Genomic DNA, 71,189 nt, shown 5'->3' on the forward strand with positions numbered 1-71,189 from the left:
TACTGGAATGGGGTGCCATTGCCTTCTCCGCCTGCCTGCCTGGGGGCCTGCAAATGAGGGCAGAGGAGCATCCTGGGAGAACGGGGGTGGGGGCCTGGAGCACCTCCTCTTCCATCTGTCCGCCCACCCAGGAGCCCCTGAGATGTCACATGAATTCAATGTTGGCAGAAGCCCAGGGCTGAGGTGGGAGTGTAGCCACAGCTGTGGGGATGAGGCAGGGAAGGAGAGAGGCAGGTGGCCAGGGACACCCCCATCTGCTGGCTGCGCCATGGAGGAGAAGGGGGCCTGTCAGATGTGGGAGGACCGAGAGCTACCCCCTGATGAGTGGAGGTGCCAGCCACAAAGAGGGCCTGACCTCAGCTGAGCCAGCTGGGGCAGAAAGAAGGCCTTAGGGACAAGGTAATATAGGTTCTTGCTCTTCACATGGCGTTTCCTGCATTCATAGGTCACAGGCCCCCTGGGTGTGGGGAATTAAGAGACCCAGGCAGCAGGGAGCCACTGCCGCTGGACTGCTGATGGGTGCAGAAGAGAAGGAAGAACACTGGTCCATTTGACAGATGAGGAAACTGAGGCTCAGATAAGAGAAGGGAATTTTGTGGGTTCCAGCATGAGACTACGGGCACTCAGGGCTCTTGGTTCTTGGGGGAAAAGTTTCAGGGAGAGCCACCAGGAGATCCCTTCCTTGTCTCAAATGGGGTCACCAGACCCCAGAGGGCTCAGAGTTGAGAGGAGGCTATCAGGAGACTGAGGGCAGGAGTTCCCTGGTGGTACAGTGGTTAAGAATCTGCCTTACAATGCAGGGGATGCAGGTTCAACCCTAGATCAGGAAACTAAGATCCCACATGCCTCAGAGGAATTAAGCCCTGCAACTCCTGAGCCCATGCGCCGCAACTAGAGAGTCTATGCCCCACAATGAAAGATTCCGCAGGACAAAATGGAGATCCCACGTGTCACAACTAAGACCAGATGCATTCAAATAAATTAATTAATTAAAAAAATTTAAAAAAGGAGACTGGGGGCAACTTTTCCCTGTGACAGGGTCTCAGGTTCAAACGCTGATGAGGTTCCCTGCAGCACTAGCGCTAACCTGGTGTCTCCATTTGAATTAAAAAAGAGGACCCCTTCCCCTAACACACCCAGACTTTCTGCACCCCAGAGCTGGGTGCTTCTGCTAACCTGGCCCCTCGCCACTCCCCTCTCTTCCCTTCTGAACATCACCCCTCTCCACTGAGTTTCCTCCCTCCCCTCCCCTCCCATTCTCTGAGCTCAGCTGTGCCCACATCCCCCTCGCCCCCAGAAGTCCAGACTCCCCTGCAGGGCTCACAGGGGCGGTTACTCGTAGGAGCTGCTGGCCCTCCCTCCATGTGCCCGTTCCAGCCGCCCTGAGCTGCAGGGAGCCTCGGCATCTGCTGCTTCTGGCCAGAACTCCATTCTTCCTTCTTGGCCTGGACTGCTCCTGGGCACTCACTGGGCTTAGAGGTCACTTCTTTTAGGAGGACTTCGGTGGCTGGGTTAGCTGCCCCTCCTGCCCAAGGGGCTCCAGGACCTTCTGAAACTAGTGCTGGCTCCTAGCCTTGTCAGACGTGTGAGTCTCATCCTGTGAGCCTCTGGGCTACATCTGTAAAACGGACATTGTGCTCCTGCACTGGTTCCCCAGATCCCGGTCTGAGGGGTTCAGACAAGATCCTTGAAGTGCACGTGCTTAGAAAATGGGACAGCTTCTTGCAAACAGAAAACAGAGTTTGTGATTAATAAAACCTACTGGCCCAGCATCTTCCCTGGTCGTCCAGTGGCTTAGACTCTGTACTCCCAATGCAGCGGACCTGAGTTTGGTCCCTGGTCAGGGAACTAGATCCCACATGCCTTAACTAACAGTTTGCCTGCTTCCATGAAGATTGAATGTCATGAATACTGCAACTAAGACCTGGCACAGCCAAATAAATACATAAAAAACCAAACAAACCACTTAATTCTCTTTGGCTCCTGCTGCCTCCTCGTCCAGGGTCTGGAGCTCCCCAGACTGCTGGAGACAGAGGTGTTTGGGCTATCTTGGGGTCATCAGCTCCTTCTCTTTGCTGGGTCCCTTACATCTTTGTGAAGGTGGGTTGACAGCCTACCGGGAGACATAAGATAATGCTTTCTAGGCCCTGAGAGGCCCCTGGGAGGTCTGTGCCCTATAGCAGGGAGGATCAGTTTCCCCACCGTGTAGACAACAACCTGTTTTAGGGCTTGTCTTGAAGACCAAGGCGGAAGTGGGTTTAAAATCCAGCCTGCACCCAATCCCTGACCTGTGTGCCCTGCAATGGCCACATCTGCCCAGAGGGGGCACCTTTTCTTAATTTTCACACAAGACTTGTCTGGGCTGGCAGCTGGGATGGGGTGCAGGTCACATTACGGGAGAGGCAATCAGGCATCTGAAGCCTTCCAGGACTCCCTGGGGCTAGAGCCCTTTTCAAGGCATGGGTATTCAGCAGGTCTCCGAGGGAGGAGAGGGAAGGGTCCGTATGCCCAGTGTTCCACAAGGAGCCTGGGTCAGTGATGTGTGTGGAGGTGCCGTAGGTGGGCCCTGGGCTGTAATCCAAGATCCCCACGTGGTCTGAGCATCATCCACAGGGGTGGCTTCCTGATGCCAGGCCCTCCTCTCCATCCTCCAACTCTCCTCTCTTGGAAAGAATGAAACAGATAATGAAGTTCTTTTTTCCATCTCATTTGCCATTTCCTGGTCTAAGTAAGGAGTGTCAGGAGAGTGACAAGCTAAAAGCTGCTGATTACTGTGGCTTTAAAGGCAGCGACCAGTGAAAGGAGCCAACATCAGGAATAATGTGGTCCAGCCGGTTTGGGGTGCCCAACCCTGCAATTAATCATCATTGGAGTGGGGAGGGGGGAGTGGCTGGAGAAGATGGGTGAGGGTCTGTGTGTTTATCCCCAGGAGGTGGGGAACCTGGCAATTAAAGGGACAGACACTCTCCATCTCCCGGGTGGTGATGGTGCCTGAGGATGGAGGAGGCAGGGGCCAAGTTAGAGTCATCATGAAACCAGTTTGGGTATTTTGAATTCAAACCCATATTGCAAGTCTGTGGCTTGGGTCTGCCCCAAACTTCCCCCAGAAATCCCTGGGATTATCAGTCTATCCGATTTAGCGGCCTGCCCTCTGGGGGTCTAAATGTTAGACAGCTGAGGCTGATGGACACACACACACACACATACTCAGAGGCATTTAATCAGTCTGGCAGGAGGGTCTGTTTGCAGAAGTGATTTCATTTATTTTATTCCCACTAGCAAGAAGGCTTGACAGGGAATAAGCCTGTCCTCTGGGTAGGCTGGTAGACTCTGTGACTTGTTTGCAAGGTTATTTTAAACGTATGGTGTCAGAGGAATAAGGCGAGCTTGGGGCCTAGATCCAGCTCACATTTATCCTTCTGGACTCACCTGAGTTATTAACTTTGATGGCGCTGGTGTTATCAGGCCTGTGATCGCCTGAATTCAGGTTTCTGGGATTCCTGTAGGTTGTCCTGCACTGGTGGAGCCCCTTTTGTTTCTTTTTTAAAGAAAAGTAATGTTTTAAACTTATTTTTACTTTTGGCCACACTGGGTCTTCGTTGCTGCACCTGGGCTTTCTCTAGTGGTGGCGAGCCAGGGCTGCTCTCTAGTTGAGGTGCACGGGGTCCTCATCGCAGTGGCTTCTCTTGTTGGGGAGCACAGGCGGCAGCAGTTGCTGCTCAGGGGCTTGAGTTGCCCTGTGGCATGTGGAGTCTTCCCGGACCAGGGATCGCACCCATGTCCCCTGCCCTGGTAGGTGGATTCTTCACCCCTGGACCACCTGAGAAGTCTGCCCCTTTGTTCCTCAGGCTGTTTTTGGGGATTCAGGAGCTGCCGGTGACAGCTCATGAGGTGGCTTGAATCTGGACCTCAGACTGGGCAGCAGGGCCCTCGCCAGCGGTGGGATTGTGCCCAGGCTTCAAGGCGGCCAGGATGAGGAAATGTCCAGATCCCTTATCCCATGGGAACCTCTGGGGCCATGATGCGGTGGGTGGGGTGTGGGGGTGGAGGCTTGATCTCTTGCTCTTTTAGCCCCCTGAGGATCACTAAATTAATCCACTAAAGAGGCTGGGTTGTTTTTATCTCACTCCCAACTACTCCCCCCCACCCCCCAACCCCCCAGCCCGCAGGTCTCCTTTGTACACCCGGGGGGCTGAGAGTCCAGACAGGACTAAAACCCACAGAGGGGTCAGAGGGGAGGGCCTGGCAATTAACCTCACATCCTGAGCAGGGTGGGGTCAGGGGTCATTGGAGAAGGGGGGCAGGGGCTGATTGCCAGCTGCCAGGCCCAGGAGGAGGCCTCCAGAGGCACCCACAGGTGGGATTCCAGCCAGACCAGAGCTGCAGAGAGGAGACTGGAAGTTCTCTCTCTCAACCCAACCCTTGTACCCTCCCCCAGGCCCCCAGGCAAGCATCTTTGTCACTTGGCTCCCACTGCACACAGGGCCCATCCTGTCCCTGGCCAGACTTCTTCCAGGGCTGGGACCCTGCCCCCCACCCCATCCAGGAGCGGCAGCTGATTCTCCTCCCCCGCCCCTCCCCCCTCTCTACTTTCGGAAGAGAATAACCTGTGATAATTTTTTCTTCTTCTTTCTGGCAACTAATGGACTCCTTAAATAGCAAAAATTGCGGCCTGTAATTAAGATCTTGCTTTTTAAATGATTAATCATTGTAACCCCTTTGAGCAGCATCCTACTTTCCTCTCTTCTCACATTGAAATGCAGATCGTTGGCGGAGGGAGGGAGGTGTTCCCAAGCCACCGAGGAGCAATTAAACCTTCCCAGCTGTCACTCGTCCCGTCTGCCTCCCGGCCTGTCCAGACGCCGCCATGGAGAGAGGGCAGGGCATTGCTCAGAGCGCCCGAGCTCGCCAGTGGCCTGACTGGGGCCTGCTGGAGAGAGTGCCTCCAAGCCTGACCCTGGGGTGGCAGCCCATCTGCTGGAGTGGCTCTTGGAAATGCCCAGGAAGGCAGATAACCCTTGCCGAGCACTTCCAAATGTGCCCAGCTCTTTAGTAACAAGATCTATTTCAGTGTTCACGCTAGCCACCTGAGAGAGATGGGAAGGTGGCTCATTTCTACAAAGTGCCAACATGTATCAGCCCAAGAAGGGTTTTCCAAGCCTTTTGTCCCTTTGATACCCACATGGACTGACCACATGATTTGAGGATGGTATATCATTAGAGCTAGGAGGAGATTTGGAACTCTGGTGTCCATAGCTGTCAACTTAAAAACAAACAAACAAAAAAAACTGGAAGGGCTTTCCTGGTGGTCCAGTGGTTAAGAGTCTGCCTGCCAATGCAGGGGACACGAGTTCAATCCCTGCTCTGAGAAGATCCCACACCACCTGGGGCAACAAACCTCTGTGTGCCTCAACTACTGAGCCAGCGCTCCAGAGCCCAAGAGCCACGACTACTGTACCCAGCAACTACTGCAGTCGCCGCGCCTAGAGCCCGCGCTCCGCAAAAAGAGAGGCACCGCAATGAGAACCCTGTACACGCAACTGGAGAGCAGCCCCTGCTCGCTGCAGCTAGATGAAAGCCACCCAGCGACGGAGACCCAGCACAGCCAAAACAAATAAACAAGTAATCTTAAATTAAGAACACAGGGAATTCCCTGATAATCCAGTAGTCAGGGCTCCATGCTTCCACTGCCAAAGGCATGGGTTTGATCCCTGGTTGGAGAACTAAGATCCCACAGGCTGCACAGCAAGGCCAAAAAAATTAAAATAAAAACAACAAAAAGTAACATACCTGGACTTCCCTGGTGGTGGTGCACCTGCCATTGCAGAAGTTCGAACTATCCCTGGTCCAGGAAGATTCCACATGCCACGGAGCAACTCAGCCGTGTGCCACAGCTACTGAGCCTGCTTGCTGCAAAGACCCAGCCCAGCCGTACCTAAATAAATAAGTAAAATTTTAAAATAGCATACCTGTCATCTTACTCAAGAGGATGCTGGGGCCCAGAGCTTAAGGGCCGTGGCCAAGATCGTGCATCACACATATAAGCACTTAGGAGGCTGCCAGGCCTACAGTGGGTGCTCGTGGGTCTGCTGACTGAGTAAACATGGGCAGATGCACTTCTTCCTTTAGGGATGGGCTACTGCGTTTTTCTGAGAAGGCGATGGCACCCCACTCCAGCACTCTTGCCTGGAAAATCCCATGGACGGAGGAGCCTGTTAGGCTGCAGTCCATGGGGTCGTGAAGAGTCGGACACGACTGAGCGACTTCACTTTCACTTTCACTCTCATGCATTGGAGAAGGCAATGGCAACCCACTCCAGTGTTCTTGCCTGGAGAATCCCAGGGACGGGGGAGCCTGGTGGGCTGCCATCTATGGGGTCACACAGAGTCAGAGATGGCTAAAGTGACTCAGCAGCAGCAGCAGCACTGCCTTTTTCAGAACCTATTTGTGTGTGTGTTATGTGTTGTGTGTGTGTGTGTGTGTGTGGTGATGGCTGGGGGGAGAGGATGCCCTCCTTTATAACACTTTCAGAGGAAGAGGCAGGGGAGCAAAAGAGAATAGACTTGCGTGTGAGCTGGGCTGCCAGGTAAGGTCGTGCACTCTCCCTGCACGAGCGCACTGGCTGAGGCTGAGGGGCCCGGGCTCTGCTGGCCAAGCCACAAAGGGTACGTGTGACCATCCTTGCTAAAATCCCATCAGCCACAGACTGTGAATAAGGGGTGACACCGCCCCCATGAAGAAGACGGTAGAGCAAGATGGCAAATGCACAGAAGCTGCGGCCCAGCGGTCCCTCTCCTGGGACTTGGTCCTACAGATACACTCACACTTGTGAGAACTGACTTACGAGCAAGGTTATTTGTTGCAGTGACATTTGCAAAAGCAAAAGGTTGAAAGCAAGGCAAAGGAGTCTCGAGAGAGGATTGATTAATGTCATACTAGGAAGCTGTGTCAAATAAGGGAAGAAAATACGAGGGCAAGTTTGGATGGGCTGGTTTATGTATAAAGAAAATTCTGGGGAAGGATACGTGAAAAATGAAAAACAGCTATTATCTTTCATTAAAAAAAAAATTATTTATCTGGCTGCACTGGGTCTCAGCTTCGGCACCCAGGTCTTCATTCGGTCTTCACTACAGCATATGGAGTCCAGTTCCCTGACCAGGGATGGAACCTGGGCCCCCGCGCTATGAGCACAGTCTTAGCCGCTGGAGCACCAGGGAAGCGCCCCCTCATTACTCTAACAGGAGACTGGAGAGCAGAGCAAATGAGAGATAGGAAATGAAGGAGAATTCTCACAACAAACATTTTCAGTTTTGTACTAGGTTAAGGTATGGGGCCTTCCCGGTGGCTCAGCTGGAAAAGAATCCGCCTGCAATGCAGAAGACGCAAGAGACGCAGGTTTGATCCCTGGGAGATCCCCCTGGAGAAGGAAATGGCGAGTCATGTGAAAACACCTAGTCTAGGGTGCACAAGAGGCACTCAGTAGGCAGGAGGGTTGTTCTTAGGGCCTTTTTTCGCTCTGCACTCCTGTAAGAGGCAGCTCACCAGTTTTCACTCAGGACTCAACACATGATGGCCAAAGGGTCTGTTGTTTAGTCCCGCTGGACAAGTTTCAGGACAGGTGTCCCAAGGAGCATGGAGGTCCTCAAGAAATGCCTTTGCTGTTCAAAACCTCCAGGGATGAGGTCTTCTGGGGTGAGGGCACCTCAGGGGCCAGCACCATCTGGGCGAAGAGGCAGACCAGCTCACTGTGCCCAGAATCAACGCTCTGCCCTGGGTCCTCACACCCCACCAGGGCTATGTCCCCTCCCCTCAAGGAAGTTCTGAGTAGCACAGGCCCTTCTATCACTCTGTAAATCCAAGACCAGGAATCTGAGCCCTGGGCTACCTACTGTGTCAGGTAGGATGGTGTCTGCTGCAAGTAACTGACCATCTGATGGACAGGACCAGGACTTAAGCAAATGCAGGCTTAGTCATCTCACACAGTAAGAGGGTGGTGGTCCTCGGGTGAGCCCAGTGGCTCAGTGACATCAGGGGTTATCATCTCTGGTCACCTTGGCACTTGAACCTCGTCTGTATGCCTCTGTGTGTTCTCGGCCATGCCTGACACTCAGCGAGCCCATGGACTACACCCTGCCAGGTTTCTCTGTCCATGGGATTCTCCAGTCAAGAAAATCTGGAAAGGATTGCCATTTCCTCCTCCAGGGGATCCTCCTGACCCAGGGATCGAACTGGAGTCTCCTGCATCTCTTGCATTAGCAAGCGAATTCTTTACCACTGCAGACTCCTGGCAAGCTCTTAGGCGCTTCTAACGCTATCCCTTCAACAATGCTTCACACTAGCCCATCAGGAGAAAGGATCAGTGAACACTAATCCCATCCTTAGCTGCCAGAGGCTCTGAGCCACCTTGACAAGGCCCAGGAAGGGAGCCTGGCTGATACAGGGGGACTATGTGGTTCCCAAATTGCATGCCCCCTGCCATCCTCGAGGCCTGGCCTGGGGGAGAAAGCAAGGGAGATGAGTTGTTCCTTTCTCTTCCCACCCTCCCCCAGCCCGCATTCCCGCACACCTCCCAGAGCGGGGTCACACCAGCCCAGCCCGTTCCCATCCTCCCTGGATTTGATGAATGCCAGGGCCGCTTATAGAGTCACAATCGCCAGATTAGGTTGCCAGAGCACCCCTGGCCTGGCCTGGAAACACCTCCCCAGCTGAAAGGAGGCACGTCTGGACCAAGCAGACATCTTTATTCAGCTGTAATTGACGTTTCACAGACGCCTGTAACTCTGTCTGGAGGGACACAAAGCGCCCCCATGCTCAGCCCTGCCAGCCTCTTTATGTCGCCCCCTTTCATCTGGCAGTCAAAAGTGTATGAGCCGCCCAGGCTGTTCTACCCGGTCCCGGGGCCCCCGGGAGAAAGGCAGGCGCTGCACACAGAGGCTGCCTCGTGGGCCTTTACCTCCAGGAGCACGTTATGCTAATCCAGCGCCAGCCTGGACCCCTCCGGCATATGGATGGGCGGCTGCCAGCCTGGCTGGGACGCGGTCACTGGGGGCCTGGCTGCTGGGGACCCAGAGAGTCCCCACTCACTCAGAGGAAGGGTGGCCCCAGTCTGTCAGGTTCTAGGAAAGTGGGTCCTCTTGGGCCCAGACTCAGGAGGCTGAGACAAAGAGGGAAGGGATGCTGGTGCTCAGCAGGAGTTTTTAGTCTGGGATCCCCGCCCACCCCAGGAGGAGCTGCATGTGAACCTCTCACAGGGTAGGCAAAGCTATGCACAGGTCCTTTTCTCTAGGGAGAGGGTCCCTAGCTTTCATCATTTGCTCCAAATGGTGACTCTTACTGTGGGGCTCATGCAATCACCCATTTTACAGATGGAAAAGCTGAGGCCCAGAGCTGGCATGCCTTATGCAATGTCACGCAGTAAGTTGGTGGTGGCACATGGGCCCTTACTTCTGCCCAGAGGACCTCTCTGCTGTCAGAGGCCACACACTCCTGAGATTACAGAGGCAGGCAGGCAACTGAGGAGGTGTCCAGGTGCAAGGAGAAGGGGCTGGCAAGACAGGGAGCACTGCTGCTCAGTCACAGCCCTGTGTAGCCAGGTCCTCAAGAGGAAACTTACATTTAAAACAGATACATGAAGTTTGCCAGTTCAAAAATGTAGAGTCAGGGGCTCCCCTGGTGGCTCAGGGGTAAAGTCCATCTGTCAATGCAGGGGACACGGGTTCAATCCCTGATCTGGGAAGATCCCACACGCTGCGAGGCAACTAAGCCCACACACCACATCTATTGAGCCAGTGCTCTAGAACCCGGGAACTGCAACTCCTGAGCCCGCTACCGGGCCCAGGTGCTGCAACTACTGAAGCCCGAGTACCCCAGAGCCTGTGTTGTGCAACAGAAGAAGCCACCACAATGAGAAGCCCAGACAGCACATCTAGAGAGTAGCCCCCGCTTGCCTCAACTAGAGAAAAGGCCCACACAGCGACAAAGACTCTGCACAGCCAAAAATACGTAAAGAAATAAAGAAAATTATTTCGAAAAGTAGATTCAGGACTGACATATATACACTATACACACTATGTATGAAACAGATAACTAAGCAGAAAACTTACTGTATAGCACAGGAAACTCTACTCAGTGCTCCATGGTGACCTAAATGGGAAGGAAATCTAAAAAAGAGAGAGACTATATATACACACATGTGGCTGATTCACTTTGCTGTACAGTGGAAACTAATACATTATAAAGCAACTATACTTCAATAAAAAATTTTTAAATGTAGATTCATAATTTTGACAAATTTTCAAGCCACTGAGGGACAAGGGGCGGTGGCATACAGAGCCCTCAGGCTGCTGAGTTTGAGAGCTTTGCTTTTGACCTCACCGAGACCCCCATCCTCAGTTCCCAAGACTGCAGGCAAGGCAGGCTTGGATGTGGCCACCGGCTCAGATTCTCCCTATGCCACGGTCCCTGCTGGCTCAGAAGCCAAAAGCAGCTGTGATGTGGGCTGGCGTCCAGATCCCTGCTCTGCTTGTCCTCGGTGTCCCAGTGCCTGTCTGCAGCCCTCTGAGTGGGTGGCTTCTGCTTTCAGTTGTCAGCCCCGGCTGAGATGTCTCATCTCCAGTGACTGCAGTTCCTCGCCTTCCCTGAGCCCCGCTGTTTTCCCCACTGGAGGCAGAAGTGACAGGTTAATGGCAGTCTGCTCTGGTCTCTGCGGGGCGCCCTGACCTTCCCTCTGGGCTTGGCATGATCCCACAACACAGATCAACCCCCAGAGGGGGCGAGAGGGAGGAGACCGTGAGGGACAGAGACAGAGAGAGAGATGCAGAGAGAGAGAAGACCACCAAGACAGAGAAAAGCAGGAAGGCGAGGAAAAGAGAGAGAAGAGAAAGAAAGAGAAGGGGAGTCAGGCAGATACACAGAGAGAAACAGCAAGGAAGTCAGAGATGGGGAGAGACGAGAGATGGTAGAGGAGACAGAAGGAGAGATGGGGAGAGATAAACACAGGGGACAAGACTGACAGATGGAGAGAGAGCCAGAGAGAGACCACAGAGAAGAAGAGGTGACCAGGGCAGGAGCGGACAGAAGGTTGGGGACATACTCCCAAGGGGCCCCAGGCCCCCTTCCCCAGACTTCCTCTGGCAGGGCCATCTCTGCAGTTTCCAGAGGCTCTGAAGGGTGAGAATTGGAGCCCTCTGAGAGGTTCCCTCTGGGCTCTAAGACCTGGGGGTCGTGCACACCTGCATTTGAAGCTCAGGTGAAGCCTCACTACCTCTGCTCTGGACTGTGAACGACTCTAGGACTGATCTATTTCAAGAGATCGGAGAGGCAGAAGGGCAGCTCTCGATGGGCTCCACAGAGCCCTGCCCCCTACTTGCTAAAGGAGTTGACATTTATTTGGGAAGGATGAGGCCAACATTTTGAAATTCTTTTTTTTTTTTTTAATCCTTTTTAAAATTGTTCTTCAGCTTTAAGATGATAAAGAAAACAAAACTTATGACAATGTAACAGTATAGGAAGGGGTCAAGTGAAGAGTCAATTCTCCTCCCCTGCAATGCCCCCAGCCACATTCTCGGGGGCAGGATTCAAATCCAGAGCCCTCTAAGCCAAATTCACAAGGGGTTCCCTAAGCCTTCCCTTTCCTTGGCCATGGGACTTGGGCTACGGGTTGGCATTTATGCCAGCTCTGCCTGCAGGATCCCTTGGTGGCATATCTTAGGAACATACAGAAGGGCCAGGTTCTTGATGAAGCAGCTTCTCACCAGCACCCACGTACATAAGTGCGCATGAGCGCACACGCACAACCCTTCTTCCAGGTGTGTCCAAAGAGTTAGCTCAGTGACCTTCTATTATAATCATTGATAACAGTCAACCAGAGAAGCTAAAACATGTATCTAGCACTGTGTGTGCATGTTAAGTCATTTCAGTTGTGTCCAACTCTTTGTGACCTCATGGACTGTAGCCCACCAGGCTCCTCGGTCCATACGATTCTCCAGGCAAGAATACTGGAGTGGGTTGCCATGCCTTCCTCCAGGGGATCTTCCTGACCCAGGGGTTGAACCCGAGTCTCTTATGTCTCCTGCATTGGCAGGCGGGTTCTTTATCACCAGCGCCACCAGGGAAGCCCACCCGACACGGATGTGCTACCTATCACTATGATCTTTGGGACACTTGACCTGTGAGCCTTGGTGCTCAGTGACTCAAGTGGGGAAATTTCAGGCACAAGAGAAAGATAAACAGTGCTGGGCCAGTGCGGGAAGAGGTTTGAGGGGATAATGAGCAGATGGGCCAGACTCATCCCTTTTGTGTCTTTATGATTGATACCTTCTTCCAGCAAACATTTACAGTGATGTTTATCTCATGTGCATTTAATTATGTGCATAGATATTCAAAATGTTTTTAATTAAAAATACTGTACAGGGACTTCCCTGGCAGTTCAGTGGTTAACAATTCATCTTCCAAAGCAGGAGACATGGGTTCAGTCCCTGGTTGGGGAAGTAAAGTCCCACATGCCAGGGAGCAGCCAAGCCCACACGTCACAGATACTGAGCCCATGAGCTCCGGAGCCCTCTCACTGTAACGAAGATCCCGTGTGTCACAACTAAGACCTGATGCAACCAAATAAATAAATAAAAACAAATATTAAAAAAATACTGTACAAATACATTTAAATACGGACCCTCTCTTGTATCCTACATACTAATACATCCATTTATACAGGTATGTTACTGTTCAAATTTATACATACAAAACCATGTATACTGACTTGCCAGGCAAATTTTAAAGGCTCATTAGGAGTAATTTTGGCTATATTGGACATTGACCTTAAGTACTGACTCTGATCCCACAAAATATGAGTCCACTGTGCCTGTTCCCTCTTCTCTGCCAAGCCCTCCATTATGCCAGAGGGAGACAGAAGCAAAAGTCTCACCTTGTGGGATATCGTGTCCTGTTGGGGGTAGCCGGGTGGGCACATGATGAGAATATACGGTGATGGGTGTTAGATGGGAGGTGTGCCCACGGGGAAATGGCACCCAGGGAGGCTTTGTAGAGCAGAGAACACTGGAGGAAAATCTCACAGGTGGGGGTAGGAGAGGTCATGGGCGGTAAGTTTCAGCCTTGCTCCAGATGTCTGGGAGAGAACCTAGGTTCAAATCCTGGCCCTGCCACAGACTGGCTGTGGGACCCTGGGCCAGTTCTCTCATCTCACCGGACCTAATGTCCTCAGCAGATACTGTTGGTCACCCACCAGCAGCCATTGCTTTGTCCTTGTTGACATGGCTGTAATTTTGTCCCTGGCTCAGAGAAGGGGAACCCAGCCCCTGCCCCAGCCTCAGGGGGAAGTGTTCTGGAAAGTTTAAGTCCTAGTTCCGATGTCAGTGATTGGTTTAGGCATTGAAAGGAGTTGCCCTATTGGTACAACTCCCTAACAAACCATCTCAATTAAAGCAATTATCCTTCAATGAAAAAAATTTTTTTTAAAAAGCAATTATCCTCCAATTAAAAAAACAACAAAACATCTCAGCACATCAAACAACAAACAGTCATTTCTTTGGCTCAAGACATCTGTGACTGGGGCAGGAATCAGTGGGACGGCGTCTGTAGGTCCCACGTGGTATCAGCTGGGCAGTTTCAATGGAACTAGAGGATTAATCACCTGGCTGCAAGTTGGGGCTGGCTGTGGGCTGGTCACTCAGCCTAGCCTGTGGGCCAAGGGCCTCCATTCCTCAATGCTTGAACTTCTGCAGACATGGCTGCTGGTTTCCTAGAACAAATGTCCCAAGAGACAGGAATAAGAAGCTGCTGTTTCTTAAGGTCTGGGCCTGGAAGCTGGCACAGTGTCATTTTTTTCTGTTCTATTGGTTAAGTATCACTGATTCAATGGACCTGAACTTGGGCAAACTCCAGGAGATGGTGAGGGACAGGGAACCCTGCTGTGCTGCAGTCCATAGGGTGGCAAAGAGCCGGACATGACTTGGTGACTGAACAACAACAAAAATTGGTCAAGCAGTCACCAAGGTCAAATTCAAGGGGAGCGCACTGACTGAACTTCTTGATGAGAAGAGTCTGGAAGAACTAGGATTGGGGAGCATGCTTTAAAATTGCTATAGCCAGTGAAACATGGGGAGATGTCTGTCGAGAAAGATTTCTCTTTTTTTTTTTGGCTGTGCTGCATGGTTCTCCCCCAGGAAGTGGAAGCTCAGAGTCTTAACCATTCGACAGCCGGGGAAGACCACAGGGGATATTTCTAAAAAAGTTTCCTTTGCTCCTCCAAAAGACATAGGCTTGACTGAATCACAATTGAGAGGCTGAGATGTCCCTGGTGGTCCAGTTGTTAAGAATCTGCCTGCCAATGCAGGGGACACAGGCTCGATCCCTGGTCTGGGAAGATCCCATGTGCCACAGAGCAGCAAGGCCCACCACTAACAGAAGTCACTGCTATGAGAAACCTGCCCAACTCAGCTAGAAAGTAGACCCCACTCGCTGCAACCAGAGAAAGCCCACACACATCAATGAAGACTCAGCACAGCCACACACACACGTACACACGGACCCAATTAAAGAAACGGAGAGGCCAACATTAAGAAACGAGACTATCCCAACAAGAATAGGATGATTACACGCTTCATCCTTTACAATTATATTCTTAGTTTCATAAAATTTAGGGAAAGAAGACTATTATAATAATATTTCCTGTAGTTGTTATATTTGGGATCATAATAAAGCATGCCTAAATTACATTTAAGAATGTGAATTACACTTAAAATCCTGTAGAATTTCAATAGTTGATGGGAAAACTCAATACGGTCAAGATGTCAATCCTTCCTAAGTTAAAGTATATACTCAATGCAGTACCATTGAGACTGGAATTTAGACACAGATTCTAAAGTTCATCTGGGGGACTTCTTGATGGTTCAGTGGCTAAGACTCCAGACTCCCAGTGCAGGGGGCCCTGAGTTGGATCCCTGGTCGGGCAACTGGATCCTATATGCCACAACTAAGAGTCTGCATGCTACGACTAACACCCAGTGCAGTCAAATAAATACGTAAAAATAAATATTTTAAAAATTCATCTGGAAAAGCAAACGTGAAAAATTAACCAAGAAAATTGTGAGAGAGAAGAAATCTCATAGGACACAAAAACACATGTAAAGGGACGTGTTGTAACACAAGCTTTAATAAGAAGAAACGGGAAAACCTTGAATGTCCAACCACAGGGGAATAGTTAAATATGTTAGACAGTAGGTCTCAAACTTGGGCATGCATTAGGATCACCTGGAGATTGTCAGGCCTGCTCTCAGAGTCTCTGTAGACTGAGGGAGGGACGACTCAAGAATTTTGCATTTCACAGCCATGAAAAGGAACAAATTCGGGTCAGTTGTAGTGAGGTGGCTGAACCTACAGTCTGTTATACAGAGTGAATAAGTCCGAAAGAGAAAAACAAATATTGTATATTAATGCATATTAATGTATATATATGGAACCTAGAAAAATAGTACTGATTAACTGATTTACAGAGAAATAATGGAGACACAGGGGACTCCCAGGTGGCGCTAGTGGTAAAGAACTCACCTGCCAAGGCGGGAGACGTAAGAGATGAGGGTTCAGTCTCCGGGTTGGGAAGATCCCCTGGCAGAGGGCTTGGCAACCCACTCCAGTATTCTTGGCTGGAGAATCCCATGGACACAGGAGCCTTAAGGGCTGCAGTCCATGGGGTCCCAAAGAGTCGGACACAGCTGCAGTGACTCAGCATGCGTGCAGTGCAGACACAGGTGTAGAGAACGGGCTGGTGGACACAGTGTGGGAAGGAGTTGCTGTTGTTCAGTTGCTAGGTTGTGTCCGACTTTTTGAGACCCCACGGACTGTAGTACACCAGGCTCCTCTGTCCAGGGATTTTCCCCGGCAAGGGTATTAGAGTGGGTTGCCCTTTCCTCCTCCTGGGGATCTTCTTGATCCAGGGATCAAACCTGCACCTCCTGAGTTGGCAGGTGGATTCTTTACCACTGAGTCATCTGAGAAGCCAGTACCCGGAGTATAATATCCAAACTGGCCTTCGAGTTGTCCCCAACCTTCCCCCCAGGCCACAGGCCTGGCCATTCCTGAGCCAGATGGTCTGTTACCTCCCAGAAGGTGGTTTCTCCACCTCCAAACCCTTTGCTCGAATAAATCCTATTTGTCCTTCAGGACTGTGATTAGACATCATGGCCTCTGGAATGTCGGGCTAAATACTCTCCTGCTTGTCCCACCAAATCTGTGGGTTTCATGAGCGTGTCATCAGGAGGGAGGGGCGTGAGGCTGGGTTGTTGCTCTGTGGTCTCCTCTCCTCCCTCCCTCAAGGGTCACTTGGAGCTGGCTATGGCCCTTGACAGGCATCACTGATCTGCTCGAGGCAGCCCTCTCCATGTAATGCCCCCCTGCACCTAGGGTCCTCCCCTCCTTCGCCTCCTCAAGGGCCCTAAGAGTGGTAACAGCCTGTGCTACGTGCTAAGTCGATTCAGAAGTCACTTCAGTAGTGTCCGACTCTTTCTGACCCTATGGACGGTAGCTTGCCAGGCTCCTCTGTCCATGGGATTCTCCAGGCAAGAATACTGCAGCGGGCTGCCAAGCCCTCTTACAGAGGATCTGACCCAGGGATCAAACCCATGTTTTCTGCACCTCCCGCATTGGCAGGTGGGTTCCTTACCACTAGCGCCAGCTGGTATATAGACACTAAGAGTGGTCACAGCCGAGCTGTGAGTCAAAGTGGGTGACTCAAAGCTGGGTTGGGCCTCTGGGGCCATCGTTTGAATGCCAGCTTCGCTACCTGCTAAGCTGTGTGACAGAGGCAAGTTACTCAGCCTCTCTGTGCTTCAGTTTCTTCATGAGGCAAAATGGGATCAATAACCGTACTCCCTTCATAGAATTATTGTGAAAAGTAAATGAAGTAATGTATGTAAAGTGCTTAAAACTGTGCCTGGCACAGAATAAGTGCTCTGCATTGCTGTGTTCGCCTTTAGTCCTCTCCTGGCCTGACCCATTGCCGTATCTGTGCCCTCAACAGGGCTGTGGAACATCCCCTTCCCCCCGCCCCTCCCAGCACCCTTGTCTTCCAGCACCTGGCCTAGTAGAGTCAAATGACAACTGCCCATCAAATTGGATTTGCGCTAAGAAGGATTTCTGGCCATCATCTCTTTCAGGGATAAACATGGATTCTGGCCTTTTCTCCCAGCTGGGGCGTTGAGGGGTGCTGAGCTGTGATTGCAGACCCTCCCTCAAATCTCTCTTCCTGCCCCAATCTCCAGTGCCACACTGCACCCCAGCCTCCTGCCAGCTTCCAGCAGGGCAGATCCTAACAGCCCTGAATGGCACAGTGAGGAGGCACCTGGTGGTTGGAGTTGAGGGGCAGATGTGAGTAGTAGCCCTGTGAGCATCTGTTGCAGGGAGGGACGGCAATAAACCAGGAGGGTCCAGCAGGGAGCGGCCAGAATGCACAGGGCCCCATAATCTGAGAAATGGAGGTATTGGGTTGCCACACCCAAGGGAGACAAGAAAGGTCCTCACATGCTAAAGAGAGACCTGAGGAAGGCAGGGGAGCCGAGGGCAGGGGAATGCCCTGGACAGGGAAGTTACCTGTATCTGGTCTGTTGACAACCATTCTTCCTAACGTTCGCCATGGCTCCCAAGCACCATGTCCAATGCCTGACCATCTTTGTGGCCATAGCTCTGTGCTGACTGTAGAGGGTGACTCCAGCTCACGCCAGTGTGCCTATGCTAAGGACTCCCATGACCCTGACCTTCCTGGGTCATCTTAGGTCTCTGCACTCTCCATGCCTTGTACAAAGCCAGATGTTTCTGTCATTTCTTGTTTGCTGCTTGAAGGAAGCAATGAACTCCTATGGGTGGGTGGCTGGGGGTGGGGGCAAAGGGACAGAGGGATCAGATAGACCTGGGTTCAAATTTTTGTTCCTCAGGACTTCCCTGGTGGTCCAGTGGTTAAGAATCCACCTGCCAATGCAGGGGACAAGGGTTTGATTCCTGGCCCGAGAAGATCCCACATGCCTCAGAGCAACTAAGCCCGTACACCACGACTACTGAGCCTGCACGCCTAAAGCCTGAGCTCTGCAACGAGAGAGGCCACCACAGTGAGAAACCCTCGCACCTCAACCAGAGAAAGCCTGAGCGCAGCACAGAAGAGCCAGCACAGCCATAAATAAACATTTCTGCTCCTCACCCACTGGCTGTGTGGCCTTGGGCAAGTCACTTAGCTCCTCTGAGCCTCAGTTTCTTTGTGAAATGGGAAGCCCAGTGTCTACCTCCCTGGATTGCTCTCAGGCTCAATGGGTTGCTGTGTACAAAGTAGTGGCACAGTGGCTGGCTCTGCATAAAGGCTAAGTAAACTGATAAGTTATTCCAAGTCTGCACATTCCTCAGTCTCACCCTTTCAGGATCCCATCTCTCCAGCATCTCCCAGGTCCCCTTTCACAGTGGCCTTCAATCTCTTTGGCATCAAGGATCAGTTTCATGGAGGACAATTTACCCACGGACCAGGGGTGGAGGCATGCTTTCAGGATGATTCAAGTGCGTTACACTTACTGTGCACTTTGTATTATTATTACATCAGCTCCACCTCAGATCATCAGACATGAGATGCCAGAGGATGGAGACCCCTGCCATCCAGTTCACAAACTGCTCTAGCCTCAGCCTGGTCCTCAGAGGTCCAGGCATAAAGACAGCAAGCCGCCCATCTTCACCTTGAAGGAACCCGGAGGCCACCTCTTCTGTCCCCTATGGGTCCTCCCCTCCTTCCCCATCCTTCATCTTGACAGGCCCCAAAGGATATCCCAGAGCACAACCCAAGCTGGAAGTCTCTGGAATTCATGGGACAAAGCCCCACACTACTAGAGGAGAGTTCCCAAGGCCTGGGTGCCTACACCCCCAGCCAGCCTGCTCCCTCAAACAAGGTCCGGCACCTCCTATTTTCCCAGCCAGGAGGCCTGCTGGTTCCCACATTACCACATGAATGGGCCACAAGCCCCCCCTGTCCACTCGAGCAAACAATTTGGCTAGCAAATTGACATAATTACGAGAGACAGAGAGGGAAGAAAGCCGCCCCCACCCGCACGCCCCCCACCCCCGCAGGCGGCTCCTGCCGAGCTCCTCCTGGGCTTTGTGGGCTGGGGCGCTCAGGGCTGATTAGAAACCTCGTGGCCTTTTCAAGAGCCCTAAGTGATTGGCCCCCTTAATCTGATTACAATTTGCGGAGCCCCTCCAGCCGCCTCTGAAGGGCTGTTCTCAAGCACCCTGCTCGATGGTGCGCACACACACGAGGACACGCACACATACACACACACTTAGCACCCACTCAGGCCTGCTGGTGGGGGCGCTGCCTCTTCTCTCTCGCCAGGCTCACCTCTTCAGTCAGGGACCTCTGAGTACGCCTGGGTCGGCCTGGTCTCTGCCTTCAGGGACTGTTCCGCTTACGAGAGCCCCTAAATCTCAGACACACAAGGACTGACGCTGCCCCTAACACACTGGGCCACCTATCTTTTTTTTTTCTTGATACAGTTTTAAAGGTTGCTCTCCGTTTTACAGTTACTACAAAACGTTGATTCTGTTCCCCGTGTTGTGCAATCCTTGCGCTTGTCTTATAGCCAATAGTTTGTACCTCCCCCCCCCACCCCATACTGCCCCTCCCCCCCACCCCACCGGTAACCACTAGTTTGTTCTCTATGTACTGGGTCACCTACCTTTCGAGTGGCCCACTCAGGCACCCTGCCCAGGCCAGGGGCACAAGGTGTACACTCACACCCCATGGGCATGCCTCCCCTCACCCATTCCTCCTCAGACCGGCCACCCCGAGCATCCTGGACCAGCCTGCACCCCCACCCCACCACCAAGGGCAGCCCTCTCTCCAGAGCAGCTGTATTTCCAGGGCTTCTCAGCCTGCAGCTCCCAGGGGATTAGGCCCAGCAGGCAGCCTGGACACGGCTCATGCACAGGCTGCTCCAGCCACCCCCCTGGGAACTCAGCTCGAAGGGCTACTCTCAATGGCCTCAGCCCTCCACTTTGTAGCTGTTAATCCCCGGGCTCAGCCACAATGGCCCCTTTTCCCAGAGTTGCTCCTGCCTCTCACAGGCCCTGGCCTGGCCTCCCACCCCAGTCGGAGCCCTCCTGGGTCACAGCTCCAGATGAGGGTGAGGTGGGGGACAAAGCTGGGCCGAGGCAGAGGGGGACAGAAGAGGGGACTTGGCCTTGTTAATGAATCACCCCACTTCAAGAGATGCAAAGTGGGCAAGTATGCAGGAGCAGGGAACATGCCCAGAGGCCTCCAGAGTGACCCCAGGTTGCTCCACACCCATCTTTCAGGCCACTTGTCCTGGAGGCCCAAAGAAGAGGTTCTCAGGGCTTCTCTGGTGGCTCAGAGGGTAAAGAATCTGCCTGCAATGCAGGAAACCTGAGTTTGATCCCTGGGTCTGGAAGATCACTTAGAGGAGGAAATGGCAACCCACTCCAGTATTCTTACCTGGAGAATCCAATGGACAGAGGAGCCTGGTGGGCTACAGTCCACAGGGTCACAAACAGTTGGACATGACTGAGTGACTCACACACACATGTAGGAACCCCACTCTTGTCTCACAGTGTCCTGAAGACCCTCATCTCCTGGCTGGACCAGGAGCCAGACAGCAAGAAATGTGGGATCCAGGCTCAAACACTGACATCAGAGGGACCTGGGCTCCAGTCTCATTCTAGCACCACCTTTAACAAAACTGTGACCTTGGACTGGTTACTTATCCTCTTGGAAACTTCGTTGCCCATCCGTGAAATGCGCCCCCCACCAAGTTGCTGGGAGGTTACATACCAGGACCTGTAATGTTAGCACAGTGCCTAGCACGCAGTCAGGGCTTCATCCGTGGCTGCTGGCATCACTTGTGAGTTGAGAACAGGAAAGGACTTATGGTAGAGCCACGAAGCAACAGAAAGGGAAAGTCTCCGGGTGCCCCTACAACCATGATGGAAACTCTGGACTCTGCAGGGCCCTGAGAAAACCTTCAGAGGTGGGCCTTCCAGGATAAGCCTCTCAACATTTTTAAGCCCTCACCCCCAATCACTTTGGAGTAGGAAATGGCAACCCACTCCAGTATTGTTGCCTGGAAAAGTCTATTGGCAGAGGAGCCTGGCAGGCTACAGTCCTTGAGGTAGCAAAGAGCCGACACAACTGAGCAGCTGAGCACAAACAGGGGCCCACCTTAATCCAGGTTGATCTCATCTCAAAATCCACCATCACCCTGGAGAAGGAAATGGCAACCCACTCCAGTACTCGTGCCTGAAAAATCCCATGGAAGAAGCCTGGTAGGCTACAGTCCAGGGGGTTGCAAAAGAGTCCGACGCGACTGAGCGATGTCACTTTCCCAATCACTTGACCTGAGCTAGTTTGGGCAACAGCGGTCCAGATCCGGGTCTCTCCCTGCTGGGGTCTGGGCTTGGGTTCCCGGGGCAGCCTCGATCACACAGAAGCGACTGCAGGACCCTCGCCCCCTAGAACTCCGGTCGTGTCATCAGGGGAAGGGGGCCCGGCCCAGAACCCCCAAAACCTGGTCCTCGGCTGGGCCTCATACCGGGCGAGACTGCCCGCGGGACCTCGAGGACTCCAGATCTCCTCACCCGCACTCAGCCTCCCGCGCCGCCGCCCCTCCCGTGCCCTCGGGGGGCGTGCCGGGCTGGGCTGGGCCGGCCTCCGCAGGGGCAGAGAGGCTGGGGCGCAGATCAGCTGAAATCAAAGCCGCCGCTCCCCGCCCCGCCACGCCGCGCCCCTGCTGAGCCGCCGCGCACCTCCTCCTTTGTCACAATGTTTTTCAATCCGGTGAAGCAAACTGTCCAATTAGAGCTGGGGCCTCCGGCTTCCATCTTTGCCGACGTTTAATTAACATGCTCCTCTTGGCAGCTGCTGACAAGTTCCAGAAACAGGTTGTAAAGGCTTTTTGTCTTTACCCAGCATGGAAAATGAGGGGTGTTACATCGCCGGAACATGAATAGGTTGCATTTCAGCTCCTCCTCCCCTCCGCCTCCTCCCCCTCCTCCGGCTAGGGGAACGAAGGCCCGAGTGTGTGTGTGTGTGTCTGTACGTGTGAACTGTGAGGGGGGCGGGGAGGGCGGACTGAGAGGCAGGAGAGACCTTCTCCACCCCTTCCCTTCGCCCCTTCTGCTTGGAGTCTCTGCTCCACAAAGGATCTGGAATCTACTTCTTATTCTCCAGCTGGCACACTGTCGCCTCACGTCCTTGTTACCCATGCCAAACCTGGCCACACTGATTCTCATCTCTGGTCTCTGCTCAAGCTATTGGCCAGCCTTCTGGTGAACTCCTATTCAACCTCCAAAGCCCTGCACAGGTGGCCCACTTTGGTAAGCCCCCGGAGCTCTGAAGGCCTGTTGGAGTTCAGGGTAGATTCTGGATGTCAGGTGGATCCCCCAGCTACACTGTGAGCCCCCAGGGGGCTGGAGCTGTGTGTTACTCTGACCCGGGTGGTGGCAGGCCTTAATAACTGATGGGAAGATCTGAATGGCTGCAAGGTTCTCCCAGTGCGGATGGAGAGCAGGGCTGGCGTGACAGGGAGGAAGGTGGGAAGGGTTGGGGGAGGGGGAGGTGACCACAAAAGCCCTATCTCCCTACCCCCTCACCCTGCCTGAGTGCCCGGTCACATGGAGGGCACACGGGCATGGTCTCACGCAATGGGTGTTTCTGGGGGGTGGTTGGATGTGAATGAAGTAACGAGGGGTCTTGGGGAAAGAGCCCAGTCTAAAAGCTGAGCTCTGTTAGGGGGCACTCCAGGCTGAGCTGACTCCAGCACCCCAAATTCTTCTTCTTGAGCCTGGGATGGTTTTCCCTGCAGTGTTCGTGGCAGCTGGGGGCTCAGGACTGAGTCTGGATGTTTCTTGGGTCTTATGCTTCCCTGGTGGCTCAGTGGTAAAGAATCCACCTGCAATGCAGGAGATCCAGGTTTGATCCCTGGGTCAGGAAGGTCAACTGGAGAAGGGAATGACAACTCACTCCAGTATTCTTGCCTGGAGAACCCCATGCACAGAGGCTATAGTCCATGGGGTCGCAAAGAATCGGATATGACCGAGCAACTCACACCCCCTCAAACTGGCCCTGTTGGAGAATTCACACCCATTCCACAAAGAACACCAGGCATGTTTATTCACGGAGGCCACCATCTGCACAGCACAGAGAGGTCTGGGGGATTCAGAGAGTATGGAAGACACTGGCTTACAGGCAGGCAATGGATGGAAGAGGTCAGCAGACACCGGCTGGCAGCTATGTTGTCTCCTAGGAGGACTCGGGTCCACCCTAGCCCCCAGCCCCACTCCTGCCTATTTTTCTCAGGATGTGACCGCCAAGAGCCCCAGTGGCAGGCCTCTTGCAGCTGGAACCTGGCTTGGATGCCCACTTTGTCTACATCTCCTCCTCCATTCTCAGGCAGGCCTCCTGGGATGAAGGTGGAGGGGGAGATGGAGGCGCCCTGGACCAGGCCAGCAGGAGGGGTGCACTCGCCTTGCTCTTGTGTTTCCAGCTTGGTCAGCACTGGCTCCTTGGGGAGCACCAGGACAATCTGTGGAGCCTGCAGGGAGACAGCCAAGAGCAGCGGGCCACTGCCAAGTCCTGCCCAAAGCCCCTCGGGCACCTTTTCCTTTCCTGGACGAGATGGGCAGCATCAGAAGCAGCTGGTCACAGTCTTGCTTTTCCCTTCCCTTAATCCCTAGCAACCTCTCCTGCCACATCACTCAGCCTTTTGTCCCAGAACAGTTCTTTGCAAACTCTGGTCTCCAAGGAGGTCAAATAGCTATGGCAAGAGCAATGATAGTGACCTGGAAAGACCCCAGTTCCTCCACGTGTGCTGTGTTGGCTTTGAAGCACCTGAACCTCTCTGAGCCTTAATTTCCTCATCTATTAAAAAAGCCTCCAAGGTGGCACAGCAGTAAAGAATCCACCTACCAATGCAGGAGATTCAAGAGACCCAGATTCTCTCCCTGGGTTGGAAAGACCTGCTGGAGGAGGAAATGGCAACCCACTCTAGTATTCTTGCCTGTGAAATCCCAAGGATACTGGAGCCTTGTGGACTACAGTTCAGGGGGTTGCAGAGTCAGACATGACTGAGCATGAACGTACGCAGGCATTAAAAAGAGGGAAGCTGGGATTTCCCTGGAAGTCCAGTGGTTAAGACTTCACCTCCAAATACAGGGGGGGCAAGTTCAATTCCTGGTGGGGGAGCTAAGATCCCACATGCCTTGTGGCCAAAATAAAACAAAACATAAATACTTATTGTAATAAATTCAATAAAGACTTTTAGAAAAATGATCCACATCAAAGAAAAAAAATCTTGATAAAAGAAAAGTGGGAAATAATTGCACTTGTAGAGATCTCTAAGGTGTCAGGTGCAAAAGGTATGAAAAAGGGCTTGGTGCATCTCACAGAGGGAGCAAGGAAATGTTAGTAGATGAAAAAAAAAAAAAAAGGAAGGAGAATGAGAAGGAAAGAAAGAAGGTTCTTGCCCGAGTTGATCAACTGAATAGAGCCAGCCCTGTCATTTCCACTTTTATAAATGAGGAAATTGAGGCTCAGTCTCTGGGGTGAAGAGATCCTCAAAGTCACGTAGGCAGTAAGCGGCAAAGCCATGTGTGCTCCCAGGTCACTTTCCATATATTTTTTCCAGTCCAGAACGCCTTCCACAGATTCCTGTGTCTGTCCAGTCTGTCCAGGATGGTCTGACACCAAATGCCTCTCCCACCAACCCCAGCATGAGGCTGGCAGGTAGAAGCTCAGATCCTCAGTTCTTGTTGCTTGCTTTCTGCCCCTTTGCTGGTGGCATCTGATTCCCAGAGCTGGGCCCCCAAGGACAAGCCAAACCCATGCTCACCTGCTTCTCTCTTGCCCCGGGAGTTTAAGGTTCTGGGGGCTTGATGCTGGAGTCCTCAGAATGGAGGGCAGTGCTTTTCGGCTCCTTGGGTATCTGCAGGGAGAGGAGGTGGCTCTGAGGGCCCTGCCCCAGGTGGGGAGGTGTGGCCGGTGGAACTAGAACAGCCTGGGCAAGGCCAGGAACAGCGAACGGTGTGTGGTGGGCGCCACCTTGTGATCACCGTGCAGTTTGCATGCTGTGAAGCAAGGCAATCCTTCACACACGTCCTGCTCCTAGTTCAGTTAGCCACTGTCCAGGGTGCTTGGGCACTGCAAGGCCAAGCAGGTCACAGTCCTTGCCCCACTAGAGCAAAGGAAAGGGGTCCAAGTGAAGTGCACAGTGACAGTATGAGTTGTACATGCACGCAAGAGGCTGATAACCCAGCCTGGGGGGATTCCAAGTGTGCCAAACGCACTTCTGAAAGAGGAATAGTAATGCACCAGGTAACAGGCAGCTTGGCAAGCTCCCTGAACGCCACGCTGGCCCAAGAGTGAGGCTGGGGTGGGGAGTGGGGATGTAGGGGCAGCCACAAGTGGATTGGTAGATGGGAGTATGGGTGGGAGAGATCAGCCCAGCCTTGGCCTCAAGGCTTAGATTTGATCCTAAAGATGCCCTCACCTGTGCTCCTGGGGGACATCTGCCTCACCTCTGTCCTCTGGGAAGTCACCTCATCTCCCAGGTAAACTGCCAGAGGCCAGGGGCCATGAGAATGGCCTGATGGTGGCTTCCTTCCAATGGCATGGGATTGTGTGGCTTGAAACTGACCACTGCTGATAATACAGCACAGAGAAGGTGTGAACTTAGAATAAGTTATAAAGATCAAAGTCCCATGGACAGAGGAGCCTGGCAGGCTACTCGGAGTCACAAAAGAGTCAGACACACCTGAGCGACTGAAACAACAGCAATGTAAATGATCAAAACAGAACCAAGAGGGAATCTCAGGGGTCCAGGGGTTAGAACTTGGCACGTGCACTGCTGTGGGTGCCTGGGTTCAGTCCCTAATGAGAAAACTAGAACCCCACAGAAAAGGAAGAAGAAGAAAACGAAACCAAGAGTGAACAGCTATGTAGGGGAATGGATACATTTTTTTTAGTTTATCTCATTAACCTTAAACTTTTTTGGGCTCCAAAATCACTGCAGATGGTGACTGCAGCCATGAAATTAAAAGACGCTTACTCCTTGGAAGAAAAGTTATGACCAACCTAGATAGTACATTCAAAAGCAGAGACATTACTTTGCTGACTAAGGTCCGTCTAGTCAAGGCTATGGTTTTTCCTGTGGTCATGTATGGATGTGAGAGTTGGACTGTGAAGAAGGCTGAGAGCTGGAGAACTGATGCTTTTGAACTGTGGTGTTGGAGAAGACTCTTGAGAGTCACTTGGACTGCAAGGAGATCCAACCAGTCCATTCTGAAGGAGATCAGCCCGGGGATTTCTTTGGAAGGAATGATGCTAAAGCTGAAACTCCAGTACTTTGGCCACCTCATGCGAAGAGTTGACTCATTGGAAAAGACTCTGATGCTGGGAGGGATTGGGGGCAGGAGGAGAAGGGGACGACAGAGGATGAGATGGCTGGATAGCATCACGGACTCGATGGATGTGAGTCTGAGTGAACTCCGGGAGATGGTGATGGACAGGGAGGCCTGGTGTGCTGCGATTCATGGGGTCGCAAAGAGTCAGACACGACTGAGTGACTGAACTGAACTGAACTGAAACCTGTGTGGTTTCTAATTGTGGTGTCTGAAATAATTTAAGTTCCCACTTAAAATATAGAATGAAAATAATTATGCTGCTAAAAAATAAAGTTTATTTATAAAGTAATAACACAAAACAGTTTTTATGATAGAGAGAGAAAGAGAAAGAGAAAGAGCAGGATATGAAATCAAGTATAATATCAGCTGTTTAAGAAAAGTCCATGTAGATTTAAAAAGGAGGGGCTGGAAGGAAATATACCCCAAATATTAATAGTGCTTGAATGAGGGTGATGGAATTTCTATTTATCTCTATTTCCAGATTTTCTTTAATGAGCTTCTATTCATGTTATAATTTTAAAAATAATTTAAAGAGAGAAAATTTAAAAGGCTTATTAGTTATGTATATAATATTGGTTTTTAGTGGATATTAGTTAAGATTATCCTGAAAACTTCTGGTATGATTTAAAAAATACAGAGCCAGCTAATCATTAAAGATGCAAATTAAACCCACAATGAGCCATCACCTCACACCTGTCAGGATGGCTGCCATCAAAAAATCTACAGGGAGACCTGGGTTCTACCCCTGGGTTGGGAAGATCCCCTGGAGGAGGGCATGGCAACCTACTCCAGTATTGTTGCCTGGAGAATCCCCACGGACAGAGGAGCTTGGTGGGCTACAGTCCATGGGGTCGCAAAGAGTCAGACCCAAATGAGCAATTAAGCACACAACAAATGTTGGTGAGGGCGTGAGAAAAGCGAACCCATGTACAGTGTTGGTGGGAATGTAAATTGATGCAGCCACTATGGAAAACAGGATAGAGGTTCCTTAAAAAACTAAAAATAGAACTGCTGTATGATCCATCAATTCCACTAGTGGATATATATCCGATGAAAATGGAAATACTAATTTGAAAGGATATTTGCATGCCGATGTACACAGGAACATTATTTACAAGAGCCAAGGTATGGAAACAACCTAAGCACCCAACAACAGATAAACGGAAAAGGAAGATGTGGTGTATATACACATATGCAGTGGACAATTACTCAGCTATAAAAAAGAATGAAATTCTGCCATGTGCAGCAAAATAGATGGACATACAGGGTGCTTAGCGAAATAAACCAAAGACAAAATATGTTATCACTTCTATATAGAATCTAAAAAATATTTATTTTTTAGAATGAATGAATATAACAGAAAAGAGACAGACTCACTGATATGGAGAATAAACTAGAGGTTACCAGTAGGGAGAAGGAAGGAGGGAGGGTGAAAGTGGGGTAGGAGATTAAGAGGTACAAGCAAACAACTATGTATGAAATCAATAAGCTACAAGGACATATTGTACAGCACAGGGAAATATGGCTGTTATTTTATAGTAATTTTAAATAGAGTGTAATCTATTAAAATGTTGAATCACTATGCTGTACACCTGAAGTTAATTTAATACTGCAAATGAACCATACTTTAATCATAAAACAAATAGCCAAAAGAAGGAACATGTTGGGCAGACCCTTGTCCCAGGGGCCACAGACACAGGCTAGGTCTCTGCCCTTGTCATGAGGGGGAAGGCTGGGAGACAAGAAGGACCCTGTGTTTCATTCCCTGTCTCCTAACACAGGCAAATACCTGTCATGATGATTCATGGGGAGGAAGGCCACCCTGAAGTCACAGAAAGCCCAGATTATGGCACATTTTTAAAGAAGCTGAGTTCTGTGACATTCTACTACTTTCAGCTTCTAGAACAATGTTTCTCAAGTTAGATTTTGTACCAACGCTGTTCTAGAGGCTGCTCTAGAGGCTTAGGGGAGTGTCAGTACAAGATCACCTGGGAGCTAGTTCCCATGCAGAGTCCAGCTGGGCTAACGCCTGGGAAACTGAGTTTTTACCAGGTCACCAGGTGCTTCTTATGGCTACAGAAGCTGAAGACTGCATTGTGATTCTTAACCCAGGCCGTGTATTAGATTCACCTGGCAAATTTTAAATACAGTGCTAAACTAATATCCAGGCCCCACACAAGACCAGCGAACGTCAAGTCTCTGGAGACTGAGGCCTGGGAAGTTTCTAAAGACCCCCAGGTGATTCCAGTGTGCATGCGAGGGCCCAACCACTGGTCTTAGGTGGTTGGTTCACAGATGAGTTTTTCATCAGAATCATGTGGAGGGCTTATAGACAGAGGGCTGGGCCCTGCCCCTTGAGCTTTGAAATCAGGAGGTCTGGGTGGCACTTGAGAATTTATATTTCTCACAAGTTCCCAGATGCTGCTGCTGCTGCTGTTCTAGGGAGCACTATACTTTGGGAAGTACTGCTCTAGAATGAGGGCTTCCAAGGTGGTTCAGCGGTAAAAGAACCCACCTGCCAGTGCAGGAGATGCAGGAGACGTGGGTTTGATCCCTGGGTTGGGAAGATTTCCCTGGAGAAGGAAATGGCTACCCACCCCAGTATTCTTGCCTGGGAAATCCCATGGACAGAGGAGCTTGGCAGGCTATAGCCCATAGCATCGCAAGGAGTTGGACATGACTGAGCATGCACACATGCTCAGAATGAAGCCTTTAACCCCTCAGGGGACAGCCTCCCGGATAAAAGAGCAGAGGACGTAAGCTCTGTCCCACAACCCTCAGCTTCCGGCTTCCCAGGCCCCAGCCCAGCTGATGGGGTCCAGGGAGAGGAGCCGCGGGGCAAGTCAGCAGAACTCACCTCCCAGTAGACTGCATCCTCAAAGCAGTTCTCATCAGGTGCTTGTCCCCAGAATGGTAATCTCAGAATGACCCCTAAAGGAAGTTGGAGGTCCCAGAGGTCAAGAATGACTTCTCTGCCTACCCAGACCTTCCCCTCAACTGGAAAAATCCTCCCGGTCTCAGAGCCATCAGTGCAGAGACAAAGGGCTCCTGGGGGCTCCAGGTGACCTCTGGCACACACTCTTGGGCCCCCCAACCACAGGGCCCCACCTTTTCTGGCATGGTCACCCCTACTCACCTACGATGATGCCACCCACCAGGGCCATGGCCAGTGACACAAAGAGCCCGGCAGCCTGGAACCTGCCCTGCATGTTTGGGCTCCAGTTTAACTTGGATCTTTCAATGCCAAAGGCATAGGCAAGCCTGGGGTAGAGACAGGGAGCAGGTCAGGATCCCCTGGAGAGGCCAAGTGACTACCCGCTGTCACCCCACACGCATGAGTGGACACGAAGGCTCAATAACCTCTGGGCCTCAGCCTTCCCATCTGCAGAATGGGGGCACTAAAAAGATCAGATGGTCTCTAAGATTCTTATGGAAGGACAGAGGTTGAGGAGAGAGGCCCATGAAATAGTGGTCCAGAGTGGGTGAGAAAGGGGACAGAGATAGTCTTGGACCCTAGAAGAATAGTAGGAAGGAGGAATGGAGAAGGAAAGAGGGAGCTCAACCTCCTTACACTGCCTCCATTCTTACCCTTCCTCCCCATACAGATCAATGTTGGCGATGCTTGCCGTCACTGCGCCCGCAATACCACCTATGATGCCAGGAATGCCGTGCAGGTTGTGAACACCACACGTGTCCTGGATGCGCAACCGGGACTCCAGGAATGGCTGGAAACAGGGGGATGAGTGTTGCTCAGGCAGGGGGCTGTGGCAGGCTGTGGGGAGTCCAGGATTCTGGAAGCCCCAAATACACAGAGACCCAGCCCCCACCCTCTCCCTAGAGACTGCCCGCTCCCCGCCCCCGCCCCCCAACCCAGTCCCTGGTCCTGGAGCTCTCACCGTCAGGTACACAAAACCCAGGGTGGAGACGATGCCGCAGATGAAGCCGATGATGAGGGAGCCAAAAGGCAGGACCATCAGGTCGGCAACGGTGCCCAGGCCCACTCCTCCGGCGAGCGTCGCATTCTGGATGTGCACCTGGACAGGGCAGGCAGAGCAGGCGGGAACTCAGTCCTCTCCCAGAGTAGCGTCCTGGAGGAGCTGACCTAGGGCCCAAGTTGATCTCCTGTGCGTGGGGGGCCACCTGGGAGCCAGAGATGGCTCCCGTGCCTCAGCCAGCCAGGAGACTGCAGAGGACTCCAGCCTGAGCCCAGGCTTGGGACAGCTGCCCCTGTGCTGCCTGTACAGCTGCCACGCTCACCAGCGCTCGGGGCATCCTCTATGTGTACATGTGCCTGTGTCTGTGGGCTCCTTCAGCCCACCCGCACGTCCTCTTTGGAGCTGGGTGCCCAGACATGAAGGCGTGCCCAGGTTCGTGTGTCTGATGCCCTCTGTATGCACGTGTGCTGGCATCAGAATCTGCGCGCCTACAGGAGCACCGGCTGACTCTCTGAGGACCTACCTGTGCCATGGACCACGGTGCTGGCTTGCGAGGAGTATGTTTCATCTCCACAACAAGCCCAGGAGGCGAGTACAGTTACCTTTTCATGTTTGCAGGTGAGGAAATTAAGGCACGGGGGAGGTTCATGGACTTGTCGAAGACCACACGGCCAGCCAAGGGCAGAAAAGTGTCTTGATCCAGGTCTGTGTGGAGCCAGAGCCCCCGACCTTCGTCCTCTTCCATGTCCCTCCCTGCATGTGCCCACATGAGTGTGTCTGATTCTCTCCCCCCGGGGCCTGTGTCCCCATCTCTCTGTACAGTGACTGTCCAGTGCATCCTGGGGCTCAAGGCTGTGTCCCGGAATAACACACACTCCTGGCAGCATCTTGGCACATAGGTGCCTGGGTCTAAAAGCTAGTGTCAGAGTATTAAGTGGTGGGACTTCACGAATGGTCCAGTGGTTAAGAATCCACCTTCCAATGCAGGGGATGCAGGTTTGATCCCTGGCTGGAGAACTAAGATCCCACATGCCTCCGAGTAACTAAGCCTGAGCACTGCATTGAAGACCCAGTGCAATCAAAAATAAATAAAAAGAATATCAGAGAGAGAGGTGGTCTTCTTTCTATAGAAAAATCTACCAACACCCATTGCTCCCCCAGGAATGACAGGAACACACGTCCCAGTGGCGGGATATGAAGGGCACTGGGCAACACCACAGCCCCACAGACGTCCCAAGTGTTTTGAAGGGGTTCTGTTTTGAGCGTGTGGAGGGCGCAGGTAGGGGCGGATCGAGGAAGGCTGGGGGCCAGAAGCTGGTTTTTTTTGGGTTGCTCAGTCCAGAACTAATGACAGCACCCAGGTTGTGGGGAGAGGAGGCTGAGAAGGAGCAGTTCATCCAGGGCAGCCGGCATGATGGAACCTTCATGAATCTGGTTCTGGGCTCTGCCTAAAGCCAGCTGTGTCATCTGGACAAATCATTTCTCTCGGGGCCTCAGTGTCTTCATCTGCAAGATGAGTGCAATAATCCTTATGCTGCCTGCTTCACTGAGTTGTTGGCAGGGCGTGGTGATCAGTGCCCACTGGGCACAGGCAGTTGTGGCCACAGCTTCCCCCAAGATTCCCCCACCAGCACCCCACTCACCATGTCCAGCTTGCCTTTTCTATGCAGGGCGCTGGACAGCGCCACTGAGGTGAGCACACAGGCTGCTAAGGAGCAGTAGGTGTTGACGACCGCTCGGTGCTGAGCATCTCCGTGATTGGATATAGCCGAGTTGAAGCTGGGCCAGTATATCCACAGGAAGAGGGTGCCTGGCCAGACCAGACAGGGCCGGTGGAACGGGGAGAAGGGGTATTAGATGGGCCTGACGGAGCTTGGACAGACATTCTGTCCTTTAGCTCCAGAGATATCAAGTGACTCACACACCCCAGCCATTTCCCTCCCCTGGAATTTTATTTGTGCTGGGGGCTCATCTTGGAAGGCCCTCCCTGGGTTACTCACTGCCTAATGCTGTCTTAGTCTTCCACTCCACCCCAGGAAATCTACCCTGACCCCACAACTTGGTGAAATGCCTCCCACCCTGCTTCCCAGGCACCTTGAGGGAGAATCTTTTTCTCCACTGTAGGGAGATAATCAAGTTGTATGGCCATCTGTTCTACCACCCTGCAAGGAGCTCCTTGAAGGCAGGGCTGGGTTTTAAGAGACCAGAGAAGGTAGCTGGTATGTGTTCTCTGGAATGAATGGACACAGGAAATAGGCACATACACCTTGCTGAGATCAAGGATGGAAGCATTTCCTGGTTATCACTGTGTCTGCCCTGGGGCATTCGAGGGAACACGCAGGATTAGTGACCGACTTCTTCCAGCCCCATGGGGAAAAGGGACAAGTAACTGGGATCCTTGAAATATCTATAGGCAACCTCTCCCTGCCCGTTCTCCGAAGGGAACTGGCAGCCACCCACCAGACCATGTGGGGATGAGGTATGATCACTGCAGCCTGAAATGCTCGTGGTGACCCTCACCCACCACGGTAGCACGGCAGCCCTTGGTCATCATGGGGGCCCCCTCAGTCACTATGGAAGCTCTCACCGATCATGGCAAAGAGGTCCGAGTGGTACGTAGAACTCTGCCTCTCCTTGCTGTGGTGTAGGTTAGGGCGGTAGAGAATCCAGGCCACTGTGAGCCCAAAGTAGGCTCCAAATGCATGGATGGTCATGGAGCCCCCCGAATCCTTCACCTGGTGGACGGGTACAAGGGTACTGTCAGGGTCTGACCCTCCTCTGCCTCCCTCCTCTGACACTCTCCCACCCCCACCTCCCCACACACAGACAGAGGTGCAGCTGTCTCCAAGGAGGTACAGGCTACAGAAGGAAGCCCAGGGCCCTAACAGACCCATCAACTGGGAAGGGGAGGAAGTGGGGATCCCCTCCTCAACTATACTTCAGTGAAAATTAAAGTGGGGAACTTCCCTGGTGGTTAAGAATCTGCCTGCCAGTACAGGAGAAATGGGTTCAATTCCTGGTCCGGGAAGATCCCATATGCCACGGGGAAACTAAGCCCATGCACCACAGCTATTGAGTCTGTGCTCTAGGGCCCGTGCTACACAAGAGAAGCCACCACAATGAGAAGCTCATACATTGCAACAAAGAGTAGCCCCCGCTCTCTGCAACTAAAGAAAAGCCTGCACAGCAGTGACAGCCCAGTACAGCCAAAATAAATTAACAACAAAAAAGAAATCATAGACCTGCTTCTTCCCTTTAGATGGGAAACCCAACCAGAGAGGTAAGTGTGTCATCCAATGTCACAGGGCTAGTTGTTGAATTGTTGACATACCTCTTTCCTGACTCCCAGCCTGGTGGGTGCCTCTACTAGCTGTGTGACCTTGGGGAAGCCCCCTACCCTCTTTGAGTCTCAGTTTTCTCATCTGTAATGTAATGTAATGTAATGGGAGTAATAACTGTGCCTGGCTCAGAAAGAAGGACTGAATGAAATAACCCACATGAAGCATTCAGAGCAGGGCCCAGGCAAGGGCAAGTGCTCCTTAATTGTCAGTGGTGATTACTGTGTTTCAACTTGGCTGCAGGAAAGACTCAAACACTGTCATGCATTTGAGGGAATTTCTGCAGCAGATCAGAGAGGGGTTTTGAGGGTCAAAGAAGCCTTCTCTGCCTCTAAACTCACACCCAAGGTACTACTTCTCAGCTAATTTCAGATCTCATCTATTGACTGCCCTGTGTACCCCCTCACCTAGCCTAGCTTCTTTCTCTCTACCCACCCCAACCAGTCTCCAAGGCTGGTTTAGTCACCTTTTTTATAAAGCGCTTATGATCCACTTTCTTCTCTTTGTCCTAGGCCAGAGCCAGTCCCATTACTTCTCACCAGGGTGACTAACACAGCCTCTTGACTCTCTGCCTCCAACCGTTCTCTTCACCACAGCCAAAGTGACACTTCCATAGCATGTATTTGACCATGCCCCTCTCCTGCCTGGAACTTTCCATAGCTCCCTATTGCCCTCATGATAAAGTTGAGACTCTTTAACACAGTCTGTGAAAGTCTTGATGATCCATGCTCCTTCCTCCCCTCCCTAGCACCCCACCCCCATTCCCTCTGCCTCAAATACCTTTGCTCATTCCTTTGCCTGATTATCTACTTGACTTCTGGCTTTAACAACTCTTCCTCCAGGAAGCCTCCCTGGCCTGCCATATGCTGGCTCAGGTCCTCCTCCCCTTCCCTCAGGGCACCTAGCCCTGGAACTCCATTCTTGTCTCACTGTCTGGTCACTGTCTATTTGCTTCCTGGCCCCCTCACTAGGTTGTGAGTTCCTTGGGATTGAAACAAAGAGTCCTGCTCACTCCTGTATCGCACTGCCTGGAGCACTGCCTGACATGTAAATCCCAAACTTATTCCCTTGACAAATACTTCTCAATAATTTATTAGGCATTGGGCCAGGTGCCAGGAATAGAGATAGTCTCCAAACAGATAAGGTTTCACCCTTATTTTCCCTTAAGGATAAATGCTCTGAAGAAAATTAGTCAAGGGTAGTGACTAGGAGGAAGTAAGGGAGAGGGCAACACTGGTAGGAGAACCTGGGCGGGCCTCTCTGAAGAGGTGAGACTGCAGCTGAGACCTCAGTAATGAAAAGGAGCAGGAAGATGAGCACTCCAGGCAAAGGGAGCAGTAAGTGCAAAGGCCCTGAGGTGGAACCAAGCTTGGGTATTTGAAAAGCAGACCACAGGATACGGTCAAATCACAGAAAGATGGGGAGAGAGTGGATGATAAGCTTAGAGAAAAGGCTGAGGCCAGAACATGTAGGGCCTTAAAACAAGTTTAGATTTGATTTGAAGTGAAATTAAAAACAAACAAACAAACAGGGTTTTAATCAGAGGAACGGTCTTATATGCATTATTAACAGGTCCCCACAGCTGCTGGTGGAGATTAGCTAGCTTGAGGTGGTGGGTCGGGCAAGGATGAGGACAGGGAGGGACTTCCCTGCTGGTCCAGCGGTTAGGACTCTGTGCTTCCACTGCAGGGGGCACAGGTTCCATCCCTGGTAAGGGAACTAAGGTCCCACATGCCACCTGGAATGGCCAAAAAAAAAAAAAAAAAGGATGATGACAGGGAGATGAGTCAGGAAGAAGGAATATGATAGTGTGGTATCTGGAAACAATGACAAAATGAGTGACCGAATGTAGGGTGGTCTGAAAGCAAAACCCCTGGGGGTGAGACTTCCCTGACAGTCCCAAGATTCACACTAACACTGTGCTTCCACTGCAAGGGCGTGGGTTCAATCCCTAGTTGGGGAACTAAGATCCTGCATTTGGCACAGCACAGAAAAAAATAAGAATGGAAATCATGTGCTCAAAATAGTTAAACAAAAAAGACTGAATTCCAGATGATACTGAGGAACCACTGTGCAAGTCCTGATCACCCTGCTTATGAGAAATTCTGTGTTAAAAAAAACAACAACCTGTGAGGGTTTCTAGGCAGAGTCCAAATATAGAGAAGTTGGAGAATGAGAAAGGGATGGGGTTCCTGAATAATTCCTACTCCTGCAAATATGCCAAAGAGGTGTCTAAACAAGAGTCAGAGGCCTAAGATGCTCTTTACCTTGGCCAGTGAATTAGTCAACCTCAGGGGGCATCATTCCTGCCATAGAGGTCCATGTGAATGGCACCCCCAGAGTTTTGCAGTGTGTAACGTGTGCAACTGTACATGTCTGCTTTGGCCACTCCCCTGGGAACCTTCCTTACAGAGGTGCCCCCTCAGTATACTGGGTCATTTTCTTGGCAGAGCATTCTGGGAATGTGTGTGTGCAAGAAGATGTGCAGGAACATCCCATTCGTTCCCTCTGATGTGCCAGACGGAGAAAGGAGGAAGAAAACCAACATGCGAGGAACCTCTACTCTGTCTGGTTGCTGGACTGATGTACCAGGTGGATGCTCAATATATGTCATTCTCCTGCTTTACAGCTGGGGAAACAGACTCAGAAGATTAAGTGACTGGTCAAACTTGAATTGAATCCAGCTGGCTTGTCTCCCCAGTTCTTTCTTTCTCTGTCACCTTCCTGTCCCCCCAAGTGTCCCTTCCACCGCCATCCCTGTTCTGAGCTCTGCTCACCTCTAACAGGTTGAGGAGAATGTACTCATTTATTGAGAAGAGGGTCACTTGGAAGAGAGTCATGACGAGGAGCTGGACAGGGCTGACTTTGCCCAGAACTGCCCCAAAGGCCACACAGACAGAGCCCACGCAGAAGTCCGCATTGATGAGGCTGTGGGGAGACAGGACAGGGGAGGGGCTGAGGCCACAGCAAGAAGTGGCACTCAAGCTCTGGGGTTGAATCTGAACTGTGGTCACCTGTGGGTTTGGGCTTGTGGTCTAACTTTGCTGAGCCTCAGTTTCACCATCTGTGGTAATGGGCACATAGCATCTTAGAGCTACTCTAAGAATGCAAAGAAATAGCCTGTGAAGTATCCAGCACAGCAGTGGCACATACTAGATGCCACCACACCCTTCCTTTGAGGGCCTATCTCAGGCCCCACCCTCAAGTGATCTGGCTGCTGTTGTTGAATATCATCCGGTCCGTATTTGGGACCTTGTCCTACCTTTCATTTTCTACCTGCCCTTCCAAAACCTCTTCTCACCCACCACCTCTTCAGGAAGCCTTCCCCAATACCTCTAACCAGATGTGGTCTCTGCCTCCAAATCCTTATCTCTACACACACTTCTCCTGCTGGCTACCAGGGCCTTGCTTGGGTTTGAGTCATCATGACCTCCTCTTCACCTTACCTGGGAGAGAGGATCTATGTCCAGGGAAGAAAGAAGGACCTTCCTGCAGGCAGTAGGGAGCTGGGGGCTGGGTGGAGAGAGGGGACAGGAAGGCCAACAGAGAGAATGCAGGCCAAGGAGCTTGCAGGCCCTCCTTAAGTCTGGACCCTGAAAACCCAGCCAGATAGCAGAGGCATGCCATGTGCTGAGAGGGGATCTGGATTCCATCCATGTGCCCGCTGTGCCTAACGCAGGTCTCCTTGGGCCCTGCCAGCAGCAAAGGTATCCTGGAGTCCAAGGCAGACTCTCAGTGTGGCCTCCAAGTCATGAGCATTGTCAACCAGGGTCCTCATAAAGACAGCAGCGGCTACTGCTTCCTTAAGGCAGTCACAGCCACAGGAGCCCCCTCCCCCATACTCGTGTGTGTGTGTGTGTGTGTGTGTGTGTGTGTATGTGTGTGAGTGTGTGTGTGTGTGAATCAGGAAGTGAGAATTAAGAAGCCAGCCGATGGAGGGACAGTGTGTGGAGTGGGGGCAGGGCACTGTCTCCGCAGGGTCCCTCCCCAGACAAAGGATGTCCACTGGAATGTCTCTTCACTATAAGCCTTGTTCATTGCTGCATCCCCTGGGCCTGGCTGAATACATGATGACAGGTGCTAAGTGCCAGGCACTTCAATGCTTGTTCAGTGCAGCACAGGCCCTCCTGTATCACACCTGGACTCATGGAACAGGTACCATTATTAGCCACGTCATAAAGATGAGAAATGGAGACTTAGAGAGGCAGAGTTATTTGCCCAAATTACCATAACTCAGCCGGAAGACCACCTGGCAGCGATCACCCCCTAGGAAGGAGTGAGAGGGAGCGCACAGAAGCCCACGCCTGGGCCCTCGGCCCCTGGGAAATGGATATCCGGATGTCACATCTCAGGCAAGGCCTGAGAATGGAGGCCGAGGAGCACACAGGTCCTCCTCGAGTCTGGGGAACAACCCTGGAGGGACAGGTGGGATCTGGGACTCTTCAGCAGGGGCAGGACAGAAACTAGGAGAAGGATCCTCAGGTGAGGTCTAGGGGGCCACATGTTCATCTCAGCCCTGGGCACCAGAAATCGGCTCCAGCTAAGTTGCTGAAAATCGTTTCCCCTAAAACCAAGTTGCCAAAACTCAAGTTGTCAAGTGACTAACTTGTTAAATAACTGGTTCAAAAAATTTAACCCACAAAAGTTTACAATAATTTCCTTTGAACATTTAAAAAAGCTCCATACTTCTGTTTTGCATTTAGCCATAGCTATTTTGGTGTGGTGGCCAATTAAATATATCACAGGCACTTTTATACTTTGGGTCTATGGCTTTGGGAATGAGAATTTCTTGTGTATCTTATACAGTAGAGTGATATGCATGTATGTCATAGATTTATATACAAAAAGACCAGTTTCTTGGTTCCGAAACATTTTCCACCTAGTCGACTATTTTTCCTGTTTCTCTTAATTCATGGATTCATTAATTGGCTCGAATGAATTAATATTTTGCAAATATTTGGCATCTGTTTAAATTTCAGGCCCCTAGCCTGTGATATCTGATTGGTGCCTTGTATGTGACAACAGGGATTTGTACTTTAAATGTAGTTTTGGGGAGGGAGGTTCAAGAGGGAAGGGGCATAAGTATACCTATGGCTGATTTACGTGATGTGCAGTAGACACCAACACAATATTGTAAAGAAATTATTCTCCAATTAAAAACAGATGTTTAAAAGAATGTGGTTTTGTACCAATTTGCCTCTAAACCCTTTCTGTGGATTTGGTTTTCCAAGCATGTTAATGAATGCTTGTTTTTATACACCAACGGCAACTTTCTCAAGTTATGAAATGTACTTTTCTTTAGCCAAATGTCATATGTCTACAGAAATTGAAGACAATCTAACTGGATTTAAAGAAGAGCCTTCAATAAACCAAACTTTGACTAAAAAGGGAAGGGAGGGGGAAAATCTCCCAAAGGCTGTTGATTTTGTACCATGCAACGGAAACTGTGGTCAGTTTCTTAAGTTTCCCTGGCTGGAGAGTTTGATAAATGAGTCATTCAGTGAGATGACTGCTTGGCAAGCTGGTTTTTGGCAAGTTGGCAAATTTACTGTATAACCTGGTGGAGGTGTTGAGGGAAGAAGCATGCTAAGGCTCCTAGGAGGCCTCTTCAGACAGAGGGAGGGGCTGAGCTCCCTGATAGAAGGGAATGTAGTACTTGTCAGACCAAAAGATTGTCACAGACAAGTGATGAGGATGGAGGTGAGAAGAGATAGGGATCAGGGGCCCCCTCGGAGGCTGAGGCAGGAGGGACTTCGGCCCTAGGACTCCGCACAGGCCTCACAGCTCTTTGCTCTGTTCCATGGGTGAGGACACAGGCAACTGGATTCCCCATTCAATATTCCCTCTACAGTGAACCTAAGGAGGCTGCTTCAGGCAGTCCCACACTCCTTCCGCTCACCTGCCACCCGCTCCCTCCCCTCCATGGGTCCTATGGCCTGAGGTCTCCCAGGGCAAATTTTTCTGTTTGCCCTGAGATGTCAGAGCAGAGTCTGGACTTGGACCCTGGGGAAAGGCCTTGCATCCCTGCAGCCTGTCTTAGGAGGAAGGAAACCCTCCAATAGCACTTGGTTACCATGAGAACTCCCACCCTGGAGACTCACTGATCAGGAAGTGAGTGAGTGAGTGAATGAGTGTGTGTGTGTGTTGAGGGTGGCGGGGTGTATGTTGCAGGGCCCCTGGGTACCCTGGCTGAATGACGAAGACCCTGCTCACAGTCCAAAGACTCTGGGCCACGCCCCCGGACCCCGCCTCCCGCACGGGCCCCGCCTCCCGCACGGGCCCCGCCTCCCGCACGGGCCCCGCCTCCCGCACGGGCCCCGCCCACTGCTCCCCGCCCCCGGCCCGAGCCACGCTCACTTCTCTAGGTTCACCAGAATGTAGCGTCCGTCAAAGGATTGAAGCCAGCCCTGCATGAGCAGCGCCCACTGGATGCCGAAGGCCGCCAGCAGAAAGTTGAAGCCCACGGAGCTGTAGCCGTAGCGGTGCAGGAAGGTCATGAGGAACCCGAAGCCCACGAAGATCATCACGTGCACGTCCTGGAAGCCTGTGGGGAGAACACAGCCCAGAGACCCGGTGGCCGAGCGAAGCTCCCCGCTGCAGCCCTGCGTCTGGGCCAGTGCGGTCCGCGGCTGAGCCTGTGTCTGTTCCGCCACTGGCCCGACCTGGGCCACCCTCCAACCTCCATCCCGCCACCCCTACATCTGGATCCTGAGGCTCTTGCAGTAATTATGACTCTGCTGTGGGTAGAAGAGCCACTACTACCCCATCACATTCTAAGATACAAACTGCCATGTATACAACAGATAAACAACGAGGTCCTACTGTATAGCAAAAGGAACTGGAGTCAATATCCTACAATGAACCCTCGTGGAGAAGAATATGAAAACAATGTATTTATATATATGTATAACTGAATCACAGCTATATACCACAAACTAACAACATTGTATATCAACTGTACTTCAATTGGAAGAAAAAAAGCCTCTGGGGCGGACTGGGCTGGGGGGATGGAGGTGAGACCCCCACTTTAGATCACTTAGACCACTGGGTTTTAAGGCCAAGGAATGCCCTGTTGGGAGATGACAGCCCCCTTTCACTGCCCTCACCAAGGGCCTTACCTGCGCAACCCCATTCTTCTGCCGTGGAGAAGCTAGTCTCATTTGGCCTAGGAGTCCCTTGACTGGCCAAAATAATTAGGTACCATAACAAATGAAAATCATAAAAAGCAGGAACTTTAAAAAAAAAAAAGAGAGAGAAAGAGAGAGAGACCAGAGAGGATTCTTGCTTACAACAGGACGCTGACAGCCCAACAGTTAAATGTGGAATGAGCACTGAAGTTGGAAAATCATAATTTTCATAATGAAGATTTCATCACTGGATGTTAAAATCCAGGGACAAACTTTGAGGAAGATCAAGGTATTTGCGTTGTCTTAAAGGAGTCTCCCCACAGATTGCTTATGAGTTGTAAAGGAGAGTGAAAAAACATCCGGTAACCATACAGTGGAGAAATTGGGCAACATCTTGATGGTGTGATCACAATTAACACCACCTGTGTGGGACACCCGGCCCTTGTGCACCTTCAGGAAGATATTCTGAAAAGGACACATCACCTATGTAGTGCTCTGGCTGAGAAGGCACAGTCCCAATCTAATCACGAGGAAACACCAAACAAACAAAGGAACACGCTATTAGAAAGGGGTTGAAGCTGGACTCTTGAAAAATATCAGTGTCTTAAAAGATAAAGAAAGGCTGCCCTTGTGAACGTCTGTTATAGGACAGACACATGCTAGGTGCTGTACCTACACAGGAATGTTCTAGGTTTAAGAGGCTAAAGAGACACATCAAATAAATCCAATACTTGACCCTAGACTGGATCCTGCATTTGGCTGGGGTAGGGAGTGGGTGTGGGTGCAGGGGAATGCTGCAAAGGTTTGTATTGGGTCCACTGACAAAATTGTATAGGGACAGTATATTAAAGTGGCGTACAGTGTAAATTCATGAAGTTGATTACTGTGGTGGTGGAAGAGAATGCCTCTATTCTTAGGAAACAGTGGAGTAATTAAGGCGGCCAGACCGCAATATGTATAACGGGCTCTCAGTTCAGAGGAAAAGGAACTGTATGTATGTATTTGCTTTTATGTGGGAAAAGAGAGAGATGCTTAATGGGAGTTAAAAAGAGTATATAGTGTTCTTTGTACTATTTTTGTTTTAGCAGCTCTTTGTAAATTTGAAATTATTTCCCCAAGTAAAAATTTTTGAATAAAAGAGAACTGCAGGGCTCACCAAGCCTGGCCTGGCCCACCCGCCAGTCTCCTTCTTCCTTTCCTTGGTCCTCCCTTCCCTCTGGTGCCCCAGCCGCACTGGCCTCCCTGGGCTCAGTCTCTGGATCTTTGCCTGTGGTGGTCCCTCCACATAGGACGCTGTTCCCGCAGAATGGCCAGCAACTTCTTTTCTTGTTTAGTCGCTCAGTCATGCCTGACTCTTTTCTTCTGTCCATGGGATTCTCCAGGCAAGAATACCGGAGTGGGTTACCATTTCCTTCTCTATTTCCTCTTGTGGATCTCAGCAAAAAGTCACCTCATCACAGAGGCCTTCCAGACCCCTGAGTTTCAACTTGGTTCACTCCCTCATGACACCTTCTTCTTTCGTTTCTAGTTCTTACAACAATTTGTAGTTAGGTAGTTAGGTTTGTTTGTCTGGCCCACTAGACTTTAAAGCTCCAAGGAGTCAAATGGTGGTGGTGGTTTATTTGCTAAGTCATGTCCGACTCTCTGCGATCCCATGGACTGTAGCCCGCCAGGTTCCCCTGTCCATGGGATTTCCCAGGCAAGAATACTGGAGTGGGTTGCCATTTCCTTCTCCAGGGGATGTTCCCAACCCAGGGACCGAACCTGCATCTCCTGTACTGCAGGCGGATTCTTTACCGCTCACCCACCAGGGAAGCCCCAGGAGTCCAGGCCAAGCCTGTTTTGTTCACACTGGTATTCTCCACTGCCTATAGGCATTCCCCGGGGTGGATGCTCCATAAATATCCCTGAAGGGATGAATGGATAATTACTGCTGTGATCTCAGGAGTGCCCAGATATGTCAGCTGAGCAGCAGCCAAGGGCCCCGGGTGGCACTTCACCATCAGGGGAGACCGCAGACCCTCTCCTGTCTGATGTCTCCTACCCACTGGGTAGATAAGCCCTGATGTCCACAGCAGCCCAGCGAGCCACAGTGCGGGCGGGCAGCAATGCTCAGGCTGTCCTTCCCCTCCAGTGTGTGAGACTGATTTTATGTCGTTATCGTGTTTCATGGTTCATCGTGCTTCTGTTGTGGAGGAAATTGAGCTAACATATGTGAAGCACCATCCACGGTGTCATGGTGACTCTTGGGAAGAAGCTGATGGGTGACAGACTGGGGAGAGAGGGAGGAGACACCTTCAGACCACAGTTACAGGAAAGCAAATGCAGGCAAGGAGGAAGAGGTTGCTGGGGAGGGAGGGAGGTGCTGGGTCTAGGGCTGATCAAGGGAGTTTGAGATGACCCCGTGACCCCGGGGGTGGGTGGTGTCGGTAAGCGTCAGGCGGGGTAGTGTGGGCGCAATGGAGCCTGGCCATTGGGGTTGGAGCTGGACTCTGAGGTCCAACAGACCTGCACACAGAGCTGGGAGTTGGAACGATGAGCCGGAGACAGGAGCCGAGGACTGGCCGGCGGAATTGAGCAGATTAGACAGGGACGGTGCTGGCAGGGAGGTGAGGGGAACCCCTGGGAAAAGGTAGCATCGCAGACTTCCATAGCTAGAAGCTCTTTGGAGGTGGGGGAAGCAGGTGGGCAGGGGCAGAGGCTCGGGCTCAAGAGACTGGAGGCGGCCTTCCTGGGGGCTGCCTTCAGTTCTCCCTGTGGCCTGGGACGAAAGAGCAGAGAGCGCACAGCTTTTCAGGGCTTCTCCCTGCCGGTCCCCACCTCGCCAGTTCTCTGTCCTTCTCTGTCCTTCTCTGTGACTCCCCGGCTGTCCTGACCTCTGTCTCTAACCCTTCTGTGAATGTCTGTTTCTTGTCCCCCAACCTCAGGCGCACAGACTCCAGCTTTGCTCTCTTTCCGCACCTTCCTTATTTGCTCTCTTACTCCCTTCTATCTCCTAAACTGGTCCTTACTGGAATACGAATGTTTTTCAGTCACTAAGTCGTGTCTGATTCTTTGCAACCCCATGGACTGCAGCACACCAGGCTTCCCTGTCCTTCACTGTCTCCAAGAGTTTGCTCACACTCATGTCCATTGAGTTGGTGATACCATCAAACCATCTCATCCTCTGTTGCCCCCTTCTCCTCCTGCCCTCAATCATTCCCAGCATCAGGGTCTTTTCCAATGACCTGACTCTTAGCATTAGGAAGCCAAAGTATTGGAACTTCAGCTTCAGCATCAGTCCTTCCAATGAAGATTCACAGTTGATTTCCTTTAGGATTGACTGCCAAATGAGTTCGATGCTACTGAAAATGCTTTTAATAATAATGATCCAGAACTTCCCTGATGGTCCAGGGGCTAAGACTCTTCGTTCTCAATGCAGGGGTACTGGATTCGACCCCTGGTCAGGGAACTAGATCCCACATGCCACAACTAGGATCTGGGGCAGCCAAATAAATAAATAAATAATAAATATATATATATATTTAAATGGTCTGAAGGTCCAGATTGTATGACCTTTAGCAAGGACATAACCTCTTTGACCTCAAGTTTCTTTTTCTGTAAAATGAGGAATAGTAACAGAACTCAGAGGTGTCTGATACACATTTAATGTCACCCAATCAAAGCCCTGGGTATAAACATGATTCGTCAGCAATTCCTTGCTGTTGTTCAGTCACTCAGTCGCTTGTGTCTGGCTCTTTGCGACCCTCTGGACTGCGGCACACCTGGCTTCCCTGTCCTTCACCATCTCCTGGAGCTTGCTCAAACTCATGTCCATCGAGTCGGTGATGCCATCCAACCATCTCATCCTGTTGTTCCCTTCTCCTCCTCAGCAACTGCTTAATTATATTAATTACTACTTCTCGTTTTCTCTTTCAAGACTGACCAGGTGCTTTGCATTGGGCTGGCGACTTGCTGAGGGGTCAGCGGAAGTTGGTAAGACAATGCCTCTCTTCCCCTACTTTCCCCAGCCTATAGTGAGTGACTCAAGCAGCCAGACAGAGTCCCTCCCCCATGGGAGGTCCCCGAGGGGCAAGCATGGCTCCTGGAGGCCAGTTCTGAGAGCCGCCACCAGGGGGCGCCAGTACACAGCTGTTCTGCGACCCCTTCCTGGCTCACTCTCTTGGGAAGGTCTGAAGAAGGCCAAGTTCTGAAATTTTCTGAACTCTGAGGATCAAGTTTCCCATGCTGGTGGGCAACATCAGCTCTCTCTCCAACGCTTCTTCAGCCCTGCAGCAGTCTGGGGACAGGCTCTTCCCATGCTCTACAGCCCAGCCTAAACTGTTACCTTTCAAATCCACTGGCCAGTCCCTCAATTCCCCAAGGCTCTGTGTCCACCTCTCCCACAACTTGGAGCTGGACACAGAACCATCCAATCACTGCAAAACCTCCTGGGGAGGTGGTTGAGGGAGTGGCAATGCCACAGAGACTGGGGGAAGCAGGTTTTGTGCAGTGTGAGGGCTTGGCCTCACCCCTGCCTATGCCACTGACCAGCTGGGAAAATCTCTAAGCTCCATCTCTAGCAACATAAAATAGAAACAAATACACTCCTTGTCTGACAGAGCAAGCAAAAAGTGCTTGTGAGTGGGAAGAAGGTTTCTCTGGTAGCAGGTAAAGAATCTGCCTGCCAACGTGGGAGACACGGGTTTGACCCCTGGGTTAGGAAGATCCTCTGGAGAAGGGAATGGCAACCCACTCCAGTAGTCTTGCCTGGAGAATCCCATGAACAGAAGAGCCTGGTAGGCTACAGTCCATGGGGTTGCAAAAGAGTTGGACGTGACTTAGTGACTGAACAACAAGTGGGGACGGCACAAAGGCATTTAAATGCTATAGTAGTTCACACTCATGTTCAGAGATATTCCTTGGCCACATCACTAAAGTGACGTGAAGTGAAAGTCGCTCAGTTGTGTCTGACTGTTTGCTACCCCATGGACTCATCCATGGAATTCTCCAGGCCAGAATACTGGAGTGGGTAGCCTTTCCCTTCTCCAGAGGATCTTCCCAACCCAGGGATCGAACCCAGGTCTCCCGCATTGCAGGTGGATTCTTTATTTTTTTTATTTATTTATTTATTTTTTATTTTTTTATTAAATTTTAAAATCTTTAATTCTTACATGTGTTCCCAAACATGAAACCCCCTCCCACCTCCCTCCCCATAACATCTCTGTGGGTGATCCCCATGCACCAGCCCCAAGCATGCTGTATCCTGCGTCAGACATAGACTGGCGATTCAATTCTTACATGATAGTATACATGATAGAATGCCATTCTCCCAAATCATCCTGCCCTCTCCCTCTCTCTCTGAGTCCAAAAGTCCGTTATACACAGCTGTGTCTTTTTTCCTGTCTTGCATACAGGGTCGTCATTGCCATCTTTCTAAATTCCATATATATGTGTTAGTATACTGTATTGGTGTTTTTCTTTCTGGCTTACTTCACTCTGTATAATCGGCTCCAGTTTCATCCATCTCATCAGAACTGATTCAAATGAATTCTTTTTAATGGCTGAGTAATACTCCATTGTGTACATGTACCACAGCTTTCTTATCCATTCATCTGCTGATGGACATCTAGGTTGCTTCCATGTCCTGGCTATTATAAACAGTGCTGCAATGAACATTGGGGTACATGTGTCTCTTTCAATTCTGGTTTCCTCGGTGTGTATACCCAGCAGTGGGATTGCTGGGTCATAAGGTAGTTCTAGCAACTGAGCTATCAGGGAAGACACATCACTAAATGGATGCTAAGCCTGCACTTAAACACCTTCAGCAACAGCACCAGTCCCTTCTGAGGAAACTTGATACCAGCTTACTGTCCTCTGGTTTCATGTCATGAGACATGCCCTCCTGGCTACCCATTATCTTCAATCTTGCAAGAGTTCCTGTGCATTAAATAACATTCCCACTTCATAGAAGAGCATACTGAGACTCAGTGTGATTAGAGAGGTGGCTTACTCTATTTTGGGTTTCCCTGGTGGCTCAGATGGTAAAGAAGCTGCCTGCAATGCAGGAGACCTGGATTCAATCCCTGGGTTGAGAAGATCCCGTGGAAAAGGAAATGGCAACCCACTCCAGTATTCTCGCCTGGAGAATCCCATGGGCAGAGGAGCCTGGCGGGCCACAGTCCATCGATCACAAAGAGTCAGACACAATTGAGTGACTAACACTTTCACTTTACTCCATTTCAAGTGATGGGCCCATATCTGTTTAATTCCAAAGTCAACTGCCAGGTTACACTGCCCTCTGCTTGAGGAATGCACAAATCTGAGGTTTAGTTCCCAGGAGCACAGGGTGAAACTTGCCGCCTCAGTTTTATGAACCAGACCTTCAGGTGTTTGAAACTGTGGCATCCTCAGCCTTAGGTCATTTCCTTTCTCCCTCTGTTTTCCCGGGAAGCTTCGAGAGCCCAGGCTCTGATGGCTTCTCCTCAGGCCAACCTCCCCAGACACTGCCCGGAGAATCAGCCCAGGAGGAAGCTCGTGTTCAGCAGCTTGGGCTTTCAGGGCACTGCCAGGACGGGTCCCCAGCTGGTTCTGTGCCTGCTATTTACCAAGGGGCCCATGCCCCGGCAGCCGTATTCAGGCACCCCTGGGCCCCAGCTTGAGCCAGCTGGAGCTAGACTTCTCTGAAAACTGAGATGCCCAAAGGACTCCTCTAATCCTCTGGGCAGGAATGAAGCCTGCACAGGTGTTGACAGCATGGAACCAAGAACCCAGAAAGTACCTAAAGGGACTGCCCTCACTCCATCCCCCTGGGAACTGCCTTGAGGCCCGGGAACCCAAGCTTGGGGCCACACCTACGTTCCAACTCCTAGTCACAGCCACCAGTAGGGAAGGAGAAGAGGGGAAAGGTGAGATGAAAGGGAGGAGAGCAGTCCAAGAGGGTGGGTTCAGGTCCCTGGAGCTCCTACGCTGGCTCAGTAGGTTTCTAGATGAGTGACTTTTGCAAGACATGTCCCCTCTCTGGCCTCAGTTTCCTGGTCTGTGAAATGGGAGTCATAACATTGCCAACAGTCAGGTACAGATATGAGAGTTGGACCATAAAGAAGGCTGAGTGCCAAAGAATTGATGCTTTCAAACTGTGGTGCTGGAGGAGACTCTTGAGAGTCCCTTGGACAGCAAGGAGATCAAACTAATCAATCCTAAATAAAGGAAATCAATCCTGAATATTCACTGGAAGGACTAATGCTGGAGCTGAAGCTCCAATACTTTGGTCCCCTGATGCTAAAAGCCAAGGTATTGGAAAAGACCCTGATGCTGAGAAAGATGGATGGCAGGAGGAGAAGGGGGTGACAGGGGATGAGATGGTTGGATGGCATCACCGACTCAATGGACATGAGTTTGAGCAGACTCTAGGAGATGGTGAAGGACAGGGAAGCCTGGCGTGCTGCAGCCCATGGGGTTGCAAAGAGTCAGACACGACTGAGCAACTGAACAACAAGTCGTGGAGGGAAGATCAGTTTGCATAGGTGACTGTCGGAGATGAACGTTAGGGTCCCTTCTGAAACTAACAGTCCATGACTATGTGAGTACCAACAGTTAGAAAGAGGCTGTCATTGGCTGTTGGCAGATGGTGTGGAAAGCTAGAAAGCACAAGGGCATGAAGAGTCCTGGGCTGGGAGTCTAGAGGTTGGGCCAACCCAAGTAACCTTGCCCTAGTTCTTCTAACTGCTGAGTCCTAGGGCCTCTGCCTTTCGTACTCATCTAGTAATTGGTTCATTATGAAGTGAGGACTCCATGCCCAGCACAGTGCCAGAACTTTATGTGCCGTGTCTCATGCCAGCCTCACCCCTCTCCTGTAGGATAGGTCCCATTATTATCCCCATTGGACAGATGAGGAAATCGAGTCTGTGTATTGTTGACATTTGCCTACAGGTTACCCACCTGGCTGAGGGCAGAGCCGTGATACAGGTGAGGTGTGGTGACTCTATGGACATGCTGTGAATCACGGCACCTCGGATGCCAGAGAATTCAGGGGCGTTTCTCTCCCTCTCCAAGCCAAAACATGGTTGTGCTGTGGTCCTCCACGCCAGCAGGGCTGGTAGGCCAATGAGCCACCCCTGCAGCCCTTGACGTTGGAACTACTCTGTTAAGGTGGAGAGTTTGGGCACAGCTGGACAGGAGAGCTAAGGTCACCCATTGGCTGGGGTCTCCTGAAGACATCAAGAAGGGCTCTCTGAAGGGAGATTGGAGGTATCTGAGGACACCTGGAGGGAGCTCTCTTCGTGAGTTTTCATGAATTGAAAGGAATCTGGGCACGCCTGGCCATTTCTGGAGCTTAACCTCCAGACACTGGGAAGTCTCCATAGTGGGGAGGCTAAGAGGAGCGGGGCAGGGGGCTGGGGGCGGCATTTCCTCCTGCAGCTCCGGCCGGAGGCCAGGCAGGACCCTCCGCCTGGGGGGAGGGGACCCGCAAAGTGGACCTGCAAGGTGGCGGGACTTACTCGGGTAGCGATAGTAGAATTCGTTTTCCAAGTCAGTGGACAAGTTCTTGATCACCTTCTCCTCCAACCAGTGGGGATCGGCATCCATTTTGTAGCGCACGAACACGCCGAAGAGGGCTATCAGGACCACCTCCAGGAGCAGGCAGACGATCGGCAGCCGCCAGCGGAGATTGGTGTTCCAGATCATGCTGCAGGGGGCGCCTGGCCGGGGCTGGCAGCGGGCAGTTCGGTGGCTTGAAGGCAGGACAGCCTTATAAGACCTGGGGCAGGGGCGGGGCGGGGCGGCCGAGTCGGTTGTTGCGGAACAGTTGGTCCGGGTGCCGCCCGCGCGCTCACCCAACTGGCGAGGGGACCCGCGGCCCCGGGCTCGCCCTGCAGCCAACGGCCCCCCGCATCGGGGTGGGGGCGGGGGCGGGGGGGAACGGTAGCAGGCGCAGGAACCGAGAGGGCAGAGGGCAGGGAGGGATTAAGGCGCCCAGCCTCTGTGGATCCCACAGATGCCAGGCAGCAACTGCTTTCCCCGTTTCGTTTCGGTGAACAGAGAAAGGAAAAGAAGATCCTTTGCCTCCCACCGAGATAAAAACGAAGGCGTTCCGACAGAACTCTTCACCATCGCCATCATCATCAGCTGCTTTTCTTCTGCTTCGGCGTCATCCCTTTCTTTTCGTGATTACAAAATTCATACAGGTACCTGAAAAACCAGGAACGTCCAAGAAACTGTCACAGACCAGGGAAGCCTGAAAAGACAGGGACAGATCAAGGCGATGTGGTACCTAGGGACTGTACCCTGGCACAGAATGAGACTGTTAATGGGAAAACTGGCGAAATCCAAATAAAGTCTGAAGGGGCACTTCTGTACTACCTTTGCAACTTTTCTGTAAATTAACATTATTCCCAAAGAAAAGGGCGTTAAGAATTTACATATATATGTATGAAAGTGACAGTCACTCAGTCATGTCCAACTCTTTGTGAGTCACATGGACTATACAGTCCATGGAATTCTCCAGGCCAGAATACTGGAGTGGGTCGCCTTTCCCTTCTCCAGAGGATCTTTCTGGTCCAGTAATAAAAGATCGTAGGGACAGTTTAAAAATTTTTCTCAAGTTCATTGAGCTATGATCAGAAATCATCTATAGGTTAACATAAGTGATCTCGACATGACATAAGATAAAATTTAACTATGTAATTTGTTATATCTCTGTTTAGTCTGTATTTTGCAAAAATGAGTTTGATTTTCTAATTTTTCTTTAAAAACAGGTAATACAGAAAAGAAAATGCAGAAAAGCACAAAGAAGAAACTAGAAAACATTTGTAATCCTACCATCTAGAGGCAACTTTAGTACGAGAAACAGAGGGAAAGAGATTCATACTATAATACTGATTTATGTTTGCTTTACTCATTTAATATTTTGTAAACATCTTCCCATATTATTCTTTTTCTATAACACTATTTTTAATGGCAGGATATATATCATATGTTGTATCTAGTAAATCCCTAGTGTTAGACAATGAAGTTATTTATTGGTATTACAAATAACATTTTCAGAACATCCAGGTCTGTGAGTCTTTGTACAGGTTTCAGTGAATTCCTAGAGCCTGAATTGTTTAAATAGATATCGCTCCTCTGTTCATGGGATTCTCCAGGCAAGAATACTGGAGTGGGTTGCCATGCCTTCCTCCAGGGATCTTCCTGACCCAGGGATTGAACCTTTCTCCAGGGGATCTTCCTGACCCAGGGATTGAACCTGTGTCTCCTATGTCTCCTGCATTGGCAGCTGAGTTCTTTACCACTAGCGCCACCTGGGAGGCCCCGAGATACCACTAGATTTTCCCAAACAAAACACATGCCTCGGGAGCCAGGTGTGACCGTGGCAAGCACACACCCTCACCAATGCTGGAATTTAAAAAGTCATCGCCAAGTTGAACCTCAGATTTGTAAAAGCCACGAATGCTGTGTGGAACACCTGAGGTTGAGTGCCTGCCCAGGGTGCTGGGACTGGAGTGTGGCTTCCCTATGCCAGCACGGGGCACCCAGTTGTCCTCTCTACGCGAGGCAGCCTGCTGCAAGTCACAGCCAGACACCTTGTCAGCAAGAGGGGCCTTTGATTACTGCCTGCTCTGGCCAAACCCTTTAGACAGCTTCTACTTGCGGTGGAACCCTTGCAAGGTGGATATTGGAGTCCAATCCTACAGATAAAGAAACTGAGTTCTCAGAGAAGCCAGGGAGCAGGATGGAGAGTCAGACTCTGGACTGTGATTCCACAGGAACAGGCTGCTTGTCGGCTCCGGGCAGAGCAAGAAGGAAGGTTTGCTTTCAGGGACGCGTGCTCACTGTTACAGGAAAGACTTCCCCTCATTCACACAGCGAGGGGAGTGAATGGAGGAAAACTTTGGGAATGAAGTAGGGGGAGGGGCACCCAGGTTACTGGCACCATCCATTCCCAAGGATGGCTCCCAGGGGCCGTGAGCGCCTTAAAGAGAGCAGTGATGTCTTACTAGTTATTTTTGGGCCTGGCCGAGTTGCTCGAGGGATCCTAGTTCCTCGACCGGCGATCGAACCCATGCTCCCTGCAGTGGAAGCATGGAGTTCTAAGCACTGGGCTGCCAGGGGAGTCCCAGGATGTCTTATTGATGACTCTCGCCCCTGCCCACAGCACAGTATGGGCACAGAACCAGCACTCAAATAATCTGGGAAGGATGAAGGAAGGGGTGAGTAATATCCTTTGAGCACCTACTGTGTGCCAGGCACTGTTCTGGGTGCTAGAATATAACAATGAGCAGAAGAGGTAAATCCCTGCCCTGATGGAACTTGCGTTTGGGGTCTGGGGGGTTGTTGACAAAAGCAAACACAATATGGGAATAGAATCTAAAAAAGAGTGGGCATATGTATATGTATAACTGATACACTTTGCTGTACAGCAGGTCATTACAGAGTATTGAGTAGAGTTCCCTGTGCAAGGTAATTCCACTAAAGTATGATGTCAGCAGGCAATTTCGGACCTGTTTAGATTATTTAACTTACCTGCTGTTCCTGTTTAGTCACTAAGTCATCTCCAACTCTTTTGCGACTGTAGCCTGCCAGGCTCCTCTGTCCATGCAATTTCCCAGGCAAGAACACTGGAGTGGTTTGCCATCTCCTTCTGCAGGGGCTCTTCCCAACCCAGGGATCAAATCCATGTCTCCTTGTCTGAAAGATATCAATTAAAGATCTAGGGAAGGGCTGAAAGTTTTGATCCTGTATAATATCATAATATTTAACAAATCCCTAAAGCTTTATGTATTAGATACATTGAATGCTGAGCTCCTTCCTACTACCCTTGCTACGACCATTGTCACATCATGGTAAACTGGCCCCCTCGTTACTGAGTAACAAAAATTTAATTTTAAAAAAGCAAGAACACAACAGATAAGTAAACTATATGGTGTGTTAGAAGGTAATAAGTGCCACAGAGAAGAATAAAACGGGAAGTGGAAGAGAGAAGGCTGGGAGTGTAATATGCACACAGTGGCCAGGGAAGGGCACACTGAGGGAGGGAGGGAGAAGGAAGGGAGGGACAAAAGGAAGGAAGAAGAAGATTCTGCTGCTGCCTCTAGTCCCAGCTCAGCCCTGGCCTTGGGGAACACGGCCTCCTCGGCAGCATTTTGCTGCCGCTGCACTTTTCTGAATGTCCCAGGGCAGCTGTCCCCTTCACTGGCTGCCCTTGGCCTTGGTGGTGGACTGAGTTCTGGTTTTCCTTTGAGAGGCCAGCAGTTTCATTCCTGGTGCCTCTGGGCGGGGGTGGAGGTGGGTGATGCCAGTGCTCTGAAACCCTAGAGTAAATATCTCCTCCTGGAATATCTTCTCTCGGGCTGACGTAAGGCCAAGTCAACAGGCTGCCCCAGCTCCGGCGAGAGCAGACTCTGCATAGCGCCCGTCCTCCTGGGTGACGGCAGGAGGATGGGAATTCCCTCCCTGAGCCTTTCATCCACTTTCTCCTCTCCTCCATCGACAACTCATTCACTCACTCACTCATTCCTTCTTCCTAGAGCGGGCCTCACGTTATCTGCTTATTTGTCTGTCTGTGATCCATCTCTCTGCACTCTAAAATGTCAGTCCCCGAGGGCGAGGGCCCCTAGAAGAGGTTCTAGCTCAGAGGAGCTGCTTGTTTAATGATGTTAGTGATTTTTTTTGAGTGAATGAATGGATGAATAGTCTTTCATTTTATTTAGCTAATAAAATGTGCTGAGTAATGGAAGCTGGAGTCTTGCCTACAAAAACAGGGGGACAAAAAGGCCTCCATATCCAGCAGCCCCACAGGGTCATGCCCAGCATTAATCACCCCTTTTCTTTTCTTTTCTTTGTTGAACTATCACGTTTGTTTCTTTTTAAAAAAGATTGATATACGCATTTCTTTTTGGCTGCTCTGGGTCTTTGTTGCGGCGAGCGGGGGCTGCCCTCTAGTTGCGGTGTGCAGACTTCTCACTGCAGTGGCTGCTGTTGTTGCGGAGCTCGGGCTCTGGGGTGCGTGGGCTCAGCCGTGGTGGCTCACGGGCTTACCTGCCCTGCAGCCTCTGGGATCTTTCCAGACCAGGGATCCACTGCATTGGCAGAAAGATTCTTAACCACTAGACAACCAGGGAAATTTCTCCCCACCCCCCCACTTTTCTTTGATACCCCTCAGTCTTAAGAAGCATAGGATTCTTTCCCTTTTTCTTCAAGGTGCTGCTCAGGGCATCTCTTTCACACTTTCAGCAGCACCTGGCCACCTGCTTTGAAGGGAGGAAAGAGAGCTTCCAGGTGAGAGGGAGACCTGGTGGAACACAATCTGTTGAATATACTGTAAAATTTTACCTCCTGTGTTAGACATTTTCTCTTTATACTTTTAGGAGCCAAGTGTGCGTGCGTGGTCAGTCACTTCAGTCGTGTCCGACTCTGTGACCCCATGGACTGTAGCCTGCCAGGTTCCTCTGTCCATGGGGATTCTCCAGGCAAGAATACTGGAGTGGGTTGCCATTTCCTCCTCCAGGGGAACTTCCCCACCCAGGGAGCGAACAGGGGATCCCCACCCAGGTCTCCTGCAGCTCCTGCATTGCAGGCAGATTCTTTACCGCTAAGCCATTGCGGAAGCTCAGGAGCTAAGCATGGTCTCCTATGTATCTTTTCATAAGGGCTCATTCCTAGTCCATTTCTGGGGCCACTGGTATATGCAGAGCAATTTGTAAGACTTTTTTCCATTTTAGGCTTCCCTGATAGTAATTTTAGATGAGTTTTCCAGCATAGCTTGGTGAGAGTTTTCTTAACACTGTCTTTAAGAAGGGCTTTTGTCACTTGGGATGCTTTTTCCATTTTGGCTGAAAAGTCTTCTATTCAACCTTGATCCTTTCAAATCTTTAGCCAAAATCTTGTTGAAGAGGGTCAGGGAATTTTTAAATCCTTGTGGAGTCTGACGTATCTCAGAAAATTCAAGTTTGCAACAATACAGGAATGAATGCATCTGAAACGGCATCTACAATGGTCACCTAGTTTTACAAAACAAAACAAAAACCCATGCACTGAAAACCTATTGCATACATGACTCAGGATTAGGCCCAAATAGCTGCACAAAGCTGCCCCCCTGCCCCCCGCCCGCTGCCAGTTAGTACTATATAAGAGAAAAGTGAAAGTGAAATTCGCCCAGTTGTGTCCAACTTTCTGCAACTCCATGGACTGTCTGGAATGGGTAGCCTTCCACTTCTCCGGGGGATCTTCTCAACCCAGGGATTGAACCCAGGTCTCTCGCATAATGGAAGCCGAAGAATACTGGAATGTAGCCTATCCCTTCTCCAGGGGATCTTCTCGACTCAGGAATCGAACTGGGGTCTCCTGCATTGCAGGTGGACTCTTTACCAACTGAGCTATCAGGGAAGCCCAGAAGTGAAAGTCACTCAGTCATGTATGACTCTGGGAGTTCATGGACTATACAGTCCATGGAATTCTCCAGGCCAGAATACTGGAGTGAGTAGCCTTTCCCTTCTCCAGGGGATCTTCCCAACCCAGGGATCGAACCCAGATCTCCTGCATTGCAGGCAGATTCTTTACCAGCTGAGACAAGGGAAGCCCAAGAATACTGGGGCATGTAGAGGAGACATAGGTACTTTGCCTGATTTGATTAAAGCAGAATTAAGTACTCTCCCATATAGTTGATGGGGCTTCCCTCGTGGCTCAGATGGTAAAGAATCCATCTGCAATGCAGGAGTTCTGGGTTCAACCCCTGGGTTGGGAAGATCCTCTGGAGGATGGCATGGCAACCCACTCCAGTATTCTTGCCTGGAGAATCCCATGGACAGAGGAGCCTGGCAGGCTACAGTTCATGGGGTCTCAAAGAGTTGGACATAACTGTTTGGCTAAATACATATAGTTGAGCAGAGCTTGCTGAGCACCAAGATGATCAAGGTGGGCTTCAAGGAAGAGGTGACCCAATCTAGGATTTGTAAAGCAGTAAAGAGGTAGACCTTTTCCCCTTCACCTTCTGGCTTCCCTTGTCTTACCCATGTCCCACCAGGTGATTCCAGGCCACCTCCCCATCTTGGCTCAGTATTTCTTCTTGCCTCCAGCAGGTGGGGATTCTGGGCTTCTCCTCTGAGACCAGGGTTCAAAAACCAGCTGCTCAACTCTATCAGGCTAGGCAGGGGTTTGCCACAGGAACCAGCCATTTCTTCCTAAAACAAGGGTGCCTTGACAAGTGGATGGCTGGCATGGGATGGTTTCCTCCCAGCCAAGAAGAGGCAGGACGAGACAGGCACATAGGCAGGCAGGAGGGGGATTGTGGCTTGGGGGCAAAAGCAGGGAAGATCCCTGCTTCACTCACGGTGGCATGCTGAGGAGGCTGCAGAGGGACACTCACTGCCATTGCCCTGCCCTCCTACCATCCCTCTCGGCATATCACCATCAGGACCCTTGGCATCTTTGCTTTTTTGTTGTTGTTTTTAAAAAATATTTATTTGACTGGGCCGGGTCTAGGTTGCAGCAGGCAGGATCTTTCGGTTGTGGCATGCCGAGATCTATTATTATTATTATTATTTTAGTTGCAGTGTGCGAGATCTAGTTCCTCCCTGACCAGGGATGGAACCCGGGCCCCCTGCACTGGGAGCTCAGAGTAGCCACTGGACCACGAGGGAAGGCCCTCCTTGGTATCTTTGGCCTCAATCCCAAGAGCAGCCTGAGGCTATGGCAAGGGCACCAGGCCAGTATTCCGAAGTTCTGGGGCCTACTCCCAGTTCCACAAATTTGGCCAGAACATACAACTTTTCTGCTTTTATTTCCTCCATCTGCAAACGGGTACCTGCACGTCTTCCCTGCCTGCCACTGGATCTGCTGTGAAGCTCAAAAGAGAACTCACAGCATGCTGCTTAGAACCTTGGCTAGGGGTTCAAAGGAGCCAGGGTTCGAGTCCCAGCACTGCTACTTCCTAGCTGGGTGATCTTGGGCAAGCTGCTTAACCTCTCTGTGACTCCATTCTCCCATCTATACATCGGGGTGACGGTTGTACCCACCTCTCAGGATGGGTGTGAGGAGCAGAGCACTCTGAGGCATATGAAACTTTAACACAGAACACAGTTGGTGCTTGAGGAGACTGGCTCTTATTTGCACCTGGAAATGAGGCGGGAAAGTCCTTTGTAAGTTGAAAAGTATCATAAACACTGGGGTTGCCTCTGTGATGACGCATAATGACTTTCTCCTCTGGTGCTCTCTGAAAAATCTATAAAGGGGGAGCAGCCAAGAGAGTGAGCCCCTGTGCTCTCCCCGAGAACCCCAGGGCTGAAGGTGGGGTTTGGGAAGGTGGGGTTTGCTTCCACTGGGAAGCAGTTCTGGCCACACTCCATTCCCTTCAGTCCCTCAAAGTCACAGAAGGTGCCACCTCCCCATGCCCATGGGGAGGTCTCCAATGTGGGTGGCCTGGGGGGCAAGCACAGAGGTTGCAGGTTCCCGCAAAATTCTCTCCTCTATGACAACCTGTAAGGTCAAAAATAAGGTCACAGGTAGTGGGACATAAAACATCTTGTGCTGCCTGGTGGGATGTTCTAAGCGTGTCAAACTTTTCTTCTGTGCTATTAATGTGCTGTGCTTAGTTGCTCAGTCGTGTCCAATTCTTTGCGACCCCATGGACTGTAGCCCACCAATCAAGAATACTGGAGTGGGGTGCTAGGCCCTCCTCCAGGGGATCTTCCCAACTTAGGGACTGAACCCAGGTCTCCCATTGCAGGCGGATTCTTTAATGTCTGCACCACCAGGGAAGCCCCCTGTGCTGTTAATATTCCTACCCAAACCTCACACCCTGAATTTAATCATAAATAACTAGCGTGCACACGTGCTCAGTTGCTAAGCTGTGTCCAACTCCATGGACAGTAGCCAGACTATCTCGAATTGAGGGACATTTATGCAAAGCAACTAGTCTGGATTCTTTTTTTTAAAAATATAAGTATCAGGCTTCCCTGGTGGCTCAGTGGTAAAGAATCATACTGCCAGTGCAGGAGACATGGGTTCGATCCCTGATCCAGGAAGATCCTGAGGAGCAACTAAGCCTAAGTGTGTGCATGCTAAGTTGCTTCAGCGGTATCCACCTCTTTGTGACCCTATGAACTGTGGCCCACCAGGTTCCTCTGTCCATGGGATTCTCCAGGCAAGACTACTGACGTGGGTTGCCATGCCCTCCTCCAGGAGATCTTCCCAACCCAGGGACTGAACCAGAGTCTCATGTCTCCTGCATTGGTAGGCAGATTCATTTACCCCTAGTGCCATCTGGGAAGCCCAAGTAAGCCTACGCGCCACCACAATTGAGCCAGCTCTCTAGAGCCCAGAAGCCACAAATACTGAGCCCTCGAGCCCTAGAGCCTGTGCTCCACAACAAGAGCAGCCCTCATACCGCAACTAGAGAGCAGCCCCTGCTCACTCCAACTAGAGAAAAGCCCGAGCAGTGGTGAAGACCCAGCACAGCCAAAAATAAATAAATTTTAAAAAATCCTATTTTTTTTAAACGTAAGTGTCCCAGATGACAAAAAAACAAAAAAGGAGAACTAGGTTAAAAAGACAGGTTGTGCAACCCCATAGACGGCAGCCCACCAGGCTCCGTCGTCCCTGGGATTCTCCAGACAAGAATTCTGGAGTGGGTTGCCATTTCCTTCTCCAACGCATGCATGCATGCTAAGTCACATCAGTCGTGTCCGACTCTATGTGGCCCTATGGATAGCAGCCCACTAGGCTCCTCTGACCACAGGATTCTGTAGGCAAGAATACTGGAGTGGGTTGACAATTACATACAGTGCTTAGAGAGGTCTTTGATCAGCTCCTGGATCAAAACAACACAAAACTATTTAAAAAAATCACAGTTGGGACAACTGGGGAAATCTAAACAAGAACCACAGTTAGATAGATAAGGGATTCATCAGCATCATGTGTTTTGAATATGATCACCGTGTTGTGGTTTTAAAGGAGAATGCCCTTGTTCTGAGAGGATGCCTGGGGAAACATTTTGAGATCAAGTGTCATGATGTCAACTTTCAAATGGTTCTGAAAAAAGTGTGTGCATGTACACAGACAGGGACTTCTCTGGAGGCCCAGTGGTAAAGAATCTGCCTGCCAACGCAGAAGACGTGGGTTTAGTCCTTAGGTCCAGAAGATCCCCTGGAGGAGGAAATGGCAACCTACTCCAGTACTCTTGCCTGGAAAATCCCATGGACAGAGGAGCCTGGAGGGCTACAGTCCGAGGGGTCACAGAGTCTGACACGACCTAGCACGCACGCCTGTGTACAGACAGAGATGAACCGAAAGAGGTGGATCCAGGTGAAGGGTATATGTATGCTCATTGCACCAGACTTGCAACTTTATTGTAGGCTTGAAATTTGCAAATAAAAAGTTTTGGGAAAATCCCTCGTGGAGCCCTGTCACTGGGAGCTTTTGACATCTGAGCGGAACAGTCAGCCTCCACAAGGCCTCGGGCAGAAGGCCCCGAATCAAAGGCTCAAGGAGAGTCCCACCCACACACTCTGCCCGATTACAGTTCAAACTCTGCAGGACCCCCGGGGCTCCCTGCGTTCCTCACAGCACAGGGGACAGCATGCACCAGGGACTCAGCGCTTGGCACCCACCCCCGCCAGGCCCCGCTCAGCCCCTGCCTCTCAGTGTGCACGCACCCACCCCCCGCCAGGCCCCGCTCAGCCCCTGCCTCTCAGTGTGCACGCACCCACCCCCCGCCAGGCCCCGCTCAGCCCCTGCCTGCTCAGTGTGCACAGTTCTCGTTTCTCTCTACAGCTCGTGCCGTGGCAGAGTGTGTTCCGCCTTTTGTCCTCAGTCGTGTTCGACTCTTTGCGACCCTGTGGACTGTAGCCCACCAGGCTCCTCTGTCCATGGGATTCTCCAGGCAAGAATCCTGGAGTGAGTTGCCATTTCCTTCTCCAGGGGATTTTCCCAACCCAGGGATTGAACCTGGGTCTCAATCTGACACATCTCCTGCATCACTTGCAGGCGAATTCTTTACCACTGAGCCATGTTCTGGGTATAGGAGTCCCCAAACCCACAGACAGCAGAGGTCTCGGGGAAGAGAGAAGCAGAGATTAGCAACAGCAAGCTCCGTGAACTGGGCTCTTCTGGGAGCCAAGCACAGAGCTGGGCCTTCTCTGGGCATCGTTGTGTCTCCTTCTCACAGTGGCTGGCCAGGGAGAGGGAGTTTGTTTTTTTAATTTTTTTTCTAACAAAGTGGAAACTCTGGCTCAGAGAGGTCAAATCACTTGCCTAAAGTCACACAAGGGCTTCCCTGCTAGTTCAGCTCTTAAGGAATCCATCTGCAATGCAGGAGACCCTGGTTTAATTCCTAGGTCGGGAAGACCCCCTGGAGAAGGGATAGGCTTCCTACTCCAGAATTCTTGTGCTTCCCTGGTGGTTCAGATGGTAAAGAATCTGCCTGCACTGCGGGAGACCTGGGTTCAATCCCGGGGTTGGGAAGATCTGCTGGAGGAGGGCATGGCAACCCACTCCAGTATTATTGCCTGGAGAATCCCCACAGACAGAGGAGCCTGGTGGGCTACAGTCCACGGGGTCACAAAGAGTCAGACACAACTGAGTGACTAAGCACACAGCAAAGTCACATAGCTAAAGGATGGCAGATCCGGAAAAGCAGGTGACACGATCTCAGCCTTGAAGACGTTTGACAGGCACACTTAATTTTTTGCTTGTCAGGCATGAGGTGGAGGGAGGAAGGTGTGGGCAGGGATCCTCAGCCTTGGCCCTGGTGGAATTAGGAACCAAAGAATCCCTGTTGTGCGGCTTCCTGTTCATTGCAGGATATGGGGCAGCAGTCCTGGCCGACATAAATATTTAAAAAGCCAAACCAAAACAATGGTCCTTGTAGAGGGAGAGGCCCGTGCAGAGTCCCCTGGGGGCATTTTGGAGGTAGGGAAGGCCCACAAGCGGGGGAGTCTCAGAGGACTGGGTCTTGAGGAATAAGTGGAAGATTGTAGGGAAAGAAAAAGGGGGAAGGGAATTCCCAGAAGAGCGACCAGTATGTGCAAAAGAACAGAGGTCATCCATAGGATGTGGAGAGAAAACGTTAGAACTTGTATTTCTGTTCATTTTTTAAAAGGTTTTTATTTCTATTTCTTTATGGCTGCATCGGGGTCTTATGAAGCACACAGGCTTCGCTGCCTTAAGGCATGTTAGGATCTTAGTTCCCCAACCAGGGATAGGACCTCATCCCCTGCATTGGAAGGCGGATTCTTAACCACTGGACCCCCAGGGAAGTCTCTTATATTCATTGTTAGTCTCATGTTTTTATATTTCCTATTTTATAGACATGCTAACATAGTAATACATATAATTTGGAGGGATTTTTTTTGCTGAGCTGCTCAGCTTGCGGGCTCTAAGTCCCCCAACTGGGGACTGAACCTGGGCCACAGCAGTGAAAGCCCAGAATCTTAACTACTAAGCCACCAGGAAACTCCCCTGGTTTATTTTTTAATATATGTATTTTGAGGCACACACCCACACATTTTCTACCGACAAATGATCATAACTGTTGCCAAGGGGCTTCCCAGGTGGCACAGGGGATAAGAATCCACCTGCCAGTGAGGAAGATCCCACATGCCCCAGAGCAACTAAGCCCATGCGCCTGCGCTCTAGAGCCCGGGAGCTGCAACTACTGAGCCCACATCCTGCAATTACCGAAGTCCCTGCGCCTAGAACCGGGGCTGCACAGCAGGAGAAGCCACTGCAGTGAGAAGCCTGTGTACCACAACGAAAAGCAGCCCCAGGTCCCGCAAGTAGAGAAAACCTGCACGAAAGCAGTTGAAGACCCAGTACAGTCAAAAAATAATAAACAAACTGTTGCCAAGGTTGGCTTGAGACATGTTGTGTTTGAAGGGCCTGTGAATGTCCAAGAGATAATGTTTAGGCTTGGAGCTAGATATGGGTGTGAGTCAGGGAGACAGCCTGGGGTGCTGGGAGTGAGGAAGGGAGAGGGGTTTAGATTGTGCGAGTCCAGAGAGACAAGGCAGAAAGGAGCAAGTGGTTTTTAGCCTGGCTGTACCTAGGGAGTTTTTAAAAAGTACTCGCTCCCAGTGTCTTTGCCATAATCGGCTTGGAGTGAAGCCCAGGCATCACCGTCTTTTAATCTCCCCAAGTGATTCCAATTGCAGCTAGACTCGAGAACCACTGCTCTAGATAAGTGTTCTTCAAATTTTCATGCTGTGTATCCCCTCAAGGAATTTTGGGAAACTACATACTCTCATATTTTGAAGTTGACATCTAAATTTTTTATCATAATTTTAATAGCAGTAAAAATATAATTTCCTGCATGTTGTATATATTTTCTCAAGAACCTCATAGTTGCAGATTTGGTTTATTTAATTTATGGGAAATGTCTGCCATATAAGCTAATTGGCAAAGCCAGAATTCATTGTCAAACAGTCAGCCCAATTAGACTTACTCTCTGTCAAAAGAAAAATCTGGATTCATTTTTCAGTTCAGATAAATGTATTAATACATAGCCTCATGACAAGCATCTCACTTTCATATTCTAAGCTAAATAGATAGACAATGCACAGAGCCTTGTCACCTAGAATTTGTCCCTTAGATGGAATAAGATGCTGTCCCTTCAATATTTATAGCTGATGCTGTCTGTGCTTTGTGGAGGGGGTCTCTCCTTCAGAAGTGTGCACTCTCTAATTGCTCCTTTGTTTGGGTCTATAGTGCTTTGCACTTGTCTAGATGACAAACCATGTTCCCAGGGGAACTGAGTGAAAGGTAAGCCTTACTTGGAAAGTTAAGTGAAGTGGGAAAGAACAATTGGCTTGACGTTTCATTGCATAGGCAAACAGATCCATTTTAGAAAAAAAAGACATACAGAAGTTGAGGATCTGGAAATTGATGCCTTTAAAGTTGTTCGTGGGGCTTCCCTGGTGGTCCAGTAGTTAAGAATCCACCTTGCTATTCAGGGTACCCTGGTTCAGTCCCTGGTTGGGGAAGACCCCACATGCTGCAGATCAACTAAGCCTGTTGCTCCGCAACTACCGAGGGCTGCAAGCCCTAGAGCCTGTGCTCTGCAATAAGAGAAGCCACCAAAAGGAGAAACTCGTGCACCACAACTAGAGAGTAATCCACACGCGACAAAGAAGACCCAGCACAGCAAAAAAAAAAAGATAAATAAATAAATAAATAATCAATAATAAAGTTGATTGTGATAGATCCATACATATATGGTAACTTCATTTACTACAAAGACATTTATGCAATTCTGGGGGAAAACCAATTTTTTTCTATGCATACTCATAAGGGGAAAAAAAAATGAACTCTAACCCCTTCCTCACACCGTATAAATTAATTCAAGATGGATCATAAAGGTGACAACTAAACTACTAAAGCCCTGGGAAGAAAACATGGGAGATCTTCATGACCAGGCAAAGATCTTTCAGTGAGTGTTAGTCTCTGAGTCAAGTCCAACTCTTTGCGATCCCATGGACTCTAGCCTGCCAAGAATTTGTCCATGGAATTCTCCAGGCAAGAATACTGGAGTGGGTTGCCATTTCCTTCTCCATTAGATCTCCCTGACCCAGGGATGGAACCCAGGTCTCCTGCCTTGCAGGCAGACTCTTTACCATCTGAGCCACCAGGGAAGCAGCATATGCTAAGTACCCACAGGTGCTACGACTGTTCCATGACCAACCATCAAAGACCAAAAAGTGGGCAGTGGCTCAGTTCCTGGAAATCTCCATCCCTTCCCCCAAATAGTTAGAATAATCCTCCCGCTCATTACCTTGTGAAATTATCCAGCCGATAAAAGCTAACCGTACCACATTTCAAGTCTGTATTCGCCCTCTGCGATGGCCCATACTCTGTGGAATGTACATCTCTCTAAATAAATCCACTTCTGACTTATCACTTTGTCTCTCATTGAATCCTTTCTGTAGTGTGACATCAAGAACCTGAGCTTCATTAAGTCCTGAGACTGGGTGTGTAATCTCAGTTGGAAGATCATGGGATGTGGCCAGGTTCAAGGCCCGGACATATGAGTTCAAGTCCCAGTCTTAAGCGAACGGATTCAGTATGACTGTTTTTCCTGAATATAAAGGAAAGAAAGCTCACTATTACCAATACAAATAAAGGAAATAATATAAAAATGGGCTGAAATCCCAGAGATAACTATTGTCAACATATTGCTGCATATCATTCTAGAATTTACATAAATATATTTGAATATTTGTATATTAAAATATGTAATATATTTTTAAAGCAAACAAAAATGGAATAATACTGCACACAGCGGTCTGTAACCTCCTTTTTTCCTTAGGTAATGCCTTAAGGACACTTTTCCTGTATTGAAAGTGAAGGTGAGACTTGATGAAAGTGAAAGTTGCTCAGCTGTGGCCGTCTCTTTGCAACCCCATAGACTGTACAGTCCATGGAATTCTCCAGGCCAGAATACTGGAGTGGATAGCTGTTCCCTTCGCCAGGGGATCTTCCCAGATTTTCGACCTGGGATCAAACCCAGGTCTTCTGCATTGCAGGTGGATTCTTTACCAGCTGAGCCACCAGGGAAGCCCTTTCCTGTATTAGTAAACAAAATTTCACATCATCATAGCTTTTTTCATTTAACCTTTTTGAACATTTAGAGATTTCCCCCTCTTTTTTTTTTTTTTTTTTTTACTGTTAAAAATAAGTTTGGGGAAAACTTAGCCCTTGCAACATCATTTGAAAAATACACATACACGTAGACTATAAAAGACAGTTGATTTTGAACCACAAGTTTTAGAAATAACTTTGTAAATTCACAGCAATATCATTCATTAAGTGCAATGTTGTGGGGAAAACAAAGAATTGGGCAATATCTGAGACTGAGATGATTGATAGTAACCCATGGAAAGGGAGAGGTTTTGTCCTGAAAGGAGCACTGAAGATTTTTTTTTCCCCAAAACTAGATCTCTCCAAATATAGTTGTCTTGAACAAGCTGTTGCAGCAGCTGGAATCAAGGAGTTCCTAGGCTCTGACTCCCTGCTACCCACTCCTTGGGAATGAGATGCTTCTCACAAACAGACCAGGATGCTGGCATCCCCTGCCTCCTCTTGCAGCTCCTCCATGATAACCTGCCCCTCCCTGAACACCACAGCACAGTACACACACCTTCAGGAGCAAGGTGTCGGGGCTGTTCTTAAATCAGGCAAGTTTTAGATTTGTTTCCATTAGGCTTGAAGACAGCTTAAAGGTCACCTTGGGAGGGATTGGGGGCAAGAGGAGAAGGGGCCGACAGAGGATGAGATGGCTGGATGGTATCACTGACTCAATGGACGTGAGTCTGAGTGAACTCCGGGAGTTGGTGATGGACAGGGAGGCCTGGCGTGCTGCGATTCATGGGGTCACGAAGAGTCGGACACGACTGAGCGACTGAACTGAACTGAACTGAACTGTCTGACTGACCCGGCCCACTGAAGACTGATTCTGCTCTCTGATCCCTCTCCACCCTTTCAGAGGACACTTAAGGTGGCAAGAAGCACTTTACCTCTCAGTTCATCACCAACTCCCAGAGTCCACCCAAACTCATGTCCATTGAGTTGGTGATGCCATCCAATCATCTCATCCTCTGTCGTCCTCTTCTCCTCCTGCCCCCAATCTTTCCCAGCATCAGGGTCTTTTCAAATGAGGCAGCTCTTCACATCAGGTGGCCAAAGTATTGGAGTTTCAGCTTCAGCATCAGTCCTTCCAATGAACACCCAGGACTGATCTCCTTTAGGATGGGCTGGTCGAAACTCCTTGCAGTCCAAGCGACTCTCAAGAGTCTTCTCCAACACCACACTTCAAAAGGATCAATTCTTCGGAGCTCAGCTTTCTTTATAGTCCAACTCTCACATCCATACGTGACTATGGGAAAAACCATAGCCTTGACTAGATGGACCTTTGCTGACAAAGTAATATCTCTGCTTTTCGATATGCTGTCTAGGTTGGTCATAACTTTCCTTCCAAGGAGTAGGCGTCTTTTAATTTCATGGCTGCAGTCACCATCTGCAGTGAATTCGGAGCCTCCAAAATTAAAGTCAGTCAATGTTTCCACTGTTTCCCCATCTATTTTCCATGAAGTGATGGGACCGGATGCCATGATCTGAGTTTTCTGAATGTTGAGCTTTAAGCCAACTTTTTCACTCTCCTCTTTCACTTTAATCAAGAGGCTCTTTAGTTTTTCTTCACTTTCTGCCATAAGGGTGGTGTCATCTGCATATCTAAGGTTATTGATATTTGTCCCGGCAACCTTGATTCCAGTCTGTGCTTCTTCCAGCCCAGCGTTTCTCATGATGTACTCTGCATAGAAGTTAAATAAGCAGGGTGACAATATACAGCCTTGACGTACTCCTTTTCCTATTTGGAACCAGTCTGTTGTTCCATGTCCAGTTCTAACTGTTGCTTCCTGACATGCATATAGGTTTCTCAAGAGGCAGGTCAGGTGGTCTGGTATTCCCATCTCTTTCAGAATTTTCCACAGTTTATTGTGATCCACACAGTCAAAGGCTTTGGCATAGTCAATAAAGCAGAAATAGATGTTTTTCTGGAACTCTCTTGCTTTTTCCATGATCCAGCAGATGTTGGCAATTTGATCTCTGGTTCCTCTGCCTTTTCTAAAACCACTTGAACATCTGGAAGTTCACGGTTCACGTATTGCAGAGGCCTGGCTTGGAGAGTTTTGAGCATTACTTTACTAGCGTGTGAGATGAGTGCAATTGTGCAGTAGTTTGAGCATTCTTTGGCATTGCCTTTCTTTGGGATTGGAATGAAAACTGACCTTTTCCAGTCCTGTGGCCATTGCTGAGTTTTCCCAATTTGCTGGCATATTGAGTGCAGCACTTTCACAGCATCATCTCTTAGGATTTGAAACAGCTCAACTGGAATTCCATCACCTCCACTAGCTTTGTTTGTGATGATGCTTCCTAAGGCCCACTTAACTTGACATTCCAGGATGTCAGGCTTGAGGTAAGTGATCACACCATCGTGATTATTTGGGTTATGAAGATCTTTTTTGTACAGTTCTGTGTATTCTTGCCACCTCTTCTTAATATCTTCTGCTTCTGTTAGATCCATACCATTTCTGTCCTTTATTGAGCCCATGTTTGCATGAAATGTTCCCTTGGTATCTCTAATTTTCTTGAAGAGATCTCTAGTCTTTCCCATTCTATTGTCTTCCTCTATTTCTTTGCATTGATCACTGAGGAAGGCTTTACCAGTTGCTCATTAGATACTGCTGTTCAGTTATCTATTCGATCAAATGGTCCGTATTGAGTGCTGTGTGCTGAGCACTTACTATGCACTAAGAAATAAATCAGTGAGTAAAACAGACAAAAGTCTCTGCTCCTATGAAGCTGTCATTCTAATGGCATGGAATGGGGAGGGCAGACACTACAGAATTACTGCATGCTAGAAGGTAATAAATGCTACAGCAAAAAAAAAGTGGGGGGAAGAGTGCTGAAACGGATCAGGATGACAAGGATCAGATTACAATTTTAAATAATATTAAAATGTTAATGTATGGGGAATTGCTGATCAAGAGGCATAAAGTCTCAGTTACTTAAGACAAATAAGATCTAGTAATCTGGATATCTGCTGTACAACATTGCTCTTCTAACAATAGAGTATTTTACACTTTAGATCCAAAAACACAAACAGCTTGAAAGTGAAAGGATGGAAAAAGATATTCTGTGCAAATAGTAACCAAATAAAAGGGCAGGAGTGGTTATAGTAATATCAGACAAAACGGGCTTTAAATTAAAAACTGTTCTAAAAGGCGAAGAAGGAGTTATCAGTCAAGAAAAGGCTTAATATAGCAAGAAGATATAATAATTATAAACACATATGTATCTAATAACAGATCATCAAAGTATGTAAAGCAATGGAATATTATTCAAGCTTACAAAGGAAGGAAATTCTACATAACATGGATGAATCTTGAAGATTCACTGAGTGAAATAAACCAGACACAAAAGAACGAACACTGTATGATTTCACTTGTATGAGGTACCTGAAATAGGCAAATTCATAGAGACAGAAAATAGAATCTTGTTGCCAAAGGCTTGGAGAAAGGAGGACTGAGAAGTTATTGTTTTAATGGGCACAGATTATTAGTTTGGGAAGATGAAAACCATTCTGGAGATGGATGGTGGCGATGGTTGCACAAGAATATGAATGTGCTTAATGCCGCTGAACTGCACACTTAAAACTGGTTACAACGGTCAATTTCATGTTATGTGTATTTTACCACAGTTAAGAAAGTAAATTTTAAAAACCTAAAAGGAAATGAAAAACCTATGGCACTGTATACAAGGCGCTATTAAGATGAGTTGGAGAAGGAAATGGCAACCTGCTCCAGTATTTTTGCCTGGAAAATCGTATGGACAGAGGAGTCTGGCAGGCTACAGCCCATGGTGTCACAAAGAGTCAGACATGAGCACCTAAACCTCTACTATCATTAAGATGCCTGTCTGGAGAGGAGGTGGGGAATGAGCTGGAAAGTAGGCGGATAGGTAACAGGGGTGGGAGCAAGACTTTCACTATGTTCCTTTTAATAGCTTTTCAATTAATGTATTGCCTATTGAAAATATTAAAAATAGAAAAAAAATTTTTTAAGTTCTTTTTGATATTGGGCCAAAATATATCCCCCAGCTGTGTTGAACAAATCAAATTCTCCTCTAAGCGAGAGCCCCTCGAGTCCTTAAGACAATATCCTGCTCCCTCTGAGAGTCTTCTTCAGCTTTCTGTTCTTCCTTTTCAGTACTGGGGGCACCGATAACGCAGAGGGGTGTCTGAGTCTGTGGGCTCTCTGCTGGACACTTTGGGGATCTCCAGCACCTTCTTCCCCCTGTCCTATAGCACCCTACGTCTGTTTGAGAGAATCTCCCCGCTGCGCTGGAGGCTGGAGCCCCACTGTGTAGTCTTTGTGGAGAACACCCCAACTTGTCACTAGGAAAGCAAAACGTACCAATGAATCCTCTCTGTCTACACCGGCCCCACTCAGGAGGAAAGCATGTGACTCAGCCTGTCAACTTGACTTTCCTGGGCTTTGCTCTTTAGAGTGCTGCAAGGAAGCTGAGTGCCAAGTGACTGTATTTATCTGAGCAGTGGTGGGCCAGACTCCTTAGATCGTACAGTTCTTATGTTCCTCCTTTATGTGAGTACCTGTTGCCCAGGGCTCCAGACCTCCTTGGTTCTGGCTTATTTGACAATCCTGGCCTTCTAGCCTCCATCAATTCTATAAATCCTAAAGGAGTCCAATTTTTTGCTTAAGCTAACCAGAGCCAGCTCCTGTACTTTGTGACTTGGAACAGCCCTGATTTCCATATGAATTGGGGAGAATGTGGCAGATTGTATTTTCCCAAGATGGCCTCGTCAATTTCTCCCAACCCACACACTGATCAATAATGTGTGTGTGTGTGTGTGTATGTCAGTTGCTCAGTCATGTCCGACTCTTTGCCACCACACGGACTGTGGCCTGCCAGGCTCCTGTGTCCATGGGAATTCCCAGGAAAGAATACTGGAGTGGGTGATGATCCCTTTTCTGGGGGATCATCCCAACCCAGGGACTGAGCCCGGGTCTTCTGCCTTGCAGGCAGCTTCTCCACTGTCTGAGTCGCTACAGTACTGACATCTTATACCCTGTGACAGGCGGAGACTCAGTTGCAGGTGATTTAATTGTTTGTCCAAAACATCATATGATAAGGAAGTGCAGGCTGAAGAAGGGTCCCCCTGGGGTGGGGCGTCTGGGAGGAGAAAATGGCTGACAGGCAGCAAGGCCCTGCTGGCATAGAGCCCTGAGCAGAGACACAAGCCTAGTGCCCTGGGAGCTGTGGGCGCAGGGAGCAGGACCTGGAGAAAGAGTTGGCAGAATATGGGGTCCCCAGAGGCCATGGACGTGGCCATACCCTCACCAACCTATTGATGGGGCAGAAGCCCCAGGGACCCATGTCTCCCCAGGCTAGAAGAGGCCTGTCTCATTTAACTCCTCCAATTCAGAGGTGAGGCAGTGGCAGCCAGAGAGGACTTGCCCAAGGTCCCCCTGCGTGTCAGCAATAGGGCAGGACAAGAGCCCATATTTCTCACTCCTGGACCAGTGCTCTTTCAGGGTCACCTTCCCTTAGTTCTGGGGATCAAGCCTGGGCTCTAAGGTGACCCTAGTTATCATCCAAACCAGAGTGAGAGGGGGCATTATTAATCATTACACCAGGACGGCAGGTGTAAACAGGACTGCCCAGGGCAAGTGGGACATATGATCACCCTAGCATGACAGCTGAATGCCACCCACTTGCCCTCCAGGAAAGCGTCTTTGTAGGCTTATGGCTGAAGGAACCTGAAAACTCGTCATCACCCTCAACACCCAGGGAGGGGCCAGAAGACAAAGCAGGCTTGAGGGTCTGGCCTTCCCACAGATTATCAGGGTGCCCTAGAACTGGCTGCTCCATAACAGGCCTCCTTGCTGCCTGGAGCTGTGTGTGCATAAACAGGCCCCATTTGTAGTGTTCCCACCTACCAGAGATCAAGTGCCCTGCCGAGGCCAGCAGAGTTCTGGTTTCGGGTGCTTCCCTCTGGGTGATGCCCACTGGACCAAAGCCCTTCTCACGGCAGAGTCGTGATCATGGGGCCCTTCAGTGGGGCCCAGGGCAGTGGAGGAAAGGTCTCTTCTGGGCTAGTAGCTAGGTCACAGCAGAAATTTTAGAACTGAGGAGCACATTTGAATGTCTTGGGCTAGCTGCGCTATTTCCTTCCCTTTTTCTTACACTTCTACCTTCTCTCTGATAGTCACAAGCTTCTCACAGATTATAGTGCACACGAATGCCTTGCTGAAATGCAGCTTCAGCAGGCCTAGAACACAGCCCGGGTTGTTGCTTTTCTAACAAATCCCAGGGGATGCTGATGTTGCTAGTCCAGGAACCACTTTGAGCAGCAAGACCCTAGATGTCCTCCTTTCAGTCCTTTCCCTGCATTCATGTGGCTACTCCTTTAGCGCATGCATGCTAAGTCACTTCCGTTGTGTCCAATTCTTTGTGACCCCATGGACTTTAGTCCACCAGGTTCCTCTGTCCATGGGATTCTCCAGGCAAGAATATTGGAGTGGGTTGCCATGCCCTCCTCCAGGGACTCCTTCCTTACGCATCAGTGCAAGTGACCCTCCTCAGAAAGGCCTGCCCTGACTGTCACCTAAACGTGGTCCTTCCCATGATCCTCTCACAGCATCCTGATCACTTCCTTTAGAGCAGTAATCCAAACCTGTCATTGGTTTATGCATTTGCTACTGATTGCGGGAGATTATTACTGTCTGTCCCCAACTGATCATGTCTCTCCATACCCACATTCTTGGGAAGCCTCTCATTGTAATGAT

The 71,189-nt window shown here is 50.2% G+C and overlaps 1 protein-coding gene across 1 annotated transcript; it reads right to left on the reverse strand.

Annotated features, from left to right (window-relative positions):
• Positions 1–24,908: 24,908 nt before the first annotated feature.
• RHCG (Rh family C glycoprotein) lies at positions 24,909–49,521 on the reverse strand. The gene is made up of 10 exons (XM_068991325.1): positions 49,335–49,521; positions 40,085–40,271; positions 36,505–36,655; positions 32,977–33,124; positions 32,033–32,199; positions 30,351–30,488; positions 30,043–30,179; positions 29,591–29,715; positions 29,312–29,385; positions 24,909–24,977 (listed from the first exon to the last, which is right to left on the reverse strand). The coding sequence occupies exons 1-10, from the start codon at positions 49,519–49,521 to the stop codon at positions 24,909–24,911; spliced, it is 1,383 nt and encodes a 460-aa protein (XP_068847426.1).
• Positions 49,522–71,189: the final 21,668 nt, after the last annotated feature.

Source organism: Capricornis sumatraensis, chromosome 19, assembly GCF_032405125.1.
Source record: "Capricornis sumatraensis isolate serow.1 chromosome 19, serow.2, whole genome shotgun sequence".
NCBI classification, from domain to species: Eukaryota; Metazoa; Chordata; class Mammalia; order Artiodactyla; family Bovidae; genus Capricornis; species Capricornis sumatraensis.

What these genes read in the sequence shown, in the direction of transcription:
- RHCG (XM_068991325.1), bottom strand. Translation starts at nt 49,521, where the DNA reads ATGATCTGGAACACCAATCTCCGCTGGCGGCTGCCGATCGTCTGCCTG. An exon ending in GAAAAGGCAAGCTGGACATG is followed by an intron (nt 30,489 to 32,032) that starts GTGAGTGGGGTG and finishes TGCCCTGTCCAG; the next exon opens with GTGCACATCCAGAATGCGAC. An exon ending in AGGATGCAGTCTACTGGGAG is followed by an intron (nt 24,978 to 29,311) that starts GTGAGTTCTGCT and finishes CTCTCCCTGCAG; the next exon opens with ATACCCAAGGAGCCGAAAAG.